Source organism: Monodelphis domestica, chromosome 2 (assembly GCF_027887165.1).
Source record: "Monodelphis domestica isolate mMonDom1 chromosome 2, mMonDom1.pri, whole genome shotgun sequence".
Taxonomy (NCBI): Eukaryota; Metazoa; Chordata; class Mammalia; order Didelphimorphia; family Didelphidae; genus Monodelphis; species Monodelphis domestica.
This window is the reverse complement of record NC_077228.1, coordinates 399,210,387-399,271,334: the sequence shown is the minus strand read 5'-3', so window position 1 is coordinate 399,271,334 and position 60,948 is coordinate 399,210,387. Positions and strand designations below refer to the sequence as shown.

Below are 60,948 nucleotides of genomic sequence, written 5' to 3'. Positions count from 1 at the left end.
AGAGAAGTAAAATGTCACAAAGGTAGTCAAGTAGCAAAACCAGGATTTAATGAGTCATGAAAAGTTGTATTTGAACAAAATCTTATCTTTTCCTGTCCATGATGAATTCTGGAGACTGTTGCTTGCAGAAGGGTTGCCACTATAATGTAAGAGAGGCCAAGGAGCTTTCCCAGAGGGTGGTGGGCTTCTCTATGGTTTGGTTCAGTTGTTGCTGGAATCTGGGTCAAATATCGTGAAGCTTTAGTAGTAATCAATGGTATCATGGTCAGAAAAATCCATGACTGACAAGATGACTTTTAAAATGATTTATAGGATCACATGTACAAGGCCCTCTTATTAGTTAATAAAGAGAATCTAAAGTCTGTGAAAAATGCCAAGCCAAAATATGAGTTAGTAATGTGAGAGCAAACCCAAAACTACACATAGCTCTGCAGTGTCAAGTTCAAGGCTATTAACTAAATACATTCATTATGGTTTGGGATGTGGAAATTTCTAGATGATGTGGCTTACCCAATAGAATTAAGAGTTCATGTCTAAAGAACACACTTTAGGTATATATGGTAAGAATCTGGGTCTAGGTTTGTATTTTCTTATGAGATTACTATATGATCTCTACTCATGTTGAAACCACAATTAGGAATACCTTAATTTATAAAATAATTTCCTTATAACTGTCAGAGACGTTCAAGTATTTGTCATTCATATCACAGTAGGAAGCGCCACCTAATTAAGAGAAATATTTTTAGTGTTCTGAAAGCAATGGTTTCATTTCTATTCAGGATGTGTTCTGATACTTTCCAAGACAGATTCTTAAGTCAGTTTTACAAATATATTAGTCTTTAAAAAGAGAAACAAATTCTGGGGAAGCCCCTCCCCCCATTCAAAGAAAGGAAAAGCAGCCACAAGTTATTTTTGACAAACTGTAGTATTTATTAAATTATAAATTTTTTAACAAAAAAAGAAAGAAAAGAAAAAGATGAGACATTAGGAGAAACCTCAACTACAAGGACTAGACAGCAAAGTTTATGGGAACACTACAAAGTGTTACAGTCAAGATTTTGCAACAAAAGTTATTAGCTGTTTACATTTTCATTTTGAAAACTTGAAGATAATGGTTGTTCTTTGTCTATATAAAATATTCCTCATACCTTCCAAATGAATCTATTTTCACATTAAGTTAAGTATCTTGCTCTTATCAATATCATCTTATACTGCTCCCAAATTTAGTGTTCTTTCCATATGCCGATCCATGCAGAGAAATAAGACACAATGCAACAGTCAGATAATGAAGACAGTTAATGCACAGAGAATACATAGTGGCCAAAGGGATTGAGGATCTCACAAAAAAAAGCTACAAAATAAAGACTTTCTTAAAAGAAAAACTGGGTATTGCTAAGTAGCTTTCAACTATCAACACCCAAGTTCCTGACTTTTAAATAAAATTTCCAGAGACATATTAGACGTTTTAGTTACAGGCCAATTCTTCCCATTCCCCTTTCCCACCCCTAACCCCAAAATACTCTACGAGGGGATGAGTGTAACGTCTCATGGGCAGAAATTTACAGATACCATTATGGATGTACTTGTATTCTTGAGCATGTGGCTGATGACTTCTTTAAACTTCAGTTACTGTGCACTGTCCATCAGGTCTTCTAGACCTGACACTAGCACTTACTGCTCCACCCCCTGCTGCAGGTCTATCAGTTGCTGTCTGATTTACACTTGGAACCAAATGTCTTTGCTGAGTTGAGGGCAAATGTTGTGCAATGTGAGCAGATACATCCTCACTATCACTACTAGCATCTGATTCAGTTTCCTCAATGGAGGTGTCTGGTGCTGGTACCCTGCCTGAAGACAGTATTTCATGGTCTTCCTCTCCCTCTCCCCTGTGACTCCTTTCAGCCATGTTGTCTCCACTGATTTGCAAGTGCGCAAAAGAGTCCTCTAGAGAAGTGCTTGCATCAGGTGAAGGTGTTGCAGGGCTTGTTAACTGGCCATCTAGTGAAGTTAAGGGTCTAACAGAAGTAGACACTAGAGGCAGCATAGAAGCCCCGGCCTGGGCTGATATATTGTCCGCTCCATCTGCAGAGCTCTCTCTTGCTAAATTAACCGCATTAGAGTCACAGTCCAGCCTAAGTCCAGCCACTCCCTTCTTTGGTATATCTATTATATCCCGTTTAATTTTCCTACGCCGTCCATGTTCGTTTCTCCTGTATTGAACCATGTTTTCAAGATCAGCAACATATAGAAACCCAGCAATTAACATTTCAGTGCTCTTTTTACCTTTGGAGAAAGCATCTTCCAGCTCTCTGCTGGTGCGTTCATCATACTGCCACCACCCGTTCCTTCCTTCATAATACCAGGCATATTCTCCATTGCCTCTACTTGCTGCTTTCAGTTCTTCTGGTGATAACAAGGTTGGCTTGTCAAGAAAGTCCTCAGGAATCTCTTGCCGACAGAGTGCACATCGTTTTCCAAGCCATGAAGCTCCCTTTACACATAAATAGCAGAATACATGCTTACAAGGAAGACTGACTGGGTGAACACATGTTTGCAGACAGATGGCACATTCAGGGACAGTAAGAGAAGGTCCAGCATTAGAACAGGACTCATTTGCCTTCTTGTTTGTTGGAAGCATGTTTATTGTGTGATCAATTTCACCGCAGCCAGCCATCCTAAAGAAAAGAGAGTATTTGTTACCACAAAATACAATGGTTTTCAAAAATCACCCAGTCACAAAAAACTACCAAAATGTTTGTGTGCTTTACAGATAGATAATCCTTTTTCTACTGAGGGTCAATGAGTTTCCCCATTCCCTGCTCAAACAATATATAAAAAACTAAAAGCCACAAATATAAAGAAGTAACTTGAAATCAAGAGGGGAAGGAAGGGAAAAGGAAAAGTAACAAACCTTAGGAGATACATATAAGCTGCCAACCAGTTCTTCAATCTAATGCCCTTTTAAGTCAACCAAGAATTAGTCAGGAAGTTGATACAAGTCCCTGCCCCTAAAGAACTTACTTAATGGAGAAGATAAGTATATTAATAAGTATATACAAAATTCCTATGAAGGAAGATACAAGGTATACTTTTAAAGGGAAAGGCACTAGCAGCTAGGAGGAATGGAAAATAGGAACAGTATGAACTATAAAATGCATTTTTTATAACTAGTGGCATAAAAGTATATCTGCATGGGCTAAATTAATTCAATAAAAATACTTATTAAACCCCTAAGATGTATAGAGCACAGAGGATAGCTATTACAAAAGCCTAGCTCTGAAAGATCTTATAAGCTAAGGGGGAAGAGAGGAGAGTAGTGCAAGGAATGGCAAGAAGGGTGATAAGTATGCAAATAACTACAAAGAAAGGGTTAACGAGGGCCTGTTAAGTTTTTAAAAAGTATTTTGCTAACTGAATTTCAACATTATTAGACTCCTTAATCTTGTATGTTTTAAAACATCACAAATATATTATTTAAATATTTAAAAAATATTCTAAGGAGGGATACAGGAGCTTTGTCGGACTGCTAAAGGTGCATGATGCAAACAAAAGTTAAAAATCTTTGATTTTTATAAAAGTGAAAGGCAGCAAGACCTAGTGGACAGGAAGTTATTAAATTCCCATATGGTAAGTCCTACTCTGTGACCCAGAAGTTACCTAATTTCTCAGGACCCTAGATAACTGTCTATAACCAGGAGTAGCAGAATAAGAAATAAGTACCTTGCCTAAATACAGAAAATTCCCTTAACAGAAAAGGCCTATAGCCGTGTTGGCAAACCAATGGCACCTGTGCCAGAGGGGGCATCCCCCTCCCCCACCCCACATGTGCTTGAGTTCATTTCTCAGATGACCCACCCCTCTGCCCAGCAGCCCAATGGGAGCATTTCCTCCCTCTCCTATCTGGGATAAGGCAGGGAGCTCACATGTGGCATGAGGGTTGCAATTTGGAAATTCATTCTCTAAAAGGTTCACCATAAGTGGCCTATTCCAATGAAACTGCAGGTCTTGGGGTTGGAGAGGGGAATAGGTAATTTGAAGAAGAACATAGTATATGAAATATGGTATTAATGAAATAGGCTAATTAACAAATTTTACTTTGGAAGCTTAAGATCCCATACTGCTATTGCTACTGCTACTATTTAACCTGGTGACAGAAATCCATTGCATTTCCCAATTTATCAAGGAAAGACGCACAAAATATTTTGAGGATCGTTTGAATGGAGAGCATTCAAGCTGAGTAATTATAGTACATTTCTGGCTTAAAGGTATACTGAGTAAATTATGCCTTAAAAGAGATGAAAGAATTAGAAAGGCATGGCAAGGCACCATGGGAACAGTAAGAATATAGACTGAAGAGATTTTGAGCTTCTTTCATAAGACAATTTAAAAAAAAAGTGGGTTATATTTAACTTTAACCAATAAGGATTAAAATCACTAAGCAGAAAGTTTATATAATTTTTTCTATAAAAAATTTCTAAATATTTGAGGCAGGCATGGTTTAGTGGATAGAGAAAGCTCACCTTAGGCAGGATTCGAGTCCAGGGTCTGACATATAATGTCTGTAATCCTGGGAAAGTCACAACCTCTCAAAGCCCAACTTTCTAAAACTGTTAAGACACATTGGTAGAAGGAGTTTCCTCACTGGGAGCTCCCAATACTCATCTAAAAAAATTGCAAGTCCAGATCAGATGCTATTATAGATGACCTTAATTATACCCATAGTGTATATGATATTAAGCAAAGAGCTATGAATGCTACAAGAATGCAGGCATATATTTTATTTTTAGAAGGTATGCAAAATATTTCAGAGTAATGATTCCTGCCCCTCCACCCAATTTTGTGGCTCTATAACTTAAAGATATATAGTTTTTCAAACCAAAAGTAAATAAACCATTTAAGTGCAAAGTTATATGGAAGTGCCCATTTCCTATTAGATTATGGCCAGTTAGGGAATACATATGCCATGATATATTAAGAAAATAATCCCACAAAAATAACCAATGTTTGCATTTTTAAATTAAATCAGTAAATTTAAATGTTCTGAATATACTATTGCCAGATTAGTCTTTTTAATGCACAGATCTGTTACTCTATTATTGAAAAAAAAAATTTAACTGGCTCTCTATGAAGACCACACTTCTTAATCTGATACTCAAAAGCCCTCTAAAATATGCCTACAATCTCTTTGTAGTTTAATCTTTTATTATTCCCTTCAAACACTTTGAATCCATTTTGGTCAAAGCATATCATACATTTTACTATGTCATGCCTTTGACAACATCAATCTCCACGTACTAAATGATCCTTTATCTTCCATGTGTAAAATGACCCTTCTTGGTTCCTTTTTTTCTCCTTTATAATCTTATCCAGCTCTGAAATTTGTAATAGTAGAGATTCATCTGGATCACAAGGAGTTAACTTGTCTAAGGCTACAATGCTAGTAGTATGTGTCAAAGGAAGGCCTTGAATCTGGTCTTCCTGAGAGGACAATTATGTCTGCACAATACCATGCTGCCTTTTATTTTTCTTTTAAACCATATACAAACTGAGAATGCCTTTGAAGTATTACATTTTGTCTGTCCTGTCTCAGGTAGTAACTGAAAGAAAAGTGTCACAGTCAAAATTCCTGTTATGAGAAAATTTTGTCAGTGGCCCTAAAGCAGACCTTCTTAAGCTGGGCTGCATGATTTTCTTTTTACATAAAAATTTTGATAACTGTATTTAAATATAATTAATTTATTTATTGATACTATATTTTATGTACCTAAAAACTTTTCTGAAAAGGGTTACATAGGCTTCCATCAGACTGTCAAAGAGGCCTGCAGCATACACATATAAAAGGTTAAGAACAACTATGTGCTTTAAAGGAGTTCAAGTGAGTGACGGAAGAGGTTGCAATCATATTAACACTCAAAATTGAGAATGTAAAAAAAAAATAGCAAGATTAAAGATTTAGTGGATCAAGAAAAAAAGGATGCTTTAAAACTTATTCTAAAGTAGTTTTTTTGTTTTTTTTTTAACTATTGATATAGTATTGAAAGAGAAAAGCCAGTAACTCTGCCATGGTGATGATGATGAGAACAACAATAATAATTAGCATTTTATATAGCATCTTCTAGGTGCCCAGTACTAGGATAAGAGCTTGAAAAGATAATTTACCTGGATCCTCACACATCAACCCTGTGAAATGGGTGTTGTTGTCATCTTCATTTCATTTTACTATTGAGGAAACTGAAGGAAAGGCAAAGTGACTTGCCCAAGGTCACACTGAGTACTGAAGTGGGAATAGAACTCGGGTCTTTCTGACTGCAGGCTCAGCACTGATCACCCGTGTCATATAACTGCCTCATATACTTCTTGCCACATATTTTCATGCATCCCTTTCAATTCCTTTTCTAATTATTTTCTTCCTTTTTCTGTACCTTCACCTCAAGAAATGGCTCTAACCAAAAAAATAACCAGCTCTGAGAGTTAGACAGTTTTAGTTATGTTTTGGTACTGATGAGAGATATGTGATCTATCTCTAGCTTGAATTAAAAAAAAAAAGAGATCTTAGACAAGTGGAAAATGAAAAGAGAATTAAGAATAATTTCTGTTTTCTCAGATCAAACTGCCAATTATATGTGAGGATTTACTATTGCTGGAGATAAAAGAAAAAAAATAGTTCCTACCCTTCAGGAACTTTTATTGAGGGAAACAATAATCCTGAGAAGGAAGGCACTTGCAGTTTAGAAGCCAAGGAAAGGTTTCAAAATAAAGTAGCACCTAAGCTGAACTTTGAAGGAAATTAACATTTTAAAGAGGCAGAAATGAGGACAGTGCATATTCCAAGCATAGGGAGCAGTCTATGCAAAAGTGCAGACAACAGATGGTGTGTCTTATGTGATGAACAGCAAGAAGGACAGTTTGGCTTAAGTGTAGAGTGCAGGAAATAGAGTAATGCATAATAAGCCCTGAAAAGCAGCCTGGAATTAGGTTAGGAAGAGCTTTAAATGCTAAAACAGAGAAATCTATATTTGATATTACAGGAAATAAGAAGCCACTTTCATTTACTGAACTTGGTACTGACATAGCCAGATGTTTTTTTTAAAAAAGCACTTAAAAAAATTCTCATTAAAAAAATTATACTTGGTAACCACCACAAAACATTTAACTAAACAAATACATAAAAGATTAAATTATGACATTCTCTGCTTTTAAGTTCCCTTTGAATTTGTTTTACTTGCATACTTTTTCTCTTCATTTTGTGGCTGTCATTTTTTAAAATGTAATTATGGCATATACTATTCTCTTTACTTTTTTTATTTCTTCACATATTTCCTTTATTTTCTTTATATTTCTAATATTTGTCATTTTGATACTTAATAAAATCCATTATAACCAAATAACACAATCTATTCAGCCATTTCTCCCCATCACTGCATTTGTGTTATTTCTAGCAATTTTGTCATATAAACAAAAGCTTCCATGAATATTTTCACACATACACAGCTTTTTATTTCCCAATAATGCCCTTAGGGCCTAGCCCCAGTGATTGGATCTCTAGGTCAATGAACATGAACTGCTTTACAAATCTTAATGTATAATTCTATCTTGTTTTCTTAAAAAAAAAAAAATTCGCAGCTGCTCCTAATATCAGACATATTTCTCCATATTCCTATCAACAATTAATTTGATCACTTTACTGCATCTGGTTCTCAGTTAACATATATTACCAGGACCATACTCTTTCCAAAGAAGTCTTTCCAGCTTGGTCATAATCCTTCAGGGATGCATGATTACCTCTACAGTATGACCATTGTTAAGGGTAAAAAGACTTTTTCAGACTATTTATACTCTCTAGGTCACTGTTATCCCATCAGAAGCTATGTTTGGATTTTTCGTATGTTTGGGCTTAGATCTATTACTAACCTCATGCAGATGTGTGTGGGCTCTCCAGATATGTATCTTAATTATATTATCTAAAGTTCTATCATCTTAATTTTATTCTTATTTATTTTTTTGGTCAGATTTATCTAGTTCTGAGAGGGGAAAATTCAGACTCACCACTATTATTATTTTGTTATCTATTGCCATCTGTATCTTATTTAGTTTTTCCTTCTCTGCTTTTTAAAAAACAAACAAAAAAACCCTTACCTTCCATCTTAGAATCAATACTGTGTATTGCCATTCATGGCAAAAGAGTGTTAAGGGCTAGGCAACTGGGGCTAAGTGATTTGCCCAGGGTCATATGGTTAAGAAGTATCTTAGGCTATAGATATGAACTTAGGACCTCCTGCCTCTAAAGCCTGGTTCTCAAGCCACCTAGCTAGCCCCTAGACCTGTTTTTTGTTTGTTTGTTTTTTATGAAAATCATTTTAGAAGCTCTATGGAGGATGAATTGGAGAGGATACACTTAAGAAAGGAAAACTTTAGGGTGGTTAATTCAATAGTCTTACCTGAGGTACATAAAACATGAATTGGGGTTTTAGTCATGTGAGTAGAAAGATAACAATGGATTGAGGAAATGTTATGAAGGTACAATCAACAAAATTTAACAACCAATTAGATATGTGATCAGAGGGAAAGGAGTTGAGCATGTCACTTAGGCTACAAATCTGGAAGACTAAAAGATTGTGGTGCCTTTGAGGGAATAGTAAAGTTGTAACAAAGGTTGAATAAGAGAGAAAGAGAAGTGAATTCCATGTTGGGCGTGCTAGACTTTTTTATTACCCCCCCACCCCCTTTAAACCTTTACCTTCCACCTTAGAATCAATACTATGTATTGATTCCAAAGCAGAAGAGTGGTTAAGAGCTAGGCAACAGGGATTAAGTGACTTGCCCACAGTCACATAGCTAGGAAGCATCTGAAGTCAGATTTGAACCTAGGACATCCTGACACTAGGCCTGGTTCTCAAACCACTGAGCTACCTAGCTGTCCCCCCAACCCCCCTTTATATTCCTAAATGACCTTCAGTTTAAAATATCTATCAGAAAGCTGATTATGAAGGATTAGAATTAAGAACTGGGGCTATCCATGAATTTTGGAGTTAGCTACATAAACTTGATAATTAAATGCATGGGAACATATGTGACCAAGTGATAGAGTACATAAAGACAGTCTAGGGACAAAGGCTTGGGAAAATAATCTACAATTAAGGAATAGGATATAGATAATGATTCATGAAAGTATATTTAAGAAGCAGTCAAACAGAAAAAGAGCAGTGACAAACAAAACAAAAACAAGAGAAGATAAAGCAGTGGACAGTGTAAATTGCTGCAGAGAAATCAGAAAGGATGAGGATTGACAAATGACTTGTGCATAGCAAATTTTAAATTATGGGCTGCACTCAATATCAACAAGGAATTGGGATTAGGAAGGCTATTTGCTGCAATAAGAGTAAAGTCAAATATAAATAAGTTTGGCATTATCTACCATGCAGTAAATGACTAAGTCAAATATAAATAACTTTGGCATTATCTATGTCCGTACTCTCTTCTTCTGGCAGTGATAATGAGAAGTTAATGATGTCAAATTCCCAATATTAAGCAAATCCTTCTATAGATATAATGAACAAAACCATTTTAAAGTCAGATATTGTTGTCATTGGTCATTTTAATAATCCATCATATTGCTTTGCCTTCACTGATATAGCTAAGCAAAGTCTAAAATTTATTTCCAATAAGTTTTAAGGTGTAACTCAAGAAATCCACTGATTATTTTAAAAGTAATTCTTTCATGACTCAATTAAAACAGATAGGAGGGAGAAAACAACTTCATGGTAGCATAAATAAAAATTATCCCTCTGAAATAATTCATTACGCTACTGTAAGAATAAATTTATTTTTATGTTTACAATAAAGCTCAGATTAACAGATATAAAACAAATCTGTGTCTAACTCCATTATCATTACTAATTAAATTATTCCTACTAAAATTTTTGTGGCTTAATAAACAACATTTTTGAAATACGAATGTACACTGGCTTATGTCATCTTAAACATTTATATTTATACTTTCCATTATGTATGCAAATGCATGTATATGGCTGATGCCTACAAATAATACCTAGGTTTCCTCCGTCCTCAAAAACCCTTCCTGCATTTCTCAAGGTACAGTAGAAAGAATGCTAAATTTGGAACCAGAGAGCCTGAGTTCAAATTCCAGTTCTTCTCCGTACTTCCTATGTGACCTTGAGCAAGTCACTCCACCTGTTTCTTCATCTGTAAAATGAAGGTGTTGGACTACATGTCCATCTCCAAATATGATGTCTAAATCCTGAGAAAGAAGTCACCATATGCTCTTTTCTCACATCCCAGTCCCTTGCAATCTGACTTCTAATGTCATCATTCAAATGCTGCTTTCTCTCCCGTTATTAATCATCTCTTCATTGATAAATCTAATGACAATTTTGTAAGTTCTCATTCTTCTTGACCTTCCTCTTCTCTCTAGGTTTTCATGTCACTACTCTATCTTGGTTCTCCTTCTATAGGATTGATGATACTCTGAGGTTCCCTTTACTGGATTTTTATCCACATCCTATCCCAAAACTCTAACTCAAGTCCTCTTCTTTTTACACTTATTCGTCCTTAGTAAATGATCAGGAACACTGATTACATTTCTGCAAAACTCAAATTCACAATATTTCTACAAGAGAATGAATGTAGATAAGTCGCAGGTACTCAGTAGTTATTTCAAATACAAAGTCTCTCGGTCACATATCTCTTGCAAAGGAACACACTCATGAGTCAATCCAAACTGCGAACATAGAAATTCAAAGGCTACAGTATGTCACTAAACAAGTTAGCAAACCCAAAAGTTATAGTATTGCAACAGTTAAATTCGTTCACACAACTGGTTAATGACCAATCTTTTTATCCTAAAATAGATACCTCCCCCAAACTTTCCCCAATGAAAGCATAAATTAAAGTAAGAACAATTAAGAGAAATTATAGAGTCTATTCCTATCTGGATCAATGGAGTTAATTAAATTAGTTGACCTTGAGATCACTTTCAGTTCTAGGATTATAGTATCACTGGCAAATTCCTGGCCCCAATTATACTTTCTCTATAAATGAATAATAAAACATCCACCTACCTTAAATAGAATGCTATTTCCAAAATTTAATATTAACAAAATATTTAAGCGCCTTTAAACTTCTCAAATAGAAATCTTAAGAATAAAGCGCCAGCTAGTTGTTTCTCACAGTATATAAATTTAGAAATACATCCAGTTTTAATACAAGTTGTTACATTTATATAAATTCAGTATTAATAGTTTTGGACAAAAAAATGTTATACTTACATTTCTATTATAGATCCCACTGATGTCTGTTATAAGAATAAAACATCATCTTCACAGACAGTTAGTAAAGTTAGAGGTTTTTTTCCTCACTAGTGGTTGATTCTTTGTGTTGCAAAGGGAGTCCCTACTTGTATTAATGACTCTGTGAACTAAAGGAAATAAAGATTAAAATTAGTCAAAAATTTTAAATATGTAAAATGTAAAAGCTTTTACATGACAAAAAATGGTACAAATAGAATAAGAAAATGTGCCAAAGGAGGGAAAAAAATCTTGGCATAAGTTATCTCTGACAAGATCCAGGGATATGTAGGGAATTGGCACAAAAGACCAAACCATTCTAGCAGTTAAGTGATAGAAAAGTATGAATAGATTTCAAGAAAATTATTACATTTCAAAAACCATTTAAAAGTTTATTATAATATTACTAATAACTGGGAATAAAAATTAAAACTCTTGAAGTTTTGTCAAATTGACAAAGATAAAAGATGGAATAGATGTTGAAAGACATGAGATAACAGGCATGCTAATACACTCTTAGTGGAGGTGCAAATTGTTCCAACTCTGGAAAAGAAATTCAAATTAAGAAGTGTGACTACACTGTTCATGGCCTTTCACATAGGAATTTTACTACTAAGCATTCACTAGAAAAGGATGTTCAAAGGCAGAAAAAATATCCATAAGGATACTTTTGTTGATAGCAAAACCTAGCAACAAAATGGGTGTTCATCAAATGGGGAAAGGCTAGAAAAATTATGGCATATGAATTTAATAAATTATTGTACTTAAAAAATATATATGTGTATACATATGCACAAATGAGCAACAGGAGAACATGAGAAGACATCAATGAAATGATTATAAAGCAAAGCAAGAAGAACCAGAACAATTTAAACAAATTACCATTAATAGCACAAACAGACAGAAATCCACTAAAAGAAGGTCAAATTCTCATTGTGATGACCAATCTCAGTCCTGTAGAAATGGTGCTGAAAAACAATTCCTGCCTTTCAGGAGATAGAGGACTTCAGATATGGAATATGGTACATCCACCATTAAATATTTCAGATTGTTGGTTTTGCTTAAATATTTTTGTTACAAGGTAAGATTCAGGGGGGAGTAAGGGAGGGAGTTCCCCAAAAAGTTAAGAGGGAAATAATAATTTTAATATTAAAAATATTAATAAAACTTGAATTTTTAAAAAGTTTTTCTTGAATGGAATTAGTCCTTAGTCAAACAAACTGTAAGGAAGTAGAAAAATATTTATAACTATGAGGTTCTGAGTTGGAATCAGAGGGGAATGGCTAAACAAATTATATATGGCACATAAATGTGATGGGATACTACTTACTGTTTTATAAGAAATGATGACAGGGATAGTTTCAGAAAAATGTGAAGACTTGTATGAACTGATTCAGAATGTACAGAATCAGAAGAATAATTTATACATGACCACAATATCGTAAAGACTTTGCAACTCTGAGCTGTATAAAAATCAATCATGATTCCAGACAACTAATGATAAAAAAATATGCTACTGTTCTCCTAATAGAAATAAGACTCAGGATTACAGAATGAGATGTATATGTGTATGTAAACATACCTACACAAATACATATATTTAAGTACATTTTTTCTCCTTTTAGACATGGCCAATGTAAACGTTTTGCTTGACTATACAGGGCTATAATAGGATTCCCTTCTCTTCTTTCATTCTCAATTAGGGAAATGAGAGCACAGGGAGGGAAAGTTGATTTTTGATGTCTTAAAAAAAAAGATAAAAGTTAATTTCAAAAATCTACTTTCTGGTTGAGAGAGCGAACTTCCAAAGAATTAGCATCATTTATTTAAATTTCAAAAAAATTACTTAATACCTACTGTGTACTATACTAGGAACTCAAAGAGATAGTTATATGGATACATAAAAAAACAAAAACAAAAAAAATCTTTTCCTTGAAAGAATTTGTTACTTAGTAGAGAATATAAGACCAATTTGGGTAGCTAGAGGACTCAATAGATAGAGAACCAAACCTAGACAGGGGAAGTTCTGAGTTCAAATTTGACCTTGGACACTTCCTAGCTCTGTGACCCTGGGCAAATTACTTAACCCCAATTGTTCTTACTGCTCTTCTGCCTTGGGACCAATACTCAGTAAACAGAAGGTAAGGTTGGAAAAAAAAAAGTGAAAAAGAATAAGACCAAGCTACATACAAATCAGTTAGGTGATATAGTACAATAGTAATGCAGCAATACCTTACTTAGGCAAAGGTTACTTACCTGGAAATCTTTCAACTAATCAGAACTTGGAAGCAAAAGCAGACCTCAAACAAACCAGAATTTTCAAAATGTATACCAAAATCAGACTTTCCTCACAGCAGAGCCTACACAAACCATCTCTCGCTGTCTATTTGCTCTTATTTTACACAAAATCCCAAAATACAATTATCTGGTTCCTTAGCTGGTAGGAAATCAACAAAACCTTAGAAAACTGGGAAGAATGTTATCTGGGACAAGTAAGGACAAGTGATAATAGCAGTATCAAAAACTTAAAAAGGACAAGAATGTGACAGTATCAACCATTCCCAGACAAACAACTCTATATATCATAACATATCAGTAGCCCCTCAAGGTCATTGCTGAATCACAAAAAAAACAGCATTTGAGGTCTGTAAAGATGAACTAATTTGTTAAAAGTTTAGTAAACTAATAAAATGACCAAAGGTTATTGAGCCACTTAGAGGAAGTAAGCAAAATGTTTGAAAACTAATTTGATTGTTCTTGCCTAATATCAGATTAATAATACCATAACACCTCAGGTATAATTTTTGTTATTAATCATATCCCTATTTTTAGATCTTTAAGAACCTCAAGAATAGTACCCTTAAAAAAACTACCACATTTTTTACTAATTGAAAACATGATTTGCATCACCAGGAATTTACGTTAGGGAGAATCTAACATCTTCCTCCTAAAGCAGCACATTTTAATGGATATAATATTAGCACTTAATTTTCACTTTATTTTTTTATCATACATGAAAATAGAAAGTTGTGAAGGCCATATATTTAAAGACAAATGTTTAAATTTAATTCTTTTCAAAATCTGCCTTCTTTGCACTTATTTCCAAGCTTCTTCTTTACTTACTCTATTTCTAAGAATTTTCTATTAATTTACTAAACTATTTTTGGTTTTCCTTTCTTTATATAATGCTGTTAATAATCATGTTACCTTTGGAGGCAACTGAAACTAATCATATGATTGGTGCTTAATGAGATTTTCTAAAGATGAAATTTCCCTGAATCAAGGGGCTTTCTTAAATTTTTAAAACATTCTTTAGAGGATCCTTTAGGAGGATCACAAATTTGGATTCTTAATTTAACTCAAGAGTATTGTGATCACAATATTTCTTTTTCTTTCTTTCTTTTTTTTTAAACCCTTACCTTCCATCTTGGAGTCAATACTGTGTATTGGCTCCAAGGCAGAAGAGAGGTAAGGGCTAGGCAATGGGGGTCAAGTGACTTGCCCAGGGTCACACAGCTGGGAAGTGTCTGAGGCCAGATTTGAACCTAGGACCTCCCATCTCTGGGTCTGGCTCTCAATCCACTGAGCTACCCAGCTGCCCCCCCATCATAATATTTCTAAAGAGATCACATGTGTAACTTTGTCTCACATATTATACAAAAGAATTAAAATTAAAATATCTTTGTTACAGCACATGAGAGTGAGGATTAAAAAAAAGTTCAGATTGTAATAAGTGATGTCCCTCTTTTTAAGCTCTATAAAAAAAGGTGGTGATTTACTCACATAAATCACCAGTTTGAGAGAACTTCTACTGAGGCAGAAATAGCAGCCAATGTCTACATAGCACTTTAAGATTTGCAAAGTAATTTCATATATTATCACATTTAGTCTTCACAACAATCTAAAGGATCAGCACTAACAATTCTCATTTTCAAGATAAGGAAATTGAGGCTGAAACTAATTAAGTGATCTCTCCAATATAGCTTTCAGTGAGAAAAGTAAGGTAATTTCTAGACTTATCTTACAACTTCTATCCATTGATTTTCAAAATTCTCTGTATACTATTTTCTTCTTTCATAGGGCTATATCATTTAGGCCCATCTCTATGTTAACAGTCACAGAGGGTTTCGTTTTGTTCCTATACATTTTCAAATCGAATATATTTTGTAGAAATCTACAGATTGTACCTAAAAGTCAAGGCACAGTGTCAAGAAGACCTGGTCTCAAGTCCTGCCTCTGACACACACTGGTTGTCCCTGGATAAATCATTTAACCTTTTATTATTACCTCAAGTAATTCCCTAAAAGTCTAAGTTTCAAAAAAAAAAAAAAAACATACACACAAAAAAACCCCCTACCTATTTCTATTGGTAGAGGAAAATTTCCTACCAGAATTTCCCTATATAAATAAAATCAAATAAAAATTCTAAACTACAAATGAAGATCTTGCCAAATCCCTGAAACTAAAACCGTTCACAATCTGTAGTACCAAAAATATTTCAATTTCCTCATAAATTACCAAATCTTAAGAGTTATAGTGGTTCTTCTAAAATCCATATCCTTGGATTAGAGTACGGGTAAATATAATAAAAATCCAAAAAAACAGATTAAGTGAAAAGAGGACCTCTGTAAATCAAATATAAGATCCTTCTTTCATACTGCAGTGGTACAGGCAACTTAATACCACTAACTATTCAAAATTGAAAGCTGAGACTTAAAAAATAACCTCCTTAAAAAATGAACTGATTAATAAAATGGGCTTAATAATGCCAAGCTGTGAATGATTTAGGTGTGCCTAACTTCAACTGCCAAACTGGACAATTAAATACATATCAAGGGAGCAATTTATATTAAGAAGTCAATCAGCTATCTAGTCCAACATTTTACAGACGAGAAAACTAAAATCTAGTGAATTCAAGTAATTGCTGCAAATCACAAATTAGTAATTAGCAGAGACAAGAGAGTAAAGTCTACAATGTAGAGCCACTATGATTTAAAACAAATGCTATCAATAAAAACCCCACCTTTACTGTGAGAGAAGAAAATAATCATTTTTTGCTTTAGACTGACTATATATATATATATGTATAAATTTTTTCCATTCAGTGACATTAAACCTAATAAGAGTTAAAACACAAATCTACAGAAATTAATTTGGTAATCTTAAAATAATCTAAGTATACTGCTAAGGATCTTGGGAGAAGGATGGACTTTTGAACTTGAAGGGTTATCTGACAAACTAAATAATATTTCTGCAATTAATGCTATTTTAAAAATCAAAATGGTCAGTTGAATTTAATTGCAAAAGTAGCAATTATAACACTATTATAACAATATTCTAATTAGGGTAGTAATTAGAAATCTGTAGGCTATATATGACATCCCTTTCCCCCTCATTCTTTTCTGTTCCTTCAGTGCCTATCTGCATCTACATAACGAGAGTATCATTAGGAAGGCTGACAAGAGAGAAAACTAAAATTAGATCCCTTTGTTCCTTGACATGGAGTCTTTACAAAAAAATGAAAGACAATGAATGAATACACACACACACACATATGTATATGTATATATATGGGCTCTGCCTTTAATAAAACAAGTAGTTCACTTAATGGAAAAATCATTTACTCACATACATATAAAGATAAAGGATCATAACTAAGTGAACCACTTCAGATTAAATATTACTTACCTAGCATTATTGATTTTATATCACCAGTTAACTTGAAGATGACAATGTTGTCCTTTCCATTGAAGCTCTAAAAATAAAATAAAATAAAAATTCAAGGTATTTCTGTAAAAAAAATCAAATGTGTTGATAAGAAAAAGAATTGCTTTTTTTCTTTTAAAATGGTACTAGTTAATGAACAGACATAAAATTATTTAATATACAAAATGAATACTGAATATATAATTTGTTTTCCCCTGACTTCTCCAATGGAAAAGATTTTTTTCCCCCAAATTTCAAAAACATTCCAACTCAAAAGATTTATTTTTTTTAAACTTCACCAAATTTTATGGAAAAACATTTCAAACTCAGTTAACCTGGTGAAATTAACATTGATTAAATTTTTAAGAGAGGGGTTACCAAAAGCAAAGGAAAAATTAATGTTAGTTAGCAAGTAAACCTGAAATTTCTCTCTCTATTCTCTGAGGAGAAACACATACTCTATTAGATGGAAATGAATGGCCTAATAAATGTTTCCATTTTTAGCTTCTACTATCATCTACTAAAATACAGGCTTATGATGCTAAAGTACAAATTATGTTTTATAGCAGAAGCCTTAAGTTAAAACCAATTGCATTTAACTGTTTTTTCAACTCTTTTCTACCACCACTTCATTTAACTAGAATAACTTTTCCTTCTGAAGTTTGACTTTACCTTAATCTTTCTAATGAGGGTGACATTAAGAGTGTAAATCCTCTCTTAAAAATGTCAATGCTATATCCTATTTCATAAAATTTTAAGCTCTTCCCATATCCTGCATTTTATTCAAACAAAAGAAATCAATTTGATGATCAGCAATTATTTTTATAAATATGAAAGACTTTGCCAAAGAAAAAAAAAGCTAGGTAACCTTGAAGCAGCTTAACTTCTAAATGTTATATCACCTGTAAAATAAGGAGGAACAACTTTAAGTCCCATAATATAAAATGAAAAGGTCAGACTAAGATGACACTTCACAAAATCATCTTTAAACTACATTCTAGCCATACAATTCCAAGGTTTCTAAGGACCCAGACTAGAAAGACATTTAACAACTTTTCTCTGAATTAACCAAGTAGATCTAGGTTATCAGAATGTAATACATAAGTCAATGTGACTCTAAAGTCATTTAATCTCTTGGGGCCTGTTTCCTCTTCTGTAAATGAGGGGGCTGGAATAAATCCCAAGTCCTTTCCAGATCTAAATCTCTTACCTGTGATCCTATGATAAATATGCTAGGTTGGTTAGAGCAATATTAATAAGCCAGTATCTTTCTTACATACTACTCTTAAACTACCCAGCTGTTTCGAAAAAATGGGACTGGGGTCATAAACAGGAACAAGAAAGAAGGCTCAGCAAAATCTCTTACCACTAATGGATATACAACTCAAGCCATAATTCCCTGTGGGATGTGGGTCAGGAGTTTCAGCTTATATGAAGGAAAGCACAGCAATTATAGCTGTAGAATTCACACTAAATACAAAAATACAAAACCCTGTATTCTATTAGTCTTCCATCATTTCAAGAAATATGAAGTACATTAAAGAATACATAATTAATTATTCCCATGGAAAATACTATACTCCTCTAGTAGACTCACATAATGGGGGGGAAGAATATTCCTATTTTCCCGTTTATCTCAGTTCAATTTTTCTATAAGAATTAAGTCTTATATGACCACTTATATGACCACTACAATCCTATGAAACTGATTAACATCCAACATATACCTCAGGGACAATAAAAAACATAAAAGGAGGGGGCAGCTGGGTAGCTCAGTGGATTAAGAGTCAGGCCTTGAGACAGGAGGTCCTAGGTTTAAATCTGGCCTCAGACACTTCCCAGCTGTGTGACCCTGGGCAAGTCACTTAACCCCCATTGCCTAACCCTTACCACTATTCTGCCTTGGAGCCAATACACAGTATTCCATCCAAGATGGAAGGTAAGGGTTTAAAAAAAAAACATAAAAGGAGAAAAAAATTTATTATTCCATGTTCTATACATTGTCTACAATTTCATTTTGGCCAATTCAAAATTCTCTAGTAAAACATGCATTAGATTTAGCACCACAATCAAATATATCATTTGCATTGAAAAATGTAAAAATTCCCTGATTTTTAAAAAAGGCATTAACACCAAATTCTTATTTTTCAAATTATTTAGTTGACCTATTTTTCATCAAGTCCCATAGCAGCTATTTTCTGCGCTTTTTTGGTACCAACTGGAAAAAAAATTGGGTAAATATATTCATCTACTATTACTAAGAAAATAATTCCATTTAAAAGTAATCTTCATAAGCCTTTGAGTTTCAGCGACCAAATAAAGAGCCAAGTTTTCACAATCTTAGTGCTCTATTTTTAAAGAGATGGGTACACACAAATGTAGAAGAAAAATACCTGGCCCCTGAAATGGCAATCATATATGGAAGACAGTATATTTTTTGGTGTAGTATTTTTACTTTTCACCACTAAAGTGAAGATATAGCAAATGTATCACGTATACACTGCAAAAATAAAAGGCTAAAGGGACCACTTTAACAAAGCCAAATGACTCCTAGGAGGAAGCACCATCACACAAAAGTGAGTGAATGAGAAATCCATTTCGTTAGTCTGAAAATTCTGTCAGTATGTGAAAAAACTTACACATCTTCAGATTTTACCCATGAAGAGTTTTCCATCTCCCTGCACCCTCAAAATCTGTTATCTGCCTTTCTCCAGAAGCCTTCAGAGAACAAAATAAGCTACAATAATGGAAGAAAACAATACTCTTTTGTAAGAGACATGGGGGGGGGGCGGAGAGGGGAAAAGTGAGAGGAAGGGGGGGAGACAGATCGAGGAAGGGGGGGAGTCAGAGAGGAAGAGGGAGGGAGAAAGGGAGAAGGAGGGAGGGAGAGAGACACACAGAGACAGAGAGAGGCAGAGACTGCATTCGGCAAACCAAAGCATCTCGCAAATGCCCCTGCTTCATAAATACATCTTGTATTTTGAAACACCATAAGAATTCTGTATTTCGGATTCCGGAGATTTGTAAAAAACAGATCAGCTGCTTATTTTCAACTCCCACCAAAACAAAGGTCTGCGAGTCTGCAAGGCCAGATTTAACCCCGGGAAAGAGAAGTGGGCGGACAAGCAGCAGCCCTCCCCCGCGGTATGGATGCAGAGCACAAAACCAGCAGAAGCATTAAAAACTGGAGGGGAGGGAAACATTAGCACTAGTTTTAGAAACCATTAAGAAGATCGCGCCCAGGACCATATTTGGGGCCTTGGTCACTGTACCAGGGACTCCAGGCCGGGACGAAAACGAGCCTCGAGCAGGAAAGGAGTGGAAGGTGGCCTTCCCTAGCCTCTGACCCAACCTACCCCAACCCCAGGCTACCCGCAGCCCAGGGACTAGGTGAGTTAGCGGCTGCCCCTAACAACACCATCATCATCCACCCCACCCCCGCCAAGAAGCCCTCCCAGGCAGAGGCCCAACACCGCCCCGGCCGCAGTGCCCCCCGCGGGGCAGTATGGCCGCTGCTCCGCCTCTCGCACCGGGGACAGCCGCTGACGGCGTCTTCCCGACGTCTAAAGAGGCGGCCAGGGGCGAGACAGAGGCCACGGCCACGGCTGCCTCCGGGTTCTGGCCCTTGGAAATGTCTAAGGCAGGAAGAAAAGAAGCCAGGGGCCAGGGACGGCCTAGCCCCATCCCCGTCCTCCCCACGGCCGGTCCTCCGGCCAAGGTCCGCGACATAGTGGGGACGTCGGGCTTACGCACCCGAACCCCTTGCCCCCAGCCACCCGACCCCCTCCGGCCTCGAGCGCCCGAATCCCGGCACGTCACGGAGGCAAACGGGACAAGGAAGGGTGCGGAAGGGGGTGGAGGGAAGAAAGGAAGGAAGAGGTGACACTTGGGAGTTCCCTCCCACATTCCCTCCCGGACCCTTCTTGTCACAGCCCGCCCGCCGCGAGCCACCCCGACTTCTTCCCCGCTCCCACCTTTCCGGCCACCGCCGCGGCCACTTCGCAGTCTTTTCTCCCTGGCCAACAACCCCGCAGCGCGGAGCCCGTGGACGCGCGGAGACGTCACGTGACGGCACGGCGCGCCGGCGCGCCCGAGAAACCGGGGAGGGGGAGGGGATAGAAGGCGTGTCAGAGGCGGGGCTGTGAGGGAGCCGAAGGACGGTTGCGCAGTTCGCGTGCCTACTGTGCCCGTTGCCCCCCCTCTTTCTCGGACCCACCCCTCTTGTTCCCCTAATCCTTCATCTTAGCCTGGCCACAACTGACCAAGGCCCAGTTGGACTGTGTCTTTGCCAACACCATCGCTGTCGTCCCCGCGTGACATCCCAGCTCTGAGTCGGGTCCTAGAAACCTGCTCTAGCTCTGCTCTCTGCCAGATGATCGTTTTGCTGTCTGAATAATTCTAAACCCCCTGTTTGAATGTTTAGTTTCCACATTTGAACAGGCCGAGAGCAATGATTTAGGGATGGGGCGTCCTGGACCATCTTGCATCTCGTTGAGAACCAAGTCTCCAGTGGTTGGGGGTGTATCTATGGGCTGCGCCTCAGGCCAGGGTAGCCCTGGAATACTCGACTTAAATACTGGCCTAGGGGAAAAGGGCAACTGGGGAAGTTAGATCTCTTCTTAGGCTCGCAGCCCAGCAATTTTTTCTTTGATCCCTGCAAATGTTCCAGAGATTCGGGTTGGGGATTTATTTCATAAACTGGAAACATTTATTTCTTAACCAACAGGATTATTGTGGGGGGGCTTGAGGTGAACCCCCTGGGTTCGGGGAAGGGTGCCCTTTGCAAGAATGTAAGACTGAAACTTAGCTTAAAAAGAGAAATTTATTAATTTAGAAGGTAATGTTGAATCTGACCAGGAGTACAACAACCCCTCCCTCCCCTAAGCACATCAAGTCTGGGCTCTTTATATTCTTTTCAACAGTTGATACCTGAGTAAGCACTCAGGCACAGGTGTGTGTCTGTGTGTCTGTGTGTCTGTGTATGTCTGTGTGTCTTTGTGTGTCTGTTTGTGTGTGTGTTTACCTGAAGAAATAAGGGGCAACCCTCATAGTTTAGGGGACAGATAGATGTCTGGGATACATCCCCATGGTATCAAGGCCATCTTAAATCTAAAGGACATCCCAAGGAGAATATTCCTCTCAGGGTCTTATCAAGAGTCACAAGAGTGTAAGGGAGCAAAGGAATTTCCTGTTTACAGTTTGCCTGAAATACTTCTATAATTTGGGGTCTCAAGAATTACCATTAGTTGGTTGTTGGCGAAAAGCAAGTCAAGCAAGGAGAATTTTTTTTTTAATACCCATGACATTCCAGTATCTTACATTCGTTTTAGTGGCCATTTGAATTTTTTTTGTACTGAATATAAGTTTTCACTCCTTTTATTGAAAGTCCAAGGAGGGAAATTAGCTTACTTTTTGCCTTGTAGAGGTTTAGAGTGGCAAATCACTACAAAAAAAAAAAATTCAAATGGCCACTTCCAACTAATGCTATTTTCATTTATTTTTTTATTTCCTTATTTTCAATAATTTCCCCCAATTATGCCATTAATACACTTATTTTCATCTGAGAAGCCAATTTTTCCTCAGACTGATTCACATACTAACTAGCATTTATGTTATTTCTTTTAAGATTTTCAAAGCACTTTATATTTGTTATCTCATTTGAATTAGACTTAAATCACTATATAAATAATCTTTTGAAGCTTAACTGCTTGAATAATGGTGCTTGAGTTTGTGGTCCTATTTAAACTCCTGAACTTTGTAAATCAATGGCAAAATTTAAGTGGTTTCTTAAAAGGAATATGAAAAGGTAAAAATTCTGTTGAATAGTTTCCTGTGCCTTAAATGCTAATTACATATTAATAAAAGTCTCCCCCACTTTCAGATGCCATTTATAATTTTCCTCATTCTATCTTATAAAGATATTAGTGTTTCTAAGCTTTATTGAAGGTAGATAAGTTTGTTTTTAATAAAAGACATTTGTAAAAATGATAGCAAACTTTGATTGTCAGACTCCTTGGTTTAGTAACTTCTGGAAATTTACTTTTTATAAAAAGACATTCATGTTGATTCTATTATCTACAAAAAAAACATATTTAACCCCTCCCCAAAAGTTACATTATTTTAAATACATATATACCTTAAGGACTGATGAGTCCTTTAGGAAATGGATGACCATTTAATTTGTGATGTTTAAAAATAAAGCATTATCAAAAGTATTCAGTAATTCTGATTTATTTAAGGTAATTTAACAAGTATTTTGAAACGTTATCATTTGGCTCTCAAATTATTCCCCAGGGTTAGGTGAAATATAATTAGAAGTAAAGTAGATCATATAGCTGAACTTTGACAAAGTTTCAATTTTTCTACTTTTACATTGATTTTCCCAGATAAATTTTTTTTAATTTTTCTTTACATTTGACTTTTTAAAATTTTGTTTCTAAATACTTCCCAAATATTCTATGTAATACTTCTTGTTAAAATAATTGTGTTCATAATATAATATTGTCTTTTAGTTGTTTTTACTTTAACAAAACTCCAGTAGTAAATGTCCTAAATAAATTCTGTAGAATAAAGTAATCTGAAGCATAGGAGCTAAGTGTTGCCAGGTCTAAAGTCAAGAAGACCTGAGTTGAAAAAAGACCCCAGACACTAGCTTTGTTACCCTGGGCAGTTTACATAAATTGTTACCTCACTTTCCTCATCTATGAAATGAGCTAGACAAGGAAACAGAAAACTATTTCAGTATCTTTACCAAGAAAACCCCAGATGGGGTCAGGAAGAGTTGGACATGACTGAACAACAATAGCATAGGGAGAGGAATATCCAGAAATGTGCATTGACTTTTATTTGTAAATTATGTTACTTTGATAAATGTAAATAACCAAAGCAGACATTTTAGATCTCAAGTCCACTTGAACACAGTCAAAAAGTAAGTGGAAAACATTTTTATTGGTATTAATTACAGTTTGTAAGTCAGCTATATTAACTTTGAATTATTTTCCTATCTAAACAGTGTTATGGAAGGATTTTTCAGTGTCCAAACCTGCCCACAAAACTTTTATTCATAATGTAGTTGATATAGTACTAATAACTTTGAGCTCTGAGTCCCAAATTCCTTCTAGCCACTAAAGAATGTAAGAAGTAGGTTTTAAGCATGAAGGCCATAGTAACTGAGTAGGTGTCTCCCATGGCAGCATAAGGACAAAATCACCAACAGGTCTGTAATCCCACAGCAAAGGAAAGTGAGGTGGCCCAGTGAAGAGAGACAGTGATCAAAACAGATGGAAAGTGTGGAAGATAGAGCCACTGCTCCTGAAGAAAAAGGTAAGTAAACTTTTTCAATGAATAAAATGTGCCAAAATTTATTTTAAAAAGATATGTTTATAAGGTTGGATTTTAATCTTTTCCTGGTTTGCAAACAGAAGAGATTGTTATGATGCATTTTTAAACCTTCTGTCCAAGTACATACTATGTAATTATGACAAGGTATCATTAATGTTAGAACTTGAAGGAACTTCAGAAATAATCTACTCTCATTTGATACATAAGGAAATAAAGGTCAGGAAAGTTAGGTATTTAGAGCTGAGAGGGATATAAGAGGACATCTAGTCCAAATCTCTAATTTTACAGGAAAGAAATCAGATTTAAGGAGGTTAAATGATTAGCTTATGATCCAGGTAGTAAGGATCAGAGGCAATATTTAAACCCAAGCCTCTTTAAAGAGAGCAGAAAAGCTAATAATCTGGCTCATATATCTCAATACTCTAATACTAATGCAAGAACCAGATGTTTAGGGTAAGAAGATAGTGAGAGAGGATAAGAAAGAATTTAAGCTATGATTATTGTCTTGTTTGCAAATGACTTGGATCTAAGGATGCTAGTCTTTCTCCTGAGCACCAATCCTCTACTATTGCCTATTGGACAATTCCTCTGGATGACCAATAGTCATCTGAAACTTATGTTCCAAACATGAATTCTTTTTCTTTACACCCTCCCCCCCCCCCAACTCATCCCTCTTGTGAACTTGTTTCCACTGCAGGTACCACTATCCCAGGTTAAGAGACATTAGTCATCATCTCTCTTACCTTTTCCCACATCCATTTAGTTGTCAAGCCTTGTTGATTTCTAACTTCACAACTTTTCTTTAGTTTTCTCTTCCCTTCCCTACATTCATACTGCAGTCATTCTAGTTGAGACTTTCATCATTTAGCTTGTGCTATTTAGATAGCCTGTGGGGTAGGAGTAATACCTGCAATGTAGCTTAGGTTAGGATTTTTTTTCCCCTGAAAGGAACAGAAGCTATTCTTGAAATTTGTTTGGCCAGGGGTGGGGGTGGGGGGTTAAGGTTCCAGTGGTTGATGTAGGTCTCTGGCCACCTAAAAGCATAAAAGAGGCCAGCCTATGAATAGTCCCTGCCCTTCAGACACTATCTGAAGTGCCATGAGCTTCAATTCCCACATATTTTACCAATGGAGATACATATGGAGATGAGAAGGGCCTCCATCTTGAGCCAGTGCTGTATCCTAGCTGAATATCTTTTCCATCCCCTAGCTAAGTAAAATTCTTTTTGTTAACTTCTGGATATCTCATGTGTATCTCAATGTGTTACAGGCTCAGATCTGAAGCAGTAGCATAGCCACTGAGACAGGGCCAGCCAATAATAAACTCCTAATTGGAATCCCTGCATCCAGTCTCTCTTCACTCTAATCCATCTTCAATACAGCTACCAAAGTGATATTCCTGAATTATAGGACAGATCATATCATTCCCCTCCTCAGAAAGTTTTGCTAGCTTTCTAATTCCTCTAAGATAAAATAAAAACTAACATTAAAAACCTTTCACAGTCAGACTTTCTAGGCTTATTAAACTATTAATCCCTTTTTCAAACTCTATATTCTAGCCTAAATGGCTTACATTTCTCCCCATATCTAATATTCTATCTACCACCTTTGCAATGCAGACCTGTATGCATAAAAAGTACTCCTCTTAGAGTCCCTAGCTACTTCCAAAGTTCATTTCAAATTACTTCTTCCACATAAGGCTATTCCTCAACACAACTGACCCAGAAAACACACCACTTACTTTATGTTAGATATGTATACAGTATATTGTTTTTTCCATGAACTGCTAGCTCTTTGAGGGCAAAAGTGGTTAATATTTTGTCTTTGTATTTCCAGTATCTAGCATAGTATGCAATTAATGTTTGTTGACTGATTATGTTTCATGGACCTCATATTCTACTTATGAAGTATAATTACATGACAGTGGAGAGTTGATACTCATTGGGGGTATTGTTTCAAAGTGTGACTTGGACTCATAGTTTAGGTTGAATGAAATTACATTCATTCATTTGGTAGTTAACAAATAATCTTATTTTAGCTATAGAAGGGGAAAATATTTAAGGATGTTAATCAAGGAAACCAAGTTGATTCAGCTGAATACAACACAGTTTCCCTGTGTTGACTGTACTTTTGTGCCTGCCATTCAAAGTGTTAAGGCCAAATAGAAGTTTCTATGGCTTCTGTTGTACTTGGGCAGTTAGGGAAGCACACTGGTAACCCAAGTCTTAATCTTCTAAAGCAATCAAAGTTCAAAGATAATTTCAATATGTCTTACAAAAAAGTATTAGATCAGCACATATGGCTTGGGATGCTGATAGATATCTTCTACCATGCCACATATCCCAAAGATCTTTAAAGGACTATCCACCATCTGAATAGCTTTAGAGTTGTTACTCATTGACCTCAGGGATTTGAGAAGCCTGACACTGACAGTACTAGAAGAGGAATAGAAAAGCAAAAATGAAAAGTTAATAAAGAAAAAAAAAACAAGCAGCATAATAACCACTTGAAGGAGTGATCTAACATGAAAGAATGAAGATCAAGAATCCCAGGCTTCTCTTCTTCCCCACTCCTCCTTGAGAAAGATCAACTATTAGCATTAAGTGATCTTGTTCATGTAGTGGTTGCAATTAACAGTAGGCTTTCTAATTCAAAGAGGTAATCAAGAATAGGAGTTGCACCAGGAAGATCAGCATTGTAGTGAATATGAGCACTTTAATTCCATTGTAGAGGGATAATACTTGATTCCAAAAATAAGGGGGTCTTGACATATGAGACAATGCTTGACTCCAGCACAAAGGAACAGGGTTAGATCTCCTGGGACTGCTCCTGCTGTGGCATAAACAGCCTTGGTAGCACTCAGGTCTTGGCCCTGGGAAGCAATAGTCCATCCCAAGGGCAATGAGCAATAGTTCTGGACCCAGTGAAAGTAGTAAGAGACGGCTGCCCAGGCCTCTGTAGCAGCAGGTGGCAGAATGGGCAGCTGTAGGAGATCCATTGGTAATGACAGTGGGCAAAAATGAAATCTAAAATAGTCATAGCAGTAGCTGAAGCAGCCAATAGTTTAGACCCCAGCGGCAGCAGAGTGGACTAAGATGTAAATACCAGCAAAATGGACACTGGCATGAATGGTGGCAAGGGTAGACCCAATGTAACCTTTTGCTGGCCCCTCCACACTCCTGCAAGAACAGTACCTAGCGGTCATTGAAGAACTCCTTAGAAAACGTTTAGTGAATTTAAGGGGTGGCTGTTAAGAGGAGGCTTGCTTTCTGATGACTGCAAGGTGAAACTTTCTGCCCAGATTCTATGGAAGCAAGCCCTAATGGCAAAAGAGTAGCCAAAGACTGAAACCTCAGTAGAGTGGGCATTGTAGACACTAGTGTAGCCCCTTCCACTTTTACTGTAAACTAGAAACATTAGTTACCCTTCATATTTCTATTATTCTTTTTTGGACAGCCCCTCTGCATAGAGAGTTTAGAGTTCTAAGGGAATGGCACTATTTAGAGGTGGCTGACCTTGTTTCATTTTCTTTTTTTAGACCCTTACCTTCTGTTTTAGAATCTATACTAAGTGTCCATTCCAAGGCAGAAGAATGGTAAGGGCTAGGCAATTGGAGTTAAGTGACTTGCCCATGATCACATAGCTAGGAAGGGTCTGAGGCTAGATTCAAACTTAGGACTTCCTATTTCTAGGCCTGACTCTCTATTCACTGAGCCACCTAGTTTTCCCTAGTAACTTGCCTTCTTGTGATGGAGAAGTTGAAAAGACCACCAGGATAAAAGGGACACTCTTTCAAAAATGGCATATAATAGAGCAAAAATCTGGAATCTGCTACTCTATTTCCTCTCCCCATCTATCCCCACTTCTGGGATTCTGGGAGGAAGGGGGTAGGTAGGCTTTGGCTGTACAGGATGATTCTCAATACAAACCCTAACAGTCTACATATAGGAAGGTCATTAATGATATTTTACTAAAAGATGACCTGGAATGAGAATGAGTGACCTCAGCAAGTGTCATCATCTGCACAGTATGTACTTGTACTTGGTGCAAATCCACTAACAGTCACCTCTTTAGAAGACCTGTTTCGAACTGCAATTATTTGGCATAAAAATTCATATTTACCATACCATTTAGACCCATTATTCTGACCTTTCCATAATGGGAAGTGAAGTCTGGCATTTCTAGTCTTTGTTCTTAGGTATTCAGTTATTCTTTTAGGGGCACATTACATTTTCTTTTCCTGATCTGTTTATATATATATATATATATATATATATATATATATATATATATATATATATATATATATAATTTTTCTACCTCCAGTGCTTCCTATGTCAAGGTCCTTGCATTTTTATATCAATATTATCTTGTAATAGTCCTATAATCATTTAAGTGATAGAAAGCCTGCTAGAAGATCTTAAAAACTTTTACTACCAAGGATTGGGGTCTGGTGAGAGCAAAAGCCTAAGACTCCATCTCTTGCAAGTAAGACTAGTCTTTCCTTAAAGACATTGAGATTGTCCTTGATATTAATTGGCTTAGTATGTTAAGACTTAGGGTATTCAGATAGCTTCTAGGTCACTTGAGTAAAAAATAGTCAAAACAGGAGAACTGGAGCTCTCTTGGACTCTAAACCTGAGGTACCCACCTGGTCTGCTCAGACCAAACTAGCTTGGTTATTTTTGGCCTATAAACAGGGTATCAGATGAGTATCCTGGTATTTTAGGTCTGAACTGTAATGAAACCAGATACTTAGTCTAATAGCTAACAAAAGATGTCTGTTTAGCCAGAAAGCCATGGGAAGACATTTAGAGTCAGTGCTGATGATCTTGCTCTCTATAATCAGAAACCTGAGGGAGTAGCTTCAGCCCATGACATCCTGTTTGTTTTAGATTAAGGTGACAAGGAAGCTATACCAATGGCCTAAGTCTTAATCCACCCATCCAATAAAGTCTCATGAAAGAGCTTAATTCCTTTAAAAAAAAAGAAAGAAAAAAAGAAAATGAGGCTGATCTGCTTGGTGGGAGGGAGAAGAAAGTGAGAAGAGGGTTAAGATCTTGGGATATTGCTTCTACCTCCATTGATTCCATAGTGATAAGATTTTAATAGTCTTCTAGCAGACTTTCCATCACTTGAATGACTTTAGTGTTGCTATGAAATAATCCTGATATCCAAGATTCAAGATGCCTAATTTAGGCAACAATGAAAGAGGAAAAGGAAAAGAAAAATGGAAAGGTTGCAGGCATAAAATATAATTTTAAAAAGTTAAATGGCTCCCTGAATGAGTGATTGGATATGGGAGAGCAAAGTCCTGAAATCCCAAGCCTTACCTGTCACTTTTGAAAGGATCAAATAATAGGGCTAAATGATTTGGTTTTTGTGTTGGATGATGCCAATATTTGTGGTTTCCACTGTCTCTTTCGGAAAAACAGTGATTATGAGTAAGAGTAGCACTCTGAACATTAGGGCTACCATGTAAATGATGACATGATATAGTCATTATCCTCATCACAGAGATCAGGATCATTTGTAGTAAGGGAGCTACAAGATCCTCTTGCTTGTGGACTATTCCAATGCCAGGGTAATATCAAAAACCAGCTTGCTTTATCATCTGCTTAGTAGCCTACCAGCTAAAAACTTACCCTCATTGCCACCTCATGAAAGAGTGATGCCTGAGTTGTGCCCCTTTAGAGGTCTCTTCTTTATTGTCCCTCTTCTTTTAGGGGGTAGCTGAGAAGACTACTTTACCTCCCCCTGCCACCAGAAAGCAAGCCATCTCCCCAAAAAACCACTCCTTAGTCCTCTGAGCTCTCTGGAAAAGAAATTATCCATGAACTGGATGTTATATTGGCAACAACAATCAGAAGCCAATCATTCTGGGTTATAGTAGGCAAGGCCCTCCTTTATCACTGTCTGTGCCAGAGCTCATGCTGTAGGAGAGACCAATTGAGGCTCCCTGAACCCGCGAGAAGCCTCAAAGTAGGAAGATAGAAAAAGGATAGAAGTTTTGGATACCCCGAGGGGCATGGTGGAGCCAAGTTATAGATATGAGGTGGCAGAAATGAGTCAGAAACCTGGCCTTATTGATTATAATAGGGCCACAGCATAACCCCAATCTTTAGGATGTCGCAGAGGCATGATCCATCCTGAGATCCACAATTAATACCACACAGGTCGGAGACATGATAGAGAAAAGAGAGTGCCTGACCAAAAGCCAGGACCCAGGTAGGAGAGGTAGATAAGGAAAGGAATTAAAGATGGAGCTTGGCCAGAGGCCAAGCTCCAGCAAGGACAGACATCAGTGAGAGCTGAGATCCAAGAGAGGAAGAGAAGGTAGAGCTTGCCGTGGCCCTGTATTTAATCTCTTTGATATGCAAATATACATAATACATAGGGATGATTATTATTGGTTAATGACAAGGTATAGGTGTGGTTTCTCTTAGCCATGTGAACACAAAGAAACCTGTTTTCCTGCCTAACCTGGGGGAAGCTGGGGTCAAGGGTCAGAGGCTTTCCCAGCCATGCTCAAGACTGAGCATGCTCTCGTCTAAGCCACTCTGTACATACTAACTGTTTCCCTTGCCCATAGCTAGGGGTGGACTGCTACACCAATGTTACCACACCACTTCCAGTGGAGCTCAAGCTACTGCCACTGAGGACTGCACAGTACCAGGTAAATAGTAGGTACTTAATAAATGCTGCTTCCTCCTCCTCTTCCTCCTTCTCCTCCTCCTTTCTTCATTGTGACAATAATGCTATTGTGTTTTTTTCCCAATATGTCTGAGCCTGAATGTTATTTCAGGTACAGCTATGGTCCCAAGTACTGCGAAAAAAAGGGGCTCACTCATGATGGGTGGAATATTGTTACAGATATGGCATATGGATATTAATTCTCCGAGTTTGAGAACATGAGCATTGCTATGGGCCTTGCCAGTGCAGGGCCTAGAAATAATCCCCTGTGCTGGGATTTGTGCTGCCCTACTTTTCTTGATCTATACTACACACTGCTGGTGCTACAGGCCAGAGTATCATTGCCCCTCAAAATAACCCCAGAGCTTGGGTTTGTTCTGCTGTCAGTTGTCATTCTTTCTGATGTAGAAAATTTCTTTTGATGTCAGTTAACCTCCAACAGAGAGATTACCCAAAGGCTCTTGATGTCTTGGACTTGCAAGGCTGACATCAAAACTGGGAATGTCCAGATCAGGATTGCCCACCTATATTCAAGGAAAGCTACAAAGCAAAAACAAAAAGTCTGAACAAGGTCAGTACATGTGCCCTATCTCATGCAAGTAATAGCCATTTCTATCAAAGTTGGGGGTGGGGGGACTCATGGGCTGAGCTCTCCAGGGACTCTCACTGGGATAAAGAATGAGAGAGAGAGAGAGAGAGAGAGAGAGAAAGAGAGAGAGAGAGAGAGAGAGTGAGAGAGAGAGAGAGGGGCAGACAGACAGACAGACAGACAGAGACAGACAGAGAGAGAGAGGATAGAAAGGTAGAGACAGAGAGAGGAGAGAAAGAGAGAATGAATTAATGGCTCCAAAGCAAAACTGGAAGCTATCTCTTTTTAAAGTGATATAGAGGACATTTGTCTATTTCCCAAGGCATCCAAAGAGGTAAGACTATTCTTTCAAGGGGAGAGCATTATTCTAAGACAAATGGTGACACAATCCCCAAGTGGTTTCTCAAATGCCATATTTGTTTGTTTGTTTTTAATTTAAATCTCAAACAATTCCTTTAGCACAGTTTTTATTTGATTCTCATATTTCAGAGCCGGAGGCATGAATAGACCTCAGTAGGATGACTATATCCATAACCAATTATACAATACCTTAAAACAACAAATACCATTGTACCTGGGGGGAGGAGCTAAAGGGAAAGAGGTAGTACCCTGTCATATATTGTATCTACCTTAGTTCTTACTTCTCTCACTGTTCCTGTTATCTCAACTAATGAATGCTTATTTTTTCTTTCAAGGGCTTCTGGAATTCCTACACTTATCAGTTATATTGGGCATAGTTTCCTATAATCCTGTTTAGAGTCTGAGTTACATTTGGGTCCAGAACAGATAATAGGAGTCCAACCACCATTATTCATGGGGTCACTATTCATTTTCCCCATCACTCTCTGATATTAAACCTTACACCAGCTTAATTTTGAGACATGTCACTCCAAGCCACCATCGATGAATACTTAGTAAAATCACCTACTAATGGTTCCTTTTATACCATGTTTGTGTTAGAGGTGGCAGGGTGTTGATATCTAGCATACCTATTATTGTATTTTTTTAAATCAATGTATAAAGACCAAGGTCAAAGTGGAATTATAGCAAACCCCAATCTTAAACCTATATTCCCTCTATCTGATAGTAGTAGATGATGGAACCCCTGTGTGTGGGAAAAATCACTTTGCTTTTAATATATACTGTTTTACTGAATTCCCCCTCCAACTCCCTATTCAGTTGCAAACCAAATACACCAAATCTGATGGAATTGCATTCTCTTTTGTTGGTTGAATTAAAAAAACACAAAAAACCTGATTCAACCACCTTTATCCTGCTTAAGTTAAATATACTATTCCTGCTACACACAGCAGTCTTTATCTGTCTTAGACCCACAATTGTTGTATCCACCACACAACTAAGTACTTTCCAGACAAGGTCAGTTTGTATCCCATGGGTACATTTAAATGCTGCAGATATTGCTGATTATGTACTTGAAGTAGGCCTAAAACAAGCTACATAAGCTATATGTATACCCTAGGAAGCTGAAGCTGCTAACAACAAATGAGCATTCCCAGCCTGCTAATTTTTTCCTTTCAGTTTCATTACTTTCTTTATTTCCCTGGACCTACTAGTAGATGAGATTGTCCCTGAACTGAAGGTGATAAATTCTCAAACATCTACAAATATGTCTTCAAACAGGGGTGTGATAAGAGAATTTCTGACAACTTTCTTAATGCTATTTTCTTAAGATGAGCAGTCACTTGTTAGAGTTTGCAAAATCAAACTTGAGATATCAACTATAGGTCTGGTCAATTGCCTGTTTTACTTGTTATGCATCTGCCATCTGTTTCTTTTATCTATAAATCATTATCATCTCTTATTTGTCCTTTGAAATTCCATTATACCCATCTTGCTTATGTAACTAAAGTCTACAAATATAGTTTAGAACTGATATTCAGGGCTCACTAAGTTTTTGTTCAATGAAGTCTGCACTCTGAGAATAATAAAAGTTTTCCCTCTATCTCTTCATTGTAGATTATATGAGCAATATTTAATCAATGCATTCTGGATTTTTTTTTGCAAGAGGGAGGGAAAAAACCCTCTAAAACATAGAAAAACATGAAAATGTTTGTACAATTGTTTATGTAGTACTTTTCATAAATATAAGAATACCAATGGCAATAGCAATTTCTTCCCATCCTTAACATTTTCCAGCTATGATCATCTGCATTTATATTCCCCATAAATGAAATAATTTATACTCAAATCTTACAGTAAAGTAGACTCTTACCTTGGGAGTAAATCCTATTAAAAAAAAACTGTCAAGGCATAATTGTAGCATATGAAAGCTTATAGAGTTTCCAAAACACAAAAGCATTCTTTTTAAACTATCTATACAATGGTATCAAAGGCAGCTCTCCCTATCTCTTACGTTGGCTACCAGTCAGCTGTGAGTATAAAGCTACTGTTCAGTAGTTGGACTTTCTTCTAGGTTTTGGACTCCCCTTCTGTGTTTCTTGACTCTAGGCAAATGAGTATCAATCCTGAGATGGATATCTCCAAGTTTGGAGGCACTTCGTTTCAATTAAGGAATCTGGCAGTTTTGAGTCTTTGGTAGGAGATGACTATTGGCAAAGGAGTTTCTTCATCAGATAAAATGATTACTGATAGGTGTATAGACTCTTTAGCCAAGATTGGCAATAAACACACATGATGGCGAAAGCTATTTATACAACTGTAGCCAAAGTGAAATATAATGATGCTTATTGTAGATGTTTAATAAAAACTTCTTGTTGGATTGAATTAATCTTAAAACATCATAAACTGGTTTATTTTCTGATGTTTATGACTCGAACTCTCAGCAAATTGTCATAGTAGCTATGTTATAAATTAGTGATTACTGAAGTTGTATGTAGTCTTGGATTCTTGTGAGTCTTTTGCATTGTTTTTATATATAGGCAAACAATATTTGTCACAAACTTGAAAAATAAAGTTATTGCTGGAGCTAGCTCTAATTGTTTTTCCTATAGCCCATTTAAAAATTTTCAATGTATGCATTTACATTAATCAACTACTGGTCATCATATTTATTGTTTTGTTGGTTATCTAAAATTAAGAAATTGTTAATAATGTCTATGTGAAATTCATGGTTGAATTTCACTTTCATCATTTAATGGCCCAGTGATTATACAAACCACACAAATATCCTTTTAGAGAACATTTACTGACTATCTATTGGGGAATAGTTGAAAAAAAAAAGAATATTCATTTCTTACCTGGTCCTTTTCTTCATTTCCAGTCCTTTTATACTTTACTTTCTTCCACATACTTTACAATCTATAGGCATTATTCTTATTGTTCCTAACACAATATGCTTCATCTTCCTACTTCATATATTCATTGTCTTGAATTCTACACCTGCAATGCTCTTCTCCCTTACCTCTGAAGTATTCCTTGATTTCCTTCAAATCTCAGTTAAGATATTACTTCTGAAAAGAAGTCTTTCTTGGTTCCCTTTAATGTTAGTGTTTTCTCTCTAAAAGTATGTCTAATTTATTATGTATATAGCACATAAGTACATAATTATCTGTATTTTATCCCCTCCATTTGGAGAACTTTTAGCTCCTAGAAAATAAGAATTCTGACAGATGATTAAGGGACATGAATAGGCAGTTTTCAGATGAAGGAATCAAAACTATTAATAATCCCATGAAAAAGTGTTCTAATTCCCTCCTGATTAGAGAAATGCAAATAAAAACAACTGTGAGGTACCACCTAGCAGACTGGCCAAAATGGTAGCAAAGGAAAACGATGTGTTGCAGGGGGATGTGGCAAAAATGGGACACTAATACACTGCTGGTGGAGTTGTGAATTGATCCAACCATTCTGGAGGGCAATTTGGAATTATGCTAAAAAGGCTTCAAAATACTGCCTACCCTTTGATCCAGCCATACCACTGCTGGGTTTGTCCCCCAAAGGGATAATAAGGAAAAATACATGAGTGTTTGTAGCCATGCTCTTTGTGGTAGCAAAAAATTAGAAAACGATTCCATTGATTGGGGAATGGCTGAACAGATTGTGGTATCTGATGGTGATGAAATACTATTGTGCTGAAAGAAATGATGAACTGGAAGATTTCTATGTGAACTGAAAAGACCTCCAAGAATTGATGCATAGCAAAAGAGCAGAACCAAGAGAACATTGTATACAGAGACTGATACATGATGGCACAATCGAATGTAATAGACTTTTCTACTAGTAGCGATGCAATGATCCAGGGCAACATTCATGAAAAATAATGCCATCCACCTCCAGAGAAAGAACCATAGGAGTAGAAATGCAGAAAAAAATCCTATGATCGATCATGTGACTTGATGGGGTTATGATTGGAGTTTGGGCATTAAAAGATCAATCTATTGAAAATATGAATACATATAAATAAGTTTTGAAGAATGATACATGTATAGCCCAGTGGAATTGCTTGTCAGCTCCAGGAGTGAGGAGGGAAGAGTGGAGGGAAAGAACATGAATCATATAACTATTGAAAAGTATTTTAAATAAATTAATTTTTAAAAAAGTAGGAATTCTTTTTTATTTTTGTTGTATCTCCAGAACTTGCACAAATTAAGAACTTTATGAATGCTTGACTGTATTTGATTTTTATATTTAGCCCCTTGGATTTAGTAAGCTGAAGAGCTGGTTCACCTCAGTTTTTATCTCACTGTATAAAATTCAGAGTAATAGTAAATTCTGAACAGGAATGCCTCACAGAATTGGAGCTTTTCACAGTTGGAAATGATTCCCAAAATGAGCTAGTTCAACCCATATCCAAATCCTCTACAATATCCACAACACATAGTTACCCAGATTCTACTACTGAAAGACCCTTCAGGGATGAGGAAAAAAAACAAACAAACTTTTTTCTAAGTTGTATTCCATTCCACTTTAGAAGAATTCTTTTTGCTATGAAATTTTACTTTATTCTGTGCTAAAATCTGCTGTTCTGTGGTCATACTTTTAGAAGTCAATCAATCAAAAAGTATTATGAAGTGTTATTATTTATGTGCTAAGGGCTGTATTGTGCACTGGGAAACAAATTCAAATGGGAAAAAAGTTCCTTCACAAGAATTTTTCCTGAAGTAATTTTCCCAATTGTTAAATGCAAAGAAGATGGCTGCAGCATCAGAATGATATACTTAACAATTAAAGTTTTGTCTAAGACATGGAGTTGCCATCTTGAGGAAATGACATATTCCATCATTATCCACATGGACTATGAGAACCTGTATCATCTTGAGACCATCTGACAGCTCAATGCTAGGTCCACTCAGAATTAGGTTCCTGTAGTTTCATAGTTTCAGCACATGATGTGCATGTGTAGAAAGAAAGTGAGAGAGAGAGAGAGAGAGAGAGAGAGAGAGAGAGAGAGAGAGAGAGAGAGAGAAAACTAGCTAGTTAGCTCAATTTGGACACAGATGACCTGGATTCCATCCTGTGGATCTTAATTTCCTTATCTATGAAATAAGGGGGCAGGGGCTAGATGAAATAATATATAAGGATATTCCTAGGCCTAAATCTTATTCACTATATTCTATTTCTGGATATTGCAAAATGTTTGCAGGTATATATTTTTTTAATTTTATTTAGTCAATTTAGAATATGCAGGTGTATTGCTGAAAAAAGTACAATTTGGGATATTTAACAGTCCCTAAATATTCCCTTCTGTACACTAGAAACTTTGTAGCTACTTCCTCAACTTGACCTGTTATCAGGACCAGCTACAGGATGGTGGCTAGGTAGTATAGAACATAGAGTAGTGGACCTAGAATCAAGAAGATTTAATTTCAATTTTTATCTGAGATACTAGCTGACTTTGGGCGAGTCACATAACCTCAATCTGCTTCAGTTTCTTCATTTGTAAAATGGGGATAATAATAACCCCTAACTGCCAGGGATTGTTGTGATGATCAAATGAGAAGATTATAGGGCACTTTTTAAACCTTAAAATATATCATCGGGGACAGCTGGGTAGCTCTGTGGATTGAGAGCCAGGCCTAGAGATGGGAGGTCCTAGGTTCAAATTTGACCTCAGACACTTCTCAGCTATATGACCCTGGGCAAGTCACTTGGTCCCCATTGCCTAGCCCTTACCACTCTTCTGCCTTGGAACCAATACACAGTATTGATTACAAGACAGAAGATAAAGGTTTTTTTTTTTTTTAAACCCTTACCTTCCATCTTGGAGTCAATACTGTGTATTGGCTCCAAGGCAGAAGAGTGGTAAGGGCTAGGCAATGGGGGTCAAGTGACTTGCGCAGGGTCACACAGCTGGGAAGTGTCTGAGGCCATATTTGAACCTAGGACTTCCCATCTCTAGGCCTGGCTCTCAATCCACTGAGCTACCCAGCTGCCCCCTGAAGATAAAGTTTTTAAAAAATACATCATCATCATTTTCATCTACCACCCCAGATATCTGCCCTACAATTGGTTATGATGTCTACGTCAAAAAAAGGAATGTCAATGTCCAATGAAGTCCTACATTCCTGTTTATATTCAGATATCTTATAGGGTGAATCTATATAGGCAGTGATCTATCTCTATCACAATAGTATCTGTACAACAACATTCAATGACCTATTTCCAGACAAATAGTAGGAGGTACATTTAATATATACTTAAGTTCTTAGCTTGTCATACCAAGAGCCATGAGAAGCAATTCCTAATGGTGACTGATGCACCCAGTGCTTTTGTAAGTACTCTGACACATGGTTACCCAAGATATTTACTAGTCATGAATTTGATATAACATCTTTTTCACAGGTTAATTTGTATTAAGTATATATGTGTTCATGACAAGAACCCATTGGGAGTAACCAGCAGACTTATAACAACTTCTATGAATTATCCCCTGTTGTCAGGTGGCTATATCACTGCATTTGTCATGGTTTTGTCATCCCAGGAAAATGATGCCATCTTGATGATGGGTGGTATCCTAATCAATAAAGCTCATTTCTTCTTCTGGGCTGAATCACCAGTGTCTGAAAATAATTTTCTGACTCCATATTCTTCTCTTCACATCTTAGACTCAAATTTATCTCATATTTCTACATGACATATGTGGTTCTCCAGATAAATATTTACCTTTTCATAGTGTATAACCTTCTATTCTAGATTGAGTGTACATACTTTGTTTTAGGGGGCTTACCTTAACTTAAACTACACCTGTTGCTCCCCACCATCAATAGAAGATGGACAGGAAAAATACATTGTTTATGATAGCTTTGATGAATATAGGTGTTGTGGCTGTCAAAGATATGAATATGAGAAGAGAAATGGAAGTCAGCCAACCATGCACATATCCAAGACAGTAATTGGTAGAGGTCTTCCACTTGTTTTATCCCACCAACCTGTAGCCTTTAGAATTAGGGAGACTGTTTAGAGAGGTTCAAGTCTCTGACCTTTTTGGCATGCTAAGACTGGAAGAAGCAGAGATGTGGCCCATGAAACGCTTACATATTTTGGACAGATCAGGAACAGGGAATGCATATTGCCTAAAGCTATCAAGAGGCCAATCCCATCAGTTGTTGTGCTTTCTGATCTCTTTCCTCATAATTTGACTTCTTAAAGAAGACTTCCAAAGCTTTGAAATCTCCACTCCAGGACCAACTTTCTTCTTCTGGCTCAATCCTAGTGATTCTGACACATTTTAGAAACATTAGTTCTAGATTTGGCCTGACTTTTGTTTTACAACAGTCGAGAGTCTAATTTGGACTTTTCTCTTTCCCTCAAACTTAGTGACTTCCCTACTCACCACAACATGCTAGTTCCTATGGGATATATGTCATCATCAGTATGGTAGTGACATCAGTAATACATTACTTTCAAATCCCTGGTGTGTGACATCATTCAGCTATGGTCTATATAAAACATTGTTCCTATGAAACTGACATAATTTCACTTAACATGGCCATTTTATGGAACCAATTAACAACATTTATATGAGTATATGTCTGTATATGAGTAAGTGTGTCAGTTATCCTAATAACTAAACTTGTCAAATTCAATTAGTTTGGAATAGAAAAAAGTTATTAGCCTGATATGAAAATTTATATGATTAAATAAAGAACAGATGAATGAAAATTTCTTCTGTAAAATAATACCTTATATATAGAATGATTGCTTATTTTCAAAGGGATTTTGCAATAATTTTTTCTCTTGATTTGTAAAAGTTCTACTTTATAGCTTAATAGAATGGAGTTGAACCTGAATTCTCAAGTACTATGCTAGTGAAGACCCTAGCAACTGATGGTGAGGAGTCCAGAAAATCCTTGTATGAAAGCTTCAGCTAAAGTTTGACGGAATTTAGAGATCATAAGAAGCAAAGATAAGGGAGCAAGTAAATGTAATGTCAAATAGGAAACAGTAAGTAAAATATTGTCTGGAAAATAGAATGTGTGAATAATAGAACTATAAAATAGCCCAGGAAAAGGAAAGTGAAGCCTGATTTTAAAAAATTCCAAACTGACTATCACAAGATCCTGGATTTGGAACTATAAGTTACCTTAGAGGCGATTAAGTACAATCTTCTCATTTGACAGATAAAGAAATTGAGGAACAGAGAGTTTGTGACTTCTTCTAGATCACATAGCTAGTAAGAGTCTGAGGTATAGTTTAAACCCAGCTCTTTGTCCCTTATCCCTTTCACCAAGCTATCTCTATGAATTTTACTCCTAGAGACAATATAAAGTCACTGATTCTTTGTCAATCAATGGTTCTTGAGGAGGGCATGATACAATGAGGCTTATATATTAAGAATATTATTTTGACAGTTGTGTAGCAGATGATTGACAAGAGGAGAGCGGGATGTTAATTAGAAAGTTCTTAATGATAGTCCTATTGAGACACGAGAAGGTTAGGAACTAAGATGGTTGTTGTATGAGTGGAGTGAATAGGGGGATATGAGAGGGGTCATATAATCTCAACTGGACTTAGCAACTAATTCGTTATGGGGATGAGGGAGAAGGAAGAGTAAAGGATAACTTAGTTTGATAACGTGGGAGACTGATGCTGAAGGACAAAGGTGTACTCAACAGAGTTAAAGCAGTTTAGAATAGGGTTGGGGGAAGGGAGAAGGAAGGTTAATTAAGTCTGTTTTGGACATATTGAGGGATCTTATATAGACCTATATAATCTCTGAAATATACAATGATAAGCTGATTTCAAAATGCAAGCTGGACACTAGAGAAAATACATTCTGATTGCAGATAAATGCAAAACAAAAATGATTAGCCTTTGGAATTCCATTAACCTTTTTTTTTTAACCATTGGAAACCTGAAGTTAATTTATATGCATGCACACTTAGCTTATTTGATTTCCATATTCATTGAAGCTATATTTATTTAGCAAATCACACCTTGACAGTATAACATTGAACAGATGTGTTTGAAAAGAATCCCTCATTGTTTTGCTAAAGATGGTAGTTTTGCTGAAACACATCTTAAAAAATTATATTCTTTTTATTAGTGAAACTAGGATAAGTAGGCAAATGATCAATGGGGAAATTAATCTTTGAATCTTATTATATGGATAAGGATCTGATAACCAAGATTTAAAGGCAATCAACAGAAATATAAATGGCCTACAACTATTCCTTGGTAGAGAAGTGGTCAAAGGAGATAAATAAATAGTTCTCAGAGAAAAAATGCAAATTATTTTCAACCATATGAATAAATATTTAAAATCCCTAATAACAGAAATTCAAATCAAAATTATAACCAACACACTGGCAAAAATGAGAAAATATAGGAAGTCAATTTTGGCAGGAATGTAGAGACATAGACACATTAACTTATTGCAGAGTTTTGAATTAGAATAAGCATTCTGGAAAATGATTTGTAATTATGCAAATAAAGAATCTAAAATGTCCATACTCTTTGACCCAGAGATTCCACTGCTATATATATGTCCCACATTGGTCATTGACAAAAAGAAAGGCTCTAAATACACCAAAATACCTTTAATAATCCTTATTGTGGAAACACAAAAGAGGAAACAAAGTTGATGTCCAGCACCTGGAGAATTGTTAAACAAATTATGGTACATGAATGAAATGAAATATTGCTCTGATATAAGAAAAATAAAAGAATACAAGAGAAGCATGGAATGACACATGAAAAGATGCAAAAGAAAGTAAGCAGAGCAAGGTGAATAATATACACAGTAATCACATCAATGTAAATGGAAAGAAAAACCAAAAAAAAGAACACTAAAAAGTTAAAAAAATGTTGCAAAATTAAGAAGAACAAGTTTGACTCTAAAGAAATATGAAAAGACACCTCACCCTGTTCCTTTGCAGAGATGAGGAGTCCACAGGTGTAGAACAATGCATATAATAGAATTTTTTCAATGTTTTGATTGAGATGCTTGGTTTTTTTCTCTTTTAAAAAATTCTTTGTCATAAGAAATGACTTTCTGAAAGAAGATAGGTGAAAGGATACAGGGAAATATTGTCTAGATATGTCTAAGAAATATAAAAACAAAATTATCAATATCGATTTTAAAATATTATATTTAGTTCTATTCCTTTAGTTCATCTTTAAAGTCTAGTTTGGAGACATGAATATAATCACTCACAATTTTTTATTTTAAAATATTTTGCTGCTATATCTCTTTAGGTGGTGGCAAATGACAGATTGTCTTCTTAAGAGAAAAAAATACTATAATTTTCTAGGGACCATGAATTTTAAAGCAAAATATCACTCCTTGTCACTTTCAGTAATACAGGTTGATAACTTATTGCCATGTGATTTTCATAAATATAAAATTTTAAATGAATAATAATTAGGGGTGTTTTTATTTTCAACTTTTGAACTCTCAAATCAAGGCAATTTCTTCAAGGCTAAGTTAAGGCTCCCTTCATTGCACTAAAAAACTCTTCTTCACTAGGATATTAATTTGATTCTACACTGAGACAGCTACTTCAGTGGCAAAGAGGGGAACATTTACTTCCTGCTGTACTTTTCATACCCATTGGAATTTTCTCCTGTTATTAGACTGTTTAAGCTATTTGATAAGTATAAGACTACGAGAACTTTGGAATGGCTTTAGTATTGACAGTCAATTTTATGAATACCTGAAGTGGACATACTCTACTATTGCAATAGCTTTCTAATTGTTGGGCAGCTAGGTAGCACAATGGTAGAACTCAGAGTTGGAGTCAGGAAGACCTGAGTTCAAATCCATCCATACACTAGCTGTGTGACCTTGAGCAAGTCACTTAACTCTGCTAGTTTTATTTTCTTTTTTCTTTCTTTTCTTCTTTTCTTTGCCTTATTTTCTCCATATGTAAAATAAGCTGGATAAAGAAATGGCAAACCATTCTAGTATTTTTTACCAAGAAAACTCCAAATGGAATGCCAAAGAGTCAAAAACAATTTAATAACAACCTAATTGGTCTTATTTATTGTCTTCCCCAACCCCCCAAATCATCCTCCATACAGTAATCAAAGGGATATTCCTAAAACACATTTCTGACTGTGTCACAACTGTACTCAGTAAATTCCAGTGACTTTATTACTTCTGGGATCAAATAAAAACTCCTCTATTTGGCATTTGATGCCCTTTATAACTTGCCTCTAACCTACATTTCTAGCCTTAAAGATTACATTCCTTCATTCACTCTGTGATCCAACCAGACTCATCACCTTTCTATTTCTCATGCAAGGCAAGCCATTTCCCTTATATGTGTCTTTATACTGCCATGGTTAATGTACTTTCTTTTTTTTTTTTAAACCCTTACCTTCCGTCTTTGAGTCAATACTGTGTATTGGCTCCAAGGCAGAAGAGTGGTAAGGGTAGGCAATGGGGGTCAAGTGACTTGCCCAGGGTCACACAGGTTAATGTACTTTCTGGAAAAACACCCAAAAGCTCTTTTCCTAGATTGTAAGAAGGAAATTTCCTTTATTACTTTCATATCAGTTATTATAAAATAAGGAATCATATAATACTTTATGTAGATAACTACAACTATGACTTTAGAGTTAAACTCAGTTAGTAAACTGTGTATAAGATATCAATTATAATGATATAGTATTAACCATAGTAGTAGAAAAGATAGATACATTGTGGGCAATTGGAATATTCTAACTACCAATAAGATTAAGAGCTTCTGTTATTAATTTCAGAATGCTTAGTGCCCAGCTTGACTGAATCTTGATTCCTGATAAAAATAACAAAAATAATCATTCAGTCAGTCATAGAAATTAGGATTTATTACAAGGACAAGATGGTATTTGCATTTGTGAAGAATTTTTATTCATTATATGATCCTCAGAATTTATAGCCCAGAAAGGCACCTTTGGTTTACCTTTGTTTCCTCCCAGAATCAGTAAGTTAAAATAAATTAAATCTGATTATATCAGTCTATTATTTGTAGTATCAATGAGAGATGACTAAAAATTGTATCCTAATCAGATTTACTCTGATATTTTCTGTTATTGTGACTTTCATATAGCAATGAAGAACTGCTTATGACATACTGTGAATCATACATTCTAGAGGTTGAGACATTTAACAGAGGCACTGATCTTTGTAAATCCTTCCAATGTCCAAACAAAAAGTTTTAATTGGCGCTAACTTGTCAGAAGGACAAGGACAAATGGGGGATGCCTGTTTTAAACTTTTATTTGAAACATATTATCTTGACAAATATTTCCTAAACTTTAGTAACATTTTATACATTTGGTTCTATTAATCGCTTATGTTAATTGACTGTCAAGAACCTATAAAACAGATTGTTGCATATCTAAATGAGGTCTTTGCCATAGGTGGGGCATGGTGAGATCTCCAGCTCTAATTTCCCACAATTAAAGTTGGATCTTCAATTTGGAATGATGGCCCAGATTTTAAATTTTTCTAGCAGTTGTTTTTTGCATGGTAGGAGACTTGGAATTTTTAAACATCATAGCCATGCAAGTCCTTTGAATCATTTATTAGGACCTCTGAAAAGATAAAATTCATTTGTGTTCTAATGGGAAGATAATGGATCTAAAGTCAGAGGACCTAGATTCAAATGATAGAATATAGATTTAGAACTGGAAGGGACTTTAGAGTTTAAATAATCCAAATCCTTCATTTTTTCAGGATAAGGAGGATGAGACTGAGTTTAAGTGACCTGCCTAGAGTCACATAGTGAGAATTTATGCCCATGTCCTTTGATTCCATATTGTGAAGATTGGATTTGGCTCTCCCCTGATTGTAACAATGAAGGTACTTAGCTCTTCCTTTATTGTGAAGATTAAATTGTAATCCCCTGTCTATTTTTAGCTTTTAATACCCAAAGTGTAATGCACAGCACTTAAAGTAGATCTACCTATTTTAACCACAAAGGGTATGAACTAACTACAAAAAGGTATGAACTAACCATAAAAAGGTATGAACATCCATTTCATACATTGAGTGGGAGGTCTGTGACCCACATGTATAAGAGTGGGCAGTCCTGGAGAGGAGTATCTGCTGTGATTGGTAGACATAAAATTTAGGGGAGGTGACACAAGAGAAAAAGGTCTTTAATAGTGGAAACAGAAACACATAGAGATCATCAATCAGTCACTCAGAGTTGGACTGGAAGATTCAGTTATTCAGAGTTAGACTGGATGATCAGTCAGTCACTCAGGCTTGGAGTAAAGACACTTGACTGTGGAACTGGACCCCTGGAAGAGCTCGTGCATGAGATCTCAGACTGCTTTCCTTTTAGACAGTCACCATGGTGAGTGTAAAGGCTGTGACTTAGTTCCTTGCCCTTTCTGGAGGTGTGAACCTCCAAGAAAGGCCCTTCAACTTGAGATACCTTTCCCCTGACTGGTGCCTTAGAATTTCTAAGAATTTCCTCTGGTTCAGAGGAAGTTACATTTTACTTTAGTAATTCATTTTAGGATTTCGTCATTAAATCTCTGGCGACCACCAATTAAATATTAAGTCCAACCATAATATAAATTTAACAGTATTGAACACTGTTCCCAATGCACCCCAATATATGTACTTATATGAATGTATATAATTATATGTGAAACATAATGCAAGGTATTTTTTTTTTTAAGGAAGGCACTAACATCTGGAGGAATAAAGAAAGGCCTCATGGAAGGATGTAGCATTTGAGGGTTTTTTTTTTTAAAGGAAACTGGGGATTCAAAGAGGGGGAAATGAGGAAGGAGTCCATATGTAAAAATCATTCAAGGTTCCTTGAAAGATATATTTTTAAAAAATCACCCTGTTCAATGTTCCTCAATGTCAAGGGAGGTATAAAATAGGGAGATATATGCTCAACCAAGATGTTTGTTACTATGATAGAGGAGATACAGGAAAAAGTCCAGGTCAAAAAATAATTCTTTGTGGAGAGTGAGGTCCCCTAGATGGTTTTGTTGCAGATGAGATTATACTGATTACATCAAGCTCAAAGATATTTCAGTGCTACCTCCTGAAAATTTCAAACTTCAAAGAAGTTTGTTTGGCCTATCCATTCAGACAGGAAAAACCAAGTAGATAAAAATTGTCTATTGCCAAGATTTCAGCAAACAATTAGTCTAATATCTTATAGATCTTGTCCAGTAGAATGTGCATCTGAAACAAATAGCACAAATTATCAGTGAGTTGGACTTAGACTTGAAACGGAGGAGGAAAGCAGACTAATACTGCCCTTGAGGAATTACTAAGCTTCTTCACTTCCTACAAAAAAAACCCGGCTATTTTTTCAATATTTTCTATCTATCTATATCTATCTATCTATCTATCTATCTATCTATCTATCTATCTATCTATCTATCTATCTATATGTATATGCATATATATGTATATAGACATATACATATATATGTGTGTGTTATGGAATAAATTGTCTCAAAAAATAAAAATGCCAATCATAAAGAGAGTGATGGTTAAACACATACTGATTATAGGTAGCATGCAACATCATGGGTGTAACATATTAGTAATGAAGAACTCCAAAGAACAGGGGTAAAAAATGGCATCAAAAATGTATAATGGGAATAGAAGGTGGGTTAGCCATGTGGGGACAGGTAAAGATGACAGTTTGACAACTAGAGTGCTGTACTAGTATTCCCAAAATGTCAGGAGAAAGTGAGGAGGATCTCTAGCATGTTGGGGCAATTTCCCTGGCAAACTTTGGGCAAGACATGGATAAGTGTCATACAGAGTGAGCTGGTCATGATGAGTTGGGATCTGCATTGTGAAAAAGAACTTCTAAATTGAGACCATAAATCCATTTAAATATTTGAGCATGAGGTGATACATGATTAAGGAACAAATGAAGGGTACAGTTTATAGAACAGCAGTGTGAAATAGATTAAGGCTAGAATTCAGAATTCAGGTTTTATAGGATCAAATCAGGGAATGTAAATATAGTATTTCAGTAGAAGTTAGAGTAGTTTTCCAACCCAGCTCATTCTGTATCTTTCTGGTATGTAGTTTAAGGAACACATTTCCTATAGTAACAATGCCTCTTCTTTTCCTTTCAACAGTAATATTTTTTTTAATTATTTTTTCATAAAACTAGTAGCTATTGACTTTAATTTAAGTGTGAAGGTGAATATCTCTTTCATTATCATGTGTGCAATATGCTTGCATGTGTAGGTCAGTGATAGACAAGGTAGAAAAATGACACATAGTAGAGTTTGTACCCAGCACATAAAATCACTGTATGAATCCTATTATTCCTTATTTGGTAATTATGTTGTTGATTCTTTATCAACAGACTGCCCAAACAGGGCAGTCCTAACCTAACTAAACCCAGACAAGGTATTCATTATTTTAGTGACAAGAAGTGAGAGGGCTTTATTTTAAAAATGCCAATAGTAGTGTGTGTGTGTGTGTGTGTGTGTGTGTGTGTGTGTGTGTGTGTGTGTAGTATAAAGACAAGTAGACTGTAAGTCAGGAGACCTGGATTCGAGTTTTCATTTTTCATTGACCTTTCTTGATGACTTTAGTCAAATCACTTAAGCTACCATAAATTTGTGTTTTTTTTTAATCAGGAAAATGAGACAGTTGGAATAAATGAGCTTTACAACACTATTAGATAGAAATAAATTTTAGATTTGGGGATACTGAAAAAAGTTCTAGGAGTTGTAATTTTTAGGCTAGTCAGCAGAGGATGGGCATTTAGAATTAAATGAAAATAGAAATCTAGAGCAATTTTTGACCTTCCCCCAAAGAAATATTCCTTATGCTCAAAAAAATCAGTGCTTGTTTTTACGCTATCATTCCCTCAGTTTAGCTTGTTAAAATGTTTAATTACATATTTAGCTTTCATGATAAGCAAATAGAAGATAATTTATGTCTGCCTTTGGAGATCTGAGGACCAGTTGCAGAGGGAATTGTACCATGACTCCAAGTGACTAATAGAATGAGAATAAAGAAGAGGCCGAGGTTGTATACAGAAGAGAATGTTCAAGGACCCATGAGAGTATCCTGCTCCATAAATACTTAAAATAGTTGTAGTGAAAATAGGCCATAGTTAACCTACTTCATAAATATTAAGAGAGGAGACTTGGGTTAACACAAATTCAGGTAAAAAGGCATGGGTCACAGTTGAATGCATTTTCTACATAAATGAATATATGAATATGGTGGTGTAGTTATAAAATCTATTAATGTGAGAACTTTAAAAGACATTTACATGTGAGTCTTTAATTCTATTTTTTTTTTTACTCTGGGTCAGAATTCGTTTTCAACAGCATTTGTCTTTTAATAAACAAATAGAAATGAATGAAGTGTCCCTGAAAGATATAGGTCAAAACAAAGAATACTATCCTGAATAATGAGTGTGTCAAAAAACAAATTTGAGTAATAATAATTATTCAAAAGATAATAACAATAATACAATATACCAAAACTTATGGGATAAAGTTGAAGCAGTCCTCAGAGAAAAGTTTATGTATCTGAAAACTTATCTTTAAAAAAATAGGAGAAAAGAGAATCAATGAACTAAGTATGAAATTAAAAATACTCAAAATTAACAACCATGAAACAAGCATAAATGAATTAGTCTTGAAAATTAGAGTAGAGAAACATTAAAATGTATGGATTATAGAGCTGCCAAAAAACTAAGCCATTTTTAGAAAGACTAATAAAATTGATAAATCAGTAGCTAACCCAATAAAAAGACAAGACAATTAATAATAAGCAAAGTGAATCCATAATAGAAAGGATATAAAGGGAATCATCAGAAACTACCATACAAAACAATTTGCCAGCAAAGCTAAAAACTTAAAGGAAATATATAAAGATAAAAATAACCAAAATAACAAAACAAAAAATAGATATTTTATACAACCTTACCTAATGAAAAAATCAAGTAAGACATAAAGAATTATATAAATGATTTTTATAAAATGTTTAAAGAATAATTAATGAAGAAGGTTGGTATTAGACTTGTGTTTTGTTTTATTTTAGTGTAAGTAACTTCTGATGAATTCTTTCTACAGATGTAGATTGCTATCTTCTCTTAGCGATTTGAATGGGAGCATTACAAGTTTAAGTGACTTGTCTAGCATTATCACACAGCTGTTTTGTGTCAGAGCAAGCTCTTAAAAACATGTCTTTCTGGCTCTGAGGCTGACTCTTTCTCTCCATTGTGCTGTACTACAAAAAAATCATTTTCAGAAATTGAGAAATAAAGAACATTACCAAATTCCTTGTTATGTGACAAATATGGTCCTAATCCTTAGAACAGAGAGAGAGAACAAGTTTAGTGTTCTACCAATTTAATTACCAAAAAAGATCATTTATATAAATAGATAAATTGATTTACTTGGAGGAAGAAAAAACTATAAGATCTCAAGGAAGAAAATGTAAAAAACTGGGAATGAAGGGGCATAGCCTTACTACAACTCAGACTTTATTATAAAACAGTAAATATCTTGACTATTGGCCTTGGATACAAAAATAGAAAGTATAGCAGTAGAACAGATTAAATTCAGAATGGGAGAGAGAAAGGGTACAGTTCCTTCCTTTATCCCAATCAATCATTGACTGTGATGAAGTTTAAAATGTATAAACCAGATGGTTTACACCTGTGATCACTTTACAAGGTGTGACTCTCTTGGAGTGAGTCAAAGAAAAAGCAATATGATTGGTTGTAAGTATTAGTCATGGCCTTTGGGACTTTCTATATAACAGCAGTCAGTCCATTTGTGAGTTTAGTCAAGAGGAGTCTCTTCCAGATGTGGAAGATTTCATATCTGGAGTTAAAGATTTCGGTTTGAATCAAACCCCTGGGAGGGGAATCTTTTTATTTAGAGAAGAGAGCATTCTTTCCAGTCTCTCTTCTTCCTCCCATTCCCACTGACCATGTCACTATGTGAGTGTGACAATAGGAAATGACCCTCCCAGACTAGATGAGAGACACACACCAAGGACAAACATGGACAAACAGAGGAATATAGAATAAAGCCACCCAAAACACATTTCATGGGCTGTGACTTCCCCAACTCCTAGATGTGGAAAAAATGCTGTTTATGAATTCTATTAAGGGATCCATCTTCAGAGCCCAGCTGAGAGCTACAGCTAAGAACTAAATGAGGACTGCACATACAATGAAAGATACTTCTAGTGCCAGAACTTGTGAGGGACTACTTTACTGCATGTATTCATTTAACATATGCTTCATTTTCCCCTCTCCCCCTATGGAGTCTAGAGGGATAGGATAGTATGAGAGAGAGAGAGAGAGAGAGAGAAAGAGAGAGAGAGAGAGAGAGAGAGAAAGAGAGAGAGAGAGAGAGAGAGAGAGAGAGAGACAGAGAGACAGAGACAGAGACAGAGATAGAGACAGACAGAGACAGACAGACAGACAGACAGACAGACAGACAGATAGACAGACAGACAGAGACAGAGAGACAGACAGAGAGGGAGAGAGACAGACAGACAGACATTCAGAGACAGAGACAGAGACACAGTCAGAGACAGAGACAGAGACACAGAGAGAGACCGAGAGTGCATGTGTATTAGGAGATAGAGGAGGGTCCTAGGGAAGGAGAGAAAATGTTTTGTTTTCAACTGTACTTACTATACTCATTTGGTAAAGATTCTTTCCTAAAAGCTAATTAAGTCTGCCTGGTTGTGTGGGGAGCACACTAGGAAAGTGTTTATGAGCAATAGTACTAAGAAGTCCCCCCTCTTCTGGTTTACACCTAGAACCATAAAAAAAGCCCTCATTACCTTATAGGGAACCAATCTGCTAATTCAATTGGGAGTTGAGAGAGTGAACCCTGTGGAGGTTACTTAAAGACCAATTTGCAACTAAACAGCCAAATGGAAGCACACTCTAAATGACTATTATCTGTTAATAAGAGAAATGCTAATTACAATCACTCCAAAAATGAGTAGATGACAAAAAATGAGAACAGTCAATGGTTAAATGGGAATATAAATACATTTATACAGTGTTGATGAAGCTACAAATAATTCCAAATGTTCTGAATAGCTGTTTATAATCATGCAAAAGAGTAACTAAATTGTTGATTTTCTTTGACCTAGTGGTCCCATCACTGGGCACATATACCACAATGAGCTCAATGGTAGAAACACGCAGCACACATCAAAATATTCACAACAGTGGTTTTGTGAGAGCACACATATGGGAAAATCTGGTATAGCAGTTGTGGGAAAAAATTTGCTATGAGCTTATAGTGCAATATTGTTGTGCAGTGAGTGATATGTATGAAGAATTCAGAGGAAAGTGGGAAAATGTGCATAAACTGATGTAATACATGAGCAGAAAAAAGGAATACTATATACGATGAGTATGCTAATATAAATAGAGGTCACTAAGTTAGTTTTAGTGAACTTGGAAGTTATTGACAAACTTGCAACAAGTCCCAGAAATAGAAAATGAAAGATAATGAACATCAATAGAGATGTGTCACAGACGGGGAAGACAGAATATTGCATGCATTGTAGAGACAGATAATACATTGGTATATTTGATTAACTGCTTTCCTTTGTTACTGGGGAATTCAGATGAGCACTGCCATTACTCCAGGAAATGTCCCAGACTGCTCCCTTTACTTCCCAATGGTAATTTTCTAACAAAATACTCCACCATTCCCTCTCTAGCTATTGTTTTCCTCTATTAAAATGTATATTAGTTGAGGATATTGAGGATTTATGTTTTTGTAGCACTGATGCTCATTACAGATCTTGGTGCAAAGTATTAAATGATTTTTCTTTCATTCTTTTTTATCATAGATCATTTTTTATGAATAAAGGAGAAATGAAGACAGAGTGGAAACAATCAGCATACACAAATGTCTTAGAGAGAAAATTTTATTTTTCTTGTTAAAAATCATACTATAACATGAATATGCCTTTGTTGGTTTAGAAAATATCTACAAGAGTTACATTTGAAATTTGTTTCATTTTAGTTATTTTCTAGATTATTATCTTTGAAGCTACAATCATTTAATTCAGTAAATTGGCAAACCAATTTGTTCACAGATTCTTGAGTTAAAATGAATTGATTTGAACCATAAATCATGGACTAAAAGTCTAAGAGGTATGGAATGGTTTTAAGATAAACTAGGATTGGGGAAATAGTGGAGAAAAATAAAGGAAAAGTAGAGCGAAGTAAGTCTAATCTGCCTAAAGGCAACTAAGTGGGCAGAGTGGGTAAGACTGCTGAACTTTTGAGTCAGGAAGATCTGGGTTCAAATCCTCACTAGTTGTGTGACCTTGAGCAAAGCATTTAACCTCTCAGCTGCATATTCTCTATCTGTAAAATGCACATAATAATTACATCTCACAGGGTTGTTATGAGGATCAGATGAGATAATATATATACTGCTTTGTGAACTTTAAAATTCTATATAAATGCTAGCTAGTGTTTTCATGTAACATAACCTCTGGGTTCATTTGTCAACCTCATACTGGTAGGAGTGAACTAATCCTTAACAGGAACACTTTTTAGGACTTGAAAATTTGTGTTGCAGTTCTTAGCCAAGCCCAAGGAGTATTACTTAGAATGATGAAGTATAACTCAGCAGGGGAACAGAGTAGTTGAGACAGAGTAGTTGAGAAGTATGAGATGAGGTCTAGACCAGATGATGCTGAAAAGAAAATCCTTAAACACCAGCATACCCATATTCTCTTGGCTTTTTTACCCCTCCCCATCCCTGCCTCCTTCTTCTAGTCCCAAATATTTTACTTCCTCCTTTTCATCTTTCAAACTCTTCATATACTAAATAATATCCTCCACAATCTTTCATTCTTTCATTGAAGAAGGGAAGATGTCTAGGGGAGAGGACAGCCCTGGCCAGAGGTGAACTGATTCAACCCATTTTTGAGAACAATCTGGAATTATGCTAAAAGAGTTATCATTCCAGATTGCTTTAAAAAAAGGTCAGATCAGTTTGAAGTTCCACTAACAATATATTAGTATCTCCATTTTTTCCACATCTCCAGTATTTGTCATTTTGCCTTTTTATCATTTAAGTCAATCTGATAGATGTGAGATGACATTTTAGGGTTGTTGTGATTTGCATTTCTCTAATCAATAATGATTTATAGCACTTTTCACATAGTTATAGTTATACTTTGATTTTTTTATCAAAAATTATTTATGAATTGAGGAATGGCTCATATTCTCATGTGTGATAAAGTTCTCTATAATTTAAAAATCTGAGATTTCTCTATGAGAAACTGCATATAAATTTCCCCATCTTACTGCTTTCTTTGACTTCTTGCTGCTTTCTTGCCTATATTAGATTTATTTTTACAAAAAATTCAATTTAATGTATTCAAAATTATCTATTTTGCATCTTACAATAGTTTCTATTTCTTATTTATTCATAAATTCTTCTTCTATTCTTAAATCTGATAGGTAATATGTTTCCTGTTCTTCTAATTTGTTAGGATATCTCCCTTTATGCCTATGTCATGAATGCATTTTGATCTTGTCATGGTAAATGGTATAAGATATTGGTCTATAGCTAGTTTCTTCAAGACTGCTTTCCAGTTTTCAAAGGCTTTTTTTTTTTTACCAAATAGTGAATTATTATTCCCAAAGCTCCAAATCTTGGATCTTCACTTTTGTCAAACATGAAATTACTATACTCTTTTATAACTCTTTGCCATATATCTGTTTTGTTCCTCTGGTTGGTCTGCTTTTCTATTTTTTAGCCATATGTTATATTTTCTTGTACTTGGTTGATTAAACATTGATGAAAAATGTAAGAATAAGATATAAACCCCAAAGATATTAAAACAATAAGAATTCCATTAAAACATTGATTAAACACTTGGCTGGGAATTTATAGAAAGGTATGACAAGTATTACACAAGAATCAATGGAGTAGAATACTCATAGTATGCATTGGTCAGATTCTACAAAAGATAAAAGTAGCAGCCTCTCTCTCTCTCCCAACTCTAAAGTCTTTGCTTGAATGAAAAGTGGAACAATTCACGCATCTTCATGTATCTTTTTTTTTTTTCCAATATATGAATCCTGGAAGGACATGTTGGGTTTCATGAACTCCTAGTGTTTCTATGGGGTAACTCAGAGTTAGGCCTGTTTTAATCCCCTCCAAAGTTTCCTCTGGGACTATCTATCTATCCATCCATCCATCCATCCATCCATCTATCTATCTATCTATCTATCTATCTATCTATCTATCTATCTATCTATCTATCTGTCTGTCTGTCTGTCTGTCTGTCTGTCTAGCTATCTATCTGATCTAGATCTCCATAGAGATAAGTAAAGGCTTTCCATAATGGTCAAATTGTACCAGATCTCATACTATAATATAAAACAGGCATCAAAATGATTTGATGCTGGAAAAAAAACCCAGAAAGTTTGCATAATAGGATATTGCTGTGATAGAAAATTCTGAATGTAATGAATACAAAGAAGTGTAAAAAGTTCTACTGATCCGACTATTCTGGAGGGTAATTTGGAACTGTGCCCAAAAGGCCAAAAAATTGAGCAGAGACCCTTTGATCCTGTAATACCTCTACTGAGTCTGTATCCCAAAGACATCACAAAAATGATAAAGGACCTGTACAAAAATACTCATAGCTGCTTTTTGTGATAGCAAAGAATTGGAAACTGAGGAAATGTCCATCAATTGGGGAATGACGGAATAAATTGTGGTACATGTTGGTGATGGAATACTATTGTTCTATGAGAAATAAGCAAGATGATTTCAGAAAAAGCTGGAAAGAGCAGCATGAACTGATGCAGAGTGAAATAAGCAGAACTGAGAGAACATTGTACATAGTAACAGCAATATTGGATGATGATCAATTGTGAAAACATGGCTACTCTCAGCAATTTAATGATGAAGGATAATTCTAAAGGCTTTGGGATGGGGAATAATATCCACCTCCAGAGAAAGAGCTATTAGAGTCAGATGTTGCAGGTCAAAGCATACTATCTTTTACAGTAGTCTATTTATGGTTTTATTTTGAGGTTTTGATTTTGTATGAGGGTACTCTTACAATAATGATAAAAAATGGAAGTGTTTTGCATTATAATGCATGAATAGCCCAGATAACACTGCTTACCATCTCTCAGTGGTGGAGGGGAGGGAAGGAAAGAGATCTTATAATTTTGGAGAACATCTGTTGAAAATTATTATTACATGTTATTGGGAAAATAAAATATGTTTGAGTTAAAAAAGAAAAGATCTACATGAATAGATACAGAGTGAAACAAGAAGCAAGAAAACAATATGCACAATTACTTTGACAATTGAAGTAGAAAGCACACACACACACTCACACACAAACTTTCTGCCAGTTATTATTTGGTGAAAGAGTCTAGAACTTTCCCCAAGGGCTTGTATTCTCTCCTCTTTTAGATATAGAGAGAATTAATCTCTCAATGTCTTCAAAATTGTGCCACCACCAGCATGAACCTCCTCTGGTTAAATTCTGTCTAGTCCAGTTATTTTTCCCCTTCTTGTTTCCTCAGTTTCCACTTCTTTATGTAGCACATTAAGAATTAGGGTATTAGGACCAAAAAATGTAGTGGCCCCACTTTCATAATGACGAAAAGTTTCTTGCAAAATTCTTTACAGAAATTTTCTATTTTTTCCTATTGTTTTTCTTCTAGTCTCCTTTTAAATCCCATTGTAATGCCTTTGCTTGTCTGAGTCTTTTGCCATCATTTTTTTGAACTTCTAATTCCCTTCACTAATTCTCACTGTTTTATGAGGTGATGCTGCTCCTAATCTTTTAGTATACTAATCCAAAATGCTTTAGATATGAATTTATATTGTAAACTGTTATTCTTGGCTGATATGCCATTTGTCTTGGCAAAGGGATCAAATGTTTTCTGACTGAGATGGTTTCTAGACTCTTTTTGTCTCATCATTTAGGAAACCGATCGACATTAATTAAACTTCCTTAGGAAATAGTGAGAATCATGACCATGTCTGTTCTTTTATTTATTTTCATTTTTTATTACCAACAACTTTTTAAAATAGCACAGATTTTACAGTCACTTCAACTGAACACCATATTTTCTCTTTTTTTTCTCATAGTTTGGTATCAATTTTAATTTTTCTCTGTTTCTCTGTGTCTGTGGCCAGACACAAACTTTTGACTGAAGAATGAATCCCATTTCCTAGTAATTATCTGCTTTTAAAATAATTTCCTTTATTTCCTGTGACCTTCTAAAATTTTTCTTTCAAAAAAGTATCAGTGATATTTAGGTGTAAGTTTTCTGTGTAGTCTAGAAGTCTTTGGCCTTTTCTTATCTCTTGCTCAAATGGTGTTTTCTAATATACTTTTCATTGTCCTTGTCTATATTTTCTTTTACATTTAAATGATTTAAGGTTAATATAGATTTAATTTGAAGGTATTTCTTTTTAGAATTTTTCTTCCTCTTTATCTTCTGTAATAGGTGGTAAGTACTTAAGCAGCAGCAATGTTTTTTATAGGGATTGTTTGGAAATGTTTATTTTAAACACTGAAATAAGAGATAACCAAATGTTACATGAAATAATGTCTATTGTTGCCTTTGTACACAATAAGGCCAAATCCACCAAGTTTACTTTCTTCTTTATGGGTATCTTGTGAGTCATTATTCTATTTATTTGTCATTTCCTTTTCTTTTCTGCTTTAGTTTATTAAAGATCAATATTGGTGCAGTTCCATGAGTTGTACATCTCTTAGTCATTGGACCATATTTAGAATGCCAGTTGAATGACCAGTTAATATTCATTTAAAACTGGGTGAGTTTTTGTGACCTTTTTCTGACACTTTACTGAAGAAGACACTGAAGAAACAGAAAGGGGTTGTACAAGAATTAGGGGCATTTTGTTTTTGTCTTTGTTGCATGGGTTTCCATGGACAGTGAACTCAATGCCAAATGTCCAGCTAAGAACAAACCCCTTTGTATTTATTTAAGCTGCTACTTAGAAAATCAGGTGGCTTATTGTTAGAACCACATTGAATCATTTCCAGTGTCTTAGAACCTGTGAGTTTTTTTACTAAGCGGACATAACCTTTAACACACAGGACCAGCTCTCTGTCATGTAAAGCATTTGTAACTGAAATTCATGGGAGAATAGAAGCACTTTGTCCACAAAAAGGGATGTAGTCCTATTCTGCTCTGTCTGTCAAACTGCAGTCATAACACTGAGTTACTGAGCATTACCTTTTAGGAAGGATGTTAATGAATTGGAGTTAGTCTAGCGAAATATGACAAAGATCATGAGGGGACTAGAGACCATGCCATTAAGAATGGTTGAAGGAACTGTGGTTGAGAAGACAAAGTGAAATGAAAACTGCCTTTACAAGTAGTTTAAGGGATGGCATGTGGAAGGATTAGATTTGTTCCTTTTGTTCCCATAAATTTCCTTATTTGCAAAATGGGTAATAGCACGCACCTTCCAGGGTTGCTATGAAGATTAAATGAGATAGCATATGTAAAATTCTTTGTAAAAATTTAAAAGCCTTCTTCAATTTAAACTAGGAACAACAGCTCATAAATGCTCATTTTGCAAGTAGGAGTAAAATCAGCTAGGACAATGTCTCCTTTACAGATGAAACCTCTGTCTCTCTGTCTCTCTCTCTGACTCTGTGTCTCTGTGTCTCTCTCTGACTCTCTCTCTCTCTCTCTCTCTCTCTCTCTCTCTCTCTCTCTCTCTCTGACTCTCTCTCTCTCTCTGACTCTCTCTCTCTCTCTCTCTCTCTCTCTCTCTCTCTCTCTCTCTCTCTCTCTCTCTCTCTCTCTCTCTCTCTCTCTCTCTCTCCCCTCCCCTCTCTTGCTCTTACTCTCGTTCTTGTTCTCACTTTCTCACTAGCAATAATTCACTTACAATGCAGTGAAAATCAGATTTTCTTTGTTTATAAACAAACCTCATTACAAAAGTACACAAAGCAAATAAATAAAGTTTAAATTGAGCAGGAAATTTCAAAGAAAAGTGATGCCATTCTTTGGGCATCAGTGAGGTAAGACAGGAAGGAAGAGAAAAAGAAGGATACATTCATCAGGTTCCTGTAGAAGTGAGAGTCAAAGAAAACTCAGAAATCTATCCATGTAAATCTTTCTATAAACAGTTCGGTGAATCAGTCAGTTTCCAAATGTTCATGATTTTTCAGTCCAAGAGAGCTGTCCTTTATATTTAAATTTGACTGGCCATTTCTCTATAGGGCTCAAAAAGTCCAAGACTTCATTTCGTTCTTTTGGCCTCTGTATCCTATTATTGTTTGATTCTTCTTTCCTTCTGGGAAAGTTATACTTTTCTTTAATCCTTTTGCCATTGAAAGACTATGCTTATAAAGCTTCTTTCAGGTTTAAGAGGTTGGATTTGATTAAGTTTTCTTGTTTCTTATATATACAAGGCAAATAAACCAGATCCCTTCAGTTGGAAGAAGAAAGTATTATAAATGGAGAGGGTTAGCTTTATTAAACTTATATGATATTCTTATATAAAAATGGGGTTTGCAGATCCTTTCTTTAGCTTGTCTTCATTTTAAGCTAAGCCCTTGTAAGGACGTTTTATTTGCAGTTACATTGCTTTCACATTTCCTCCTCTATGTGTTCTTGTGTCTATCCTGGGCATTCACTCTTTACTTGTGATGATAGAGAACTGATAAATTTGCCTTTTATATATTCACTCCGAGTTCTTTATTAGGGCTTGTTAGTGATGGCATTACCGGCTAAAGGAGTTATCAGAGCACCCAGCAAAATATAAACACCCTACTGCTCCTACTTTTGTCCCAAATTCCAGCATACTTTGATCTGGGACCATGACTTCCAACACAAACATATCCCAAATCCCTTGCACAAATTCATAAAAGTCCCTGGCTCTTAATATGGTTCTAATAGACAGTAATTTTCACAATAATTATCTGCTTCTTTCAAATGTGTTCAAATTCTTTGCACTGAATCCCAGTGCTAATTTCATTACTAATGAGCCACATAGAAAATTCTATATCTCCTAGGTCTAGTTTTTCCACAGGCCCTAATATCAGTGTCAAGAGTATGTGTGGCCTTATTAAATGGACTATTAATTTATAGACAGCTGCATCCTAGTAAAAATTCTAGAGTATCTTCTTCCCATTTCCAACCTAGGCATCCCTAGATACTCTCAGTATAATCCTAAAGATAGTGGAATTTAAAAACTTTTGCACAGTATAAAAAGCTTCAAACCTAGTTTTGAATCTTGGTTTACCCACCTGCTATTTGTATAACCCTGAGCAAATCATTAAACCTCTCTTAGTCTCAGTTTCTTCATATGTAAAAATGACGAAATCTAATTGACCAAGTAACTTCCAATGTCCCTTTTAGCTCTAAATCTTAGTTGTTTAATAATTTCAGTCATGACTCCATTTGAAGATTTATTGGGGTAGATACTGGAATTTGTCATTTCATTCTCCAGCTCATTTTATAGATGAGGAATTGAGGTCAATGGGTTAAGTGAATTGCCTAGAGTCACATAGCTACTAAATGTCTAAAGCTAGATTTGAATTTGGCAAGATGAATCTTCCTTGACTTCAAGTCCAGCACTCTATCCACTGTGCCACTTAGCTGCCCTCACCTCTAAACCTATGCTATGCCAATTTTATATAGGATCTCTGACCCTATCAAGAACATGAGGCCCACTTTTCAGCTCTCCTTTGGCTTTCAAAAGGATGCAGGGAGTTTGGCATTGGACTTCTTGAATTCTCCCAGTAGGGGGCTCTCTCCAGTCATGAATGAGATTACTGCTCTACAGTTTGCCCATTCAGATTTGAGCAATTTGAGAGAAGAAATCTACCTCCACATGACTTAAAGAAAAGCCTTGAGGCTGAAGTTTTGGAGATAGTTCGAGTTAGGCTAGAAAGTTCTCAGCTTATTTATTAAATTTCTTCAAGGCACTTCGTATATTGGCTGAGGGCTGAAGTCGGTCCTCGCTGCTGTTAGAGATAATATATTTCTTCTTTTCGTCTTTTGTTTGTCCTTGAATTTAGTTTTCTATGGCAGCCTATCTGCTTCTAGGTGAATACTATCAAGAAAATGTCTAGACGCTATGATAGCCAGGGAACTACTAGGATTTATTTCTACTATTTCCCATGGAAAGTAGTCCTTTGGTTACAGCTAATTTCCAATTTTTATTCATAAAGATCTACATATGTATATTTGAGCTAAAATTTGCCCCTCAAATCTACAGCCTTATTTTTAAGATCAAATTTAGAGCTTGGAGGAACCTCAGAAGTTATTTATGTTATCTCTCTTATTTTAGAAGAGGAAATGGATACAGAAAGGTTAAATGATTTGCCCAAGGTCATATAGGCAGTAGCAGAGTCAAGATTTGAACTTTAACCCTAGAGCAAATATTCTTTCCACTGTGCCATTATGAGTGTGTCATCAGTCTCATCTTCTAAAATGCACATTTTAAACATGCTATTTCTGTGTAACAGGCTTGTATGATTTTTATCAATGCCAAATATATGCATATGTATACACATCTGTGTGTGTCTATATATATACATATATATATATATATAATGATATATTTCAGAGTATATGACCTGAAGGATATTTTAACTAATCAAATCAGTATTATTGTTACATGTTAAAGCAGGGTAATTTCATTACATGCAAGCTAAGATACTGACATAAAGTTTATTTATCAAGTATCAAAAAAAATTCAATACGACAAAGATCACTTGGGAAGTTTATGATACTTTATTTCTGTTTTTATTTTTTTAATTACATGTTATAAAAACTTTTCACACAAGTTTTTCCAAATTATATGACTGAATCTCCTTCCCTTCTCTTCCTTCCTCCTCCCTTGCAGGCAGGTGATGTGATCTGGATTATACATGTACTATCATCCAAACACTTCCATATTGTTCATTTTTGTGAGTAATCTT

The 60,948-nt window shown here is 35.7% G+C and overlaps 1 protein-coding gene and 1 long non-coding RNA gene across 9 annotated transcripts; one reads left to right on the top strand and one right to left on the bottom strand.

Annotated features, from left to right (window-relative positions):
- Positions 1 to 909: 909 nt before the first annotated feature.
- On the bottom strand, positions 910 to 21,133 carry RNF146 (ring finger protein 146). Of its 7 annotated transcripts, none has more exons than XM_056818734.1 (5): positions 20,763 to 20,848; positions 19,649 to 19,746; positions 16,992 to 17,058; positions 11,286 to 11,434; positions 910 to 2,675 (listed from the first exon to the last, which is right to left on the bottom strand). In XM_056818734.1, coding segments are annotated over exons 4-5 (1,062 nt in total). In that variant the 5' UTR covers positions 11,288 to 11,434; positions 16,992 to 17,058; positions 19,649 to 19,746; positions 20,763 to 20,848; the 3' UTR covers positions 910 to 1,615. The 7 variants fall into 7 exon arrangements, 6 of the variants coding, with proteins under 6 accessions (XP_056674712.1, XP_016284369.1, XP_056674713.1 ...); XM_016428883.2 differs by lacking the exon at positions 20,763 to 20,848 and adding an exon at positions 20,540 to 20,673; XM_056818735.1 differs by lacking the exon at positions 20,763 to 20,848 and adding an exon at positions 20,282 to 20,404.
- Positions 20,268 to 33,594, top strand: LOC103100228 (uncharacterized). Of its 2 annotated transcripts, none has more exons than XR_462950.3 (5): positions 20,268 to 20,399; positions 24,242 to 24,332; positions 30,942 to 31,025; positions 31,471 to 31,613; positions 32,327 to 33,594. It is a non-coding gene; the product is annotated as an uncharacterized LOC103100228 (long non-coding RNA). The 2 variants fall into 2 exon arrangements; XR_462951.2 differs by lacking the exon at positions 20,268 to 20,399 and adding an exon at positions 21,133 to 21,960.
- The last annotated feature ends 27,354 nt before the right edge of the window (positions 33,595 to 60,948 follow it).